The sequence below is a fragment of the Bombina bombina genome, chromosome 11 (assembly GCF_027579735.1).
Source record: "Bombina bombina isolate aBomBom1 chromosome 11, aBomBom1.pri, whole genome shotgun sequence".
Classification (NCBI taxonomy): Eukaryota; Metazoa; Chordata; class Amphibia; order Anura; family Bombinatoridae; genus Bombina; species Bombina bombina.
Window position 1 is genome coordinate 37,323,704 of NC_069509.1, and position 72,089 is coordinate 37,395,792.

At 39.7% G+C, this 72,089-nt stretch overlaps 1 protein-coding gene across 1 annotated transcript; it reads left to right on the forward strand.

The window, feature by feature from the left end:
- The first annotated feature begins 11,096 nt into the window (after positions 1–11,096).
- GDPD3 (glycerophosphodiester phosphodiesterase domain containing 3) lies at positions 11,097–50,996 on the forward strand. Its single transcript, XM_053694625.1, has 10 exons — positions 11,097–11,380; positions 19,106–19,148; positions 19,856–19,991; positions 22,436–22,481; positions 22,995–23,113; positions 45,808–45,897; positions 46,905–47,038; positions 47,422–47,481; positions 48,526–48,577; positions 48,811–50,996. Exons 1-10 carry the CDS (start codon positions 11,242–11,244, stop codon positions 48,994–48,996), a joined length of 1,005 nt encoding a protein of 334 aa, XP_053550600.1. The 5' UTR covers positions 11,097–11,241; the 3' UTR covers positions 48,997–50,996.
- The last annotated feature ends 21,093 nt before the right edge of the window (positions 50,997–72,089 follow it).

Below are 72,089 nucleotides of genomic sequence, written 5' to 3' on the forward strand. Positions count from 1 at the left end.
ATTTTGTTCATTAAGTCCAAATGGACTGTATTCAATAAAAATATCCATCTGCTTTCTGCACGTAACAGTGCTCTCTATGTCACTACCTCTTATTCCTAGATTGATTTTCTGTAACCCAAAACACTTAAGATCCGATTATTTTGAGTGATGTGACAAGAGGAAGTGTCTTGCAACCGAGGTCATTGTTTTTCATGCCTAGGAATTTTTGGGGGCATTTTTTTTTTTTTTAAACAATATTTTTATTAGATTTTACAATATTGCGCATAACAAAGAAGGTACAGTGTAACATACAAAAGCGAAATTGTGATTGTACTTATATCAATGCATTCAATTAGTCCACGTGTTTCACTGCCGAAAACAAATGACCTACTCATCACTTCAAGCATTTGTTATTAACATTGTACTGATACCATATGTATAGTTTACAATCACCATACACTTATAGCTTATTAAAACATATTAAATTGTTTACATGTCCTTCCATTAACAAAAAATGAATAATATAAAAAAAAAAAAAAAAGGAAGAAAGAAAAATTCAAAAAATTAGGACATTTACATAAACTTATACATAAATTTAAGGAAAAATTTGAAACTCAGATATGTGATCTGTAGCAGGACCCTACAGTTAGAAAGAGAAGGGGAAAACAAAGTGGGGCAGGATAGAAAGAAAAGGAAGAAGAAGGAAAGCAGAGACAAGAGGGGTTAAATAGGGTTTTAATAAGCAAGGGTGGGTCTCTCTGGACAAGAGAGAAAGCTGTATTTCGAGTTTAGGAGTCCGGTTGTGTACCCAGGTAGGTTTCCCAGTAAAACTTAATATCATAATATCTAGTAAGCAGTTTCTTTCGAAAGTACACATACTCCTCCTGTGATAAGAGCATGGTAGTGTTCTGGATCCATTCTGTTCTAGAGGGAGGTGTAGTGGATTTCCACCTCTTAGCTATCAAATTCCTTGCACTATTTAGTCCTATTTGCAAGAGTTTCCATCTAACTTTGCACATTCCCTCTGGTCTATGGTTCAGCAATGCCGTTGCAGGGGTCAACACAAAAGATATGTCAATGATAGACTGAAATACCGTCTCAATGATTAACCAGAAAGGTTGTATTTTCTTACATTGCCACCAAATATGCGACATAGTGCCTCTCCCCCCGCACCCCCTCCAGCATTTGTCATCTACGGTAGGATAAATATGTCTTAAGCGTTCAGGGGTTAAGTACCAGCGAGTCAGGATCTTGTGATTAAGTTCGAGAATTTTGGGCGCTGCAGAAGATTTGCGAGTGTTAAAAAATATGTTCTCCCAGTCCTGAGTTGTTAGGGGTGTCCCCAATTCTACCTGCCAACGTGTGGTGTATGAAGGGAGAGAGTTAATCAGTGTGTCTTCCAATAATCCTCTCGCTATTGTTAGGGTTCCTCTAGGTATTATCTCTAATAAGCACAATTTCTCAAATCTTGTGGTGGGTCTTAGTAGGTCCGTTTTATATTTAGAGTTGTGAATCAAATGTTTCAGTTGTGCATACTTTAGCCAGGAGGAGAAACTGCCCCCCTCTACTACCTCCAAATCTTGTCTTTGTTTTAATGTGCCATTAGTGGTCAATTTTATAAAAGGTATTGTGTATCCCAGTTCGCCTCTAGTGTGTCTGTGAAACTCAAGGCCTCCCAAAAATTCTGCGTTGTATGAGATAGGGGCTAATGGGGAGACCCTGGAGGATATACCTAACTTGGAATCCCTTAACGAGTCCCATTTATCAAAGATATGTGTGTACAGCCCTGAGGCTTCAACTAAGGGTGGTCTAGCTCCTGGGGATATCCAGCACAGTGCCCCTGGGGTCGGGGCTCTCAAGAGATGAGAATCTATAGTCGTCCATGCCTTTTGTTCTATTTTACCGTGCCAATCCAATACTCGTTGGATTATTATCGCGTTATAGTACCTCTCTATGTTAGGGACCCCAATACCCCCACTACCCAAAGGTCTATACATAGTCGTCTTATTTATTCTGGGCCTGATCTTCCCCCATACGAATAAGTTAATGTCTTTTTGGATGTTAAACAGGAAAGCCTTAGGAAGGGACACCGGAACTGTCTGAAAGATGTATAAGATTTGTGGCAGTATGGTCATTTTGATAGCCTGTATCCTACCCCACCAGGATAATGGTTTATCTCGCCAAGTTTGTAATTCCAATCTTAATCTATGTAACAGGGGTACGTAATTTTGCTGGTAGAGTTGGGATGTTAAGGGTGTTAGTGCAATACCTAAGTACTTAATTTGGAGAGTTTGTAATTTATATGGGCAAATGTGTTTTAAGAGTAAGAATTTTTCAATGTTCATATTTATGTTAAGGATTTCCGATTTTTGCGGATTTATTAAAAAATTTGAGATCTCTCCATACTTTTTAAATTCAGATAGTAAGTGTGGGAGTGATGTGTTCGGTGATGTCATAGATATAAGTACGTCGTCCGCGTATAATGTAAGTTTATATTCATTCGGGCCTATTTTAATCCCGTGGATCTTATCATTGTCCCGAATATGTGCCGCTAACCCTTCCATGGACAAAGCGAACAGGAGCGGGGACAGTGGACACCCTTGTCTCGTTCCATTATATATCTGAAAACTATCTGAAAGAGTATCATTGGCTTTCACCCTAGCAGAGGGTTTGTTATAGACACTAAAAATTCTGGCTATCATTTTGGTTCCAAAGCCAAACCTAATCAAACATGCCTCAAGAAATCCCCAATCCAGGCGATCAAACGCCTTTTCGGCATCTGTGGAAATGAAAATTGTTGGTTCTTTAGTTCTATTTACATGTTCTATGAGGTGTACTGTACGTATAGTGTTGTCCCTGGCTTCCCTGCCGGGAACAAAACCCGATTGATCTACATGTATAAGTTGGGGTAAGATTTTGTTTAATCTTCTGGCCAGGATTTTTGTATAAATCTTTATGTCTGAATTTAATAAAGATATGGGCCTATAATTCTCTACTTTAGTGTTATCTTTCCCTGGTTTGGGTATAATCGCTATGTGTGCTTCTAATATCTGTTTAGACCATGTTGTGTCTTCATCTATTGCGGTGAATAGGCTAGTTAAGTGTGGGGCTAGTATGTCCTTAAATTGCTTATAGTAAGCATTAGAAAAACCATCCGGGCCAGGACTTTTATGTCCTGGTAGACTATTGATTGCCATCACTACTTCTTGTTGTGTGATGGGGTTTTCCAGTTCCTCCCTAATTTCGGGCGGCAATGTTGGGAGGTCTATCTCATTCAGGTATGTAATTTGGTCTTTCCTCCTGTTTAAAGAGGTCGGTGTTCGTAGATTATACAGGTCTCTATAGTATGTTTTGAAACCTTCAACTATCCCCCTAGAATCTTGTATGTGTTCACCCCCCGGCGCTCTTATCTTGTGTATGTATGAGTTATTTCTCTTTGTGCGCAGCAGCCTAGCCAGGAGAGTTCCTGCCTTATTTGATTCCGCATAATATACTTTTTTGATGTAAAAAGCCTTATCCTGAGCCTCCCTGTATAGTATGTGATTAAGATTTCTTCTAGCTAACCGAAGCTGCTGACTTAGGGAAGGGTCCATGGGGTTGGTCTTATGTAAGCTTTCAGTCGATTGCAAGGTGGTCACAGCTTCCATATATGCTGTGCGGTATTGTTTAGTGAGTATGGCCCTCTGTTTAATAAACTCTCCCCTCATTACCGCTTTGTGGGCTTCCCATGTTGTTAGGCAAGAAGTGTGTTGATGTGGGTTGAAGCTAAAGAATTCTTTCATAGAGGTTGTGATTTTGTCCACTATTATGGGCTTATGTAAGAGTGTTTCGTCTAACCTCCAGATATAAGGTGTAAGAGGCTTCTCCGACCATCTAAGGTCAATGCTAACCGCCGCATGATCAGACCAACTGATAGTCTCTATATTGGAGTCTGAAACTAAGCTGTATGTTGTTTGGTCTGTAAACACGTAGTCAATACGGGAGTAACTCTTATGAGGGTGGGAATAAAAGGTAAAGTTTCTTTGTCCTGGGTGACTTGTTCGCCAGGAGTCTAACAGAGTCAGCCTCCTAAGATTCGTGCAGATTTTGCGGATTGACGCTGGGGCAACCGGGCTGCGACCAGTTGAGCAGTCTATGTCAGGTTCAATAGCTACATTGAGATCTCCTGCGAGAATCAATGCCCCTTTATATTCTGCCAATATTACATTAGTCAATTTTTGAAAAAACTTTCCCTGCTTATGATTTGGGGCGTATACGTTAACTAGAGTAATAGTCTTATGGTATAATTTGCCTACTAGAATGATCCATCTACCTTCTACGTCCTCCGCTTTATGTAGTAATTGGAAGGGTATTTTTTTTTTAAATAATATGCCCACTCCATTTTTTTTCTGTATGTTAGATGCAAAATAGCCTACGGGAAATTCTTTGTTGTGAAAGTGGGGTATTTTATCTCTAGCAAAGTGCGTCTCTTGGACGAATATTATTCCCCCTGCCATCTTTTTAAAACTCGATAAAGCTACCGATCTTTTAGTGGGCGAGTTTAACCCCTTAACATTCTGGGAAATTAGTTTAATTTTGTTATCTACCATTTGTGCTGTGGAAAGTGTAGCTAAATGTCAACAGTGTATCCATACAGTGAAGCTGAACAAAGTCATACTCACAGGTTATCATCCGGACAGACGGTCTGTGTACCCCAGTCTTTAGCATGTGTAACAACCTAGAGGGGGAGAGAGAAGCAGGATAGAATAGAAGAGAGAAGGGAAGGGAAAGAGCAAAGCATCTGAAGGTCCTGTAGGGTCTGTGTTGAAACAACAAAAAAATTGCAATCAAAAAAATACTCTGATACATTAAACAATAAAAAACAATAAGAGATCTCTTCCAACTAAAGGTCTCAAACTGAATGTTAACACGGGGGGGGTTCAAGTCACTTTGTGACGTGAAATAACAACCTGCATATTTAAAATCGCATTGTTTAAACAGTTTTGCAACTAACAAACTTTAAACTGGCCTATATTGCAGCAGTGTCTAGCTGAAAAAAAAAAAAAAAAAAAAAAAAGAACTACTATGGGCAATTCATAGGATAAACCTAAACATGTCCAGAATATACCTTTACAGTGATCTTACCAACTAGGGTTACTTCCCTTAAATATAATGTAACACCCAATAAACATTATATTGTCAAGTGGGATCTGCATGTGTTGGAGAAAGGGAGTATCCTCTCTCCTGGTTTTTACTCCTTGTCTTCTTGACCACTTTATTCCATCCGGTGAGTGGGGACTTCGGTAATGCCTCATTAGTGTTCATTTTGTTATCAGTCCCAGTCCTCAGACTTGGCAAAGTGGGTTTTGGTATGCTCAGCTGCGAGCAGAAGTGATCAATGTCCTCCTGTGTTCTATATATTGCTGTAGTGTTTCCTTTGACTACTTTCAAGCAAAAGGGGAAGCCCCACCTGTATGGTATCCCTAGATCTCTTAGATGCAGCGTAAGGTATCTTGTTTCTCTTCGTCTAGAGAGTGTCATGGGGCTGAGATCTGCAAAGAAAAGGATGGTGTGGCCCTCAAATGAGATAGGGTGTCTTTGTCTGGCGGCAGAAAGGATGTTTTCTTTATCCCTAAAGCTAGTAAACTTAATAATAACATCCCTAGGCGGTGCGTTTTCCTTGGGGACCGGTCTCAGTGCCCTATGGTATCTATCCAGGGGGTAGTCAACTTCTTCCTTATTGTTGGTGATAGAGTTAAACAGTCTCTGCAAGTAGGGGAGAAGTGCTTCTGATTTGACCATTTCTGGTATACCCCTTAACCTAACATTCTGGCGGCGCCCTCTATTATCCAGGTCCTCTACCTGGTCTTGAAGCTGTGCTATTAGAGTCTGTTGGTGAGAGGACTGCCTAGCATGCAGGTCAAGGAGTGAGTTAGTCTGCTCAGCATCTTCTTCTAATACCATTATGCGGTTCCCAATCTCATTGACTTCTTTTTTGACCTCTGCTATACTTGACTTCATAATCTGGGTGACGTGGGAAATCAGAGCTGTAAAGTCATCTTTAGTCGGCAAAGATTGCAGGTCCGCTCTTGTTAGCGGAGCCTGTGTCTCCATGTCCACCTCAGATTCTGTGGTATCAGTGGTATTCTCCTCCCCTTCTTTAAGCTCTATGGAAGCCGTGTCATTTGGCTTGAAAAAGTTATGTAATCTAGGGTTAGGAGTACTCCCACCTTTAGAAGATTTGTCTGTTCTTGGAAGGCGTTTTGATGACATGTTTATCATATAAGTAAAATGTCTTTTGTTGCTGAGTGTAAACACCGGACTTTGCTGCTAAAAGGCGTGATTTCTCTGAGTTATAATGGCAGTTCCCTGAAGGAAATATGTGAAAGCTTAAGCTCTTTGAACTCAATGCGGAATATAGAGTCCCAGTGTTGTAACCCACAGTGTGTTTAAAAACATGTTATAAGATATTCGCATACTGTAAGCACCTTGCGCGTTCACTCATGCAGGCATCCTGTGTAATATGCTCTGATTGTCGGTCACGGCTGTGTCAGCAAACAAGGCAATATGGCGTCTTTCGCGCCCTTTGTTTTGATGTCAAAGTCCCATATTGTAAATGTGTACCTGCTTCTGCGGCTAGTCTTTTGATCTTCACTGGGTCCGACCGCAAACTTCCAGCTTTCTGATTGTAGTAGTAAGGCCACCGATCGTATCAGTGCCCGTTCGTGAAGGTTGCGGGAGTTTAGTGGCGTAGCGGAGGTGGGGAGGGCAGGCCGCATGTGTCGCTCTGTTATATTGCCCAAAATAGTGACGGCACCTTCCTCCTTTGAACCTCCGGTCTCCTTTCCAAACTCTGCCGTGTGCAGCTTACCGGTATGGGGTAGTTTCAGTGGGTTATAGGCATCGATATCGCTAACTGTAGATGTAATAGTTGTTATCTACACGGAGCTCCTCACTCACACGACCATCTTTGGCGCTGGTCGGCTCCGCCCCCCTTTTGGGGGCATTTTTAATATTTCTCAAGTGTTCTTGTAATCTGGTTCTGATTTTCCTAGTTGTCATCCCAACATAGATTTTGTCACATTCGCATTTAAGACCATAGATGACCCCCTCTGTTTGACAGTTGATGTGTTGATTAATCTGATGTAATTTACCAAATCGATCAGTAATGGAATTCATTTTGGACATAAAACTACAGGTACTGCATGTACCGCATTTGAAAGACCCTTGAGTCAATTTGGTTTTAGTTTTAGATCCAGCAAAGTGGCTTTGGCTTACCAAATCTTTTAGATTGTTAGCTCTTTTATAGCCCACCTACACCCTTTCCCCAATTAAAGATGATAATATGAAGTCTGCTTTGAGGATATGCCAGTTGTCTTGTAGGATCTTCACAACATCTTTTGTCTGATGTCGTGATGAATCTGACTTGGTCTGTCGATTGTTTAACTTTTTTTTATTGTTAAGTAGTTCTTGTCTGGGGGTTGATTTGGCTCTGAATTCTGCCTTTTTAATAGACCTTTTACTGTAACCTCTTAGGAGAAGTCTATATTTGAGTTCTTTTGCCCTGCATTTATAATTTTCCTCCGTTGAGCAGTTATTTCTCATTCGTAGAAATTCTCCCATAGGTAATGCCTTCACGGTATTAGGAGCATGTGCAATCATGTCCAATTCATGGTATTAGGAGCATGTCCAATCAGCAAGCGCTACCCAGGCGCTGAACCAAAAATGGTCCGGCTCCTAAGCATTTATTCCTGCTTTTCAAATAAAGATACCAAGAGAACGAAGCAATATTGATAATAGGAGTAAATTAGAAAGTTGCTTAAAATTGCACGCTCTATCCGAATCATGAAGTATAAAATGTAGGCTTAGGGGCCTATTTATGAAAGGCCTGTCGGACATGATCCGACATTAAGGATGATGTCCTGACAGACCTCGCTGAATACAGAGAGCAATACGCTCTCCGCATTCAACATTGCACCAGCAGCTCTTGCGAACTGCTGGTGCAACGCTGCCCCCTGCAGATTTTAGCAGGGGGGTGTCAATCAACCCGATCGTATTCAGTCGGGTTGAATTGCGGTGAGCTCTGTCCGACTCCTCAGAGCAGGTGGACAGGTTATGGAGCAGCGGTCTGGTGTTTCTGGCGAGCCTTCAGGGCTTCAAGCTCCATACGGAGCTTGATAGATATGCCCCTTAGTATCCCTTTAACCCCTTCCTGCAGTTAGGATGTTCCATACCATCCTAAATGCGCTGGGCTTTAGCGCCGTTAGGATGGCATGGAACGTACTAGCCGTTTGGCTGTAGTGAAGCCATAAGCACTTTCTGAATGGGATTGCGACCTGGAGGGGGTACCTAGCATCATAGGAACTCCCCCTTGACACGATCCCATCATTGAAATCACGCAATCGCACGAACGATCACGTGTTTTCAATTCTTACTTATTTGTTTACATCAGAACTTTTTTCCGGATGAAGTAGACAAATTAGACCTGGCATTAAGGGGTTAAACGAGTGCACAAAAAGTATTGTGGTTCTAAATATTGTTTTCCCGTGTTGCTAGCGGTTGGTGTTTGATGTACGAGATATAGCGTATTAGGCACCTCACGCAACTATAGATGTTAAGGGCAAGGACGGCAAGTAAAGAAACATTACAGATGAGCGCTGCTCAATAGATTTCGAACCTGATTTCGCTTTCACGCGAGCGTCTATGAATCTAGGCCTGTGATGCTTTTGCATGGTTCAATTTATCTTTTTATTCCAGAAATAACAGAAGAGAAAAGTGATTACAGATTTACATTCAGATCAGATTTTTATGCTATTTTAGGCAAAATAAAATTTGATTTTAATCTTTAAATCACTTTGCATATTTGTGCTATTCCAGTACACAGGGTATTTCTCCTTCCTTCTAATCTTTCAGTGTTCTATTCCAGACCCCCAGGTCTCTCTCTTTTTGTTCCACCACTGATCTAGGATCCCCTTCCCATTTTACATTGCTTGGGGCAAGTGATGGTCACTTATTATTTTCTGCCCCAGCAGGTTCTGACTTGTGTATGTGAGTATAAGGGGTGCGGGTACGTGCCTGCCTGGAATGCATGTGGGTGTGTCTCAGGTGATATCAGTTTAACTACTCTGTTGCCAAATATTGCTTATGCTCACCTGTGTAACCTGTTAATGTTTAGCCACAATCATTATTTATTTGTAAAGTGTCGTCATTCTACATAACACAAGGTGGGCAATAATGATGTGACCTGCAGAGGTGAGGGGTTGTGATGTCAGAGTGAGGATACATTTATTGTTACTGAAAAGTAATGCTGCATTAACTGTTTTCTGACTGATATGCAATGCAACATTAACCCTTTGTCCTGCAGAATACTGTTCTAATGATTCCCAAACTGCTGATTGTCACTTAGTGAGACATCCTGCTGAGCAGCAGCATTCCAACACACAATACAGAACAAACAGAGAGCGGCAGAAGCTGGGCAGTGAAGCTGTGCCAAGGCTAAAGGCGGGCACAGAGATTGCCAGGTCTAGAGATTAGACAGAAGACTTTGCCAGGTCTAAAGAAAAAAAAGAGACGCATAGGGTGTTCTGATGCCATGAATGTGACGGAGAGTTTATTTTTTGTACAGTGAGTGTGACCATAAGAACAGAGCTGTGTTTAGTGCAGTGAGTGTGACAGAGCTGTGTTTAGTGCAGTGAGTGTGACAGAGTTGTGTTTGTGCAGTGGGTGTGACAGAGCTGTGTTTAATGCATTGAGTGTGACAGAGCTGTGTTTAATGCAGTGAGTGTGACAGAGCTGTGTTTAGTGCAGTGGGTGTGACAGAGCTGTGTTTAGTGCAGTGAGTGTGACAGAGTTGTGTTTGTGCAGTGGGTGTGACAGAGCTGTGTTTAATGCAGTGAGTGTGACAGAGCTGTGTTTGGTGTTGTGAGTGTGACAGAGCTGTGTTTAGTGCAGTGGGTGTGACAGAGCTGTGTTTAGTGCAGTGGGTGTGACAGAGCTGTGTTTAGTGCAGTGGGTGTGACAGAGCTGTGTTTAGTGCAGTGGGTGTGACAGAGCTGTGTTTAGTGCAGTGGGTGTGACAGAGCTTTGTTTAGTGCAGTGAGTGTGACAGAGCTGTGTTTAGTGCATTGAGTGTGACAGAGCTGTGTTTAATGCAATGAGTGTGACAGAGCTGTGTTTACTACAGTTGGTGTGACAGAGCTGTGTTTACTACAGTTGGTGTGACAGAGCTGTGTTTAGTGCAGTGAGTGTGACAGAGCTGTGTTTGGTGCAGGGAGTGTGACAGAGCTGTGTTTGGTGCAGTGAGTGTGACAGGGCTGTGTATTGTGCAGTGAGTGTGACAGAGCTGTGTTTAGTTCAGTGAGTGTGACAGAGCTGTGTTTGGTGCAGTGAGTGTGACAGAGCTGTGTTTGGTGCAGTGAGTGTGACAGAGTTGTGTTTGGTGCAGTGAGTGTGACAGAGCTGTGTTTGGTGCAGTGAGTGTGACAGAGTTGTGTTTTTGCAGTGAGTGTGACAGAGCTGTGTTTGGTGCAGTGAGTGTGACAGAGCTGTGTTTAGTGCAGTGAGTGTGACAGAGTTGTGTTTTTGCAGTGAGTGTGACAGAGTTGTGTTTTTGCAGTGAGTGTGACAGAGCTGTGTTTGGTGCAGTGAGTGTGACAGAGCTGTGTTTGGTGCAGTGAGCGTGACAGAGCTGTGTTTGGCGCAGTGAGTGTGACAGAGTTGTGTTTGGTGCAGTGAGTGTGACAGAGCTGTGTTTAGTGCAGTGAGCGTGACAGAGCTGTGTTTGGTGCAGTGAGTGTGACAGAGCTGTGTTTGGTGCAGTGAGTGTGACAGAGCTGTGTTTGGTGCAGTGAGTGTGACAGAGCTGTGTTTAATGCAGTGAGTGTGACAGAGCTGTGTTTAATGCAGTGAGTGTGACAGAGCTGTGTTTGGTGCAGTGAGTGTGACAGAGCTGTGTTTGGTGCAGTGAGTGTGACAGAGCTGTGTTTGGTGCAGTGAGTGTGACAGAGCTGTGTTTAGTGCAGTGAGTGTGACAGTCAGATTGTTGTGGTAGTAAGTGTTGTGCTGGGTATCTCCAAAGCAGGGTGTGACCTTATCAGACACATCTAACCTGCTCTCCCTGCCTTTCTCAGCCTCCTTCTCTTAACCCAACCCCGTCCAGTCTAGTCCAGCACTTTTTTTTCTTGTTTCCATTCACATCCTAAGTGTATTCCTTCTCCCTCTGCATCACCCTCCCGTCTGCATTCCCTCCTATCACTCCCGTCTGCATTCGCTGTCCTCCTTGCTATGCTGCGGTCGCTGTATTACCTGGCCCCAGTTTTGGGGGGCTATACTGTCACCTCCTATTACTTGCTGAAGAATCCTCATATCTTGCACAAGAAGAAACGGTTGTCTTTTCACTGCAGGCACATAGCCCACAGAGGTGGTATGTACAGCTACTCTCCTTAACCTATATACTAATATGTACAGCTACACTCCCTAACCTATATACTAATATGTACAGCTACACTCCCTAACCTATATACTAATATGTACAGCTACACGCCTTAACCTATATACTAATATGTACAGCTGCACACCTTAACCTGCGTATATGTACAGCTGCACACCTATATCTATATGTCTATATGTACAGCTACACACCTATACATATATATATAAAGCTACATACCTATATGTACAGCTGTACACCTATACCTATATGCATATATTTACAAATACACACCTATATCTATATGCCTATATGTACAGCTGCACACATATATCTATATGCCTATATGTACAAATACACACCTATATGCCTATATGTACAACTGCACACCTATATCTATATATACAGCTGCACACCTATACCTATATGCCTATATGTACAAATACACACTTATATCTTTATACCTGTTCGTACAGTTACTCACCTGTATCCATATAACTACCTGTATGTAGACCTGTATCTTTATAACTGTCTTATATTATCCTCTTTGTCCTGTTAGTTGTGTTTTCACAGAGGTAACCTTTACCCAGGTAAACACTGACGGGCCTATTTATCAAAGCGTCAACTGTGCACTAACACGCTCACCTAACATCGCTGAATATGCTCTCCATAGTTACCAAAAAAACTGTCAAAAAGCCGCGCACCAAGTACGGGGCGATGAGCAGCGGACTGTTGTTAACTAACAGTCATCGATCTCGCTGCTCTTCGGCTTGTTGACAGCTTTATTTGTATACTGTCACTAAACACCCACACTATACTAAACTGTTTAACCCCTATACCACCGCTCCCGGACCCTGCCGCAACTAAATAAAGTTATTAACCCCAAAACCGCCACTCCCGGAGCCCACCGCCACTATAATAAAGTTATTAACCTCTAAAACACCAGCCCTCCACATCGCCATAAACTAAATTAAACTATTAACCCCTAAACCTAACAACCCACTAACTTTATATTAAATATTAACTCATCCCTATCTTATAATAAATTTAAACTTACCTTTAGAATTAAATTAAACTATATTAAACTAATAATTAACCTACCCTAACTATTATAATACAATTACATTAAACTATATTAAATTAATAATTAATCTAACCTAACTTTTATAATAAAATTACATTAAACTACAAATTAAAATAACTATATTATATATTTAAACACCTAACCCTACTCAAATAATTTAAATCTACACTAAAAAATTACTAAATTACCAAAAACTAACAACTAAGTTACAAAAAATAACAAACACTAAGTTACACAAAAAATAAACACTAAGTTACAAAAAAATAAAAAAGAAATTATCAAAGCTTTAAACTAATTACATCTAATCTAAGAGCCCTATGAAAATAAAAAAGCCCCCCCAAAATAAAAAAAAAACCCTAACCTACAATAAACTACAAATAGCCCTTAAAAGGGCCTTTTGCGGGGCATTGCCCCAAAGAAATCAGCTCTTTTACCTGTAAAACAAAAATACAAACAACCCCCCAACAGTAAAACCCACCACCCACGCAACCAACCCCCCAAATAAAAAGCTAACTAAAAAAGCTTAAGCTCCCCATTGCCCTGAAAAGGGCATTTGGATGGGCATTGCCCTTAAAAAGGGCATTTAGCTCTATTGCAGCCCAAGTCCTAATCTAAAACTAAAACCCACCAAATAAACCCTTAAAAAATATTAACACTAACCCCAGAAGATTTACTTACAGTTTTGAAGATCCGACATCCATCCTCCAAGAAGCCGGGAGAAGTCCTCAATGAAGCGGCTGAAGTCTTCATCCAAACCCGCAGAAGTCTTCATCCAGATGGCATCTTCTATCTTCATCCATCCGGCACGGAGCGGCTCCATCTTCAAAACATCCGATGCGGAGCATCCTCTTCTTTCCGACGACTACTGACAAATGAAGGTTCCTTTAAATGACGTCATCCAAGATGCCGTCCCTTAGATTCCGATTGGCTGATAGAATTCTATCAGCCAATCGGAATTAAGGTTGAAAAAATCCTATTGGCTGTTGCAATCAGCCAATAGGATTGAGCTTTCATCCTATTGGCTGATCCAATCAGCCAATAGGATTGAACTCGCATTCTATTGGCTATTTCAATCAACCAATAGAATGCAAGCTCAATCCTATTGGCTGATTGCAACAGCCAAAAGGGTTTTTCCAATCTTAATTCCGATTGGCTGATAGAATTCTATCAGCCAATCAGAATCTAAGGGACGCCATCTTGGATTACGTCATTTAAAGGAACCTTCATTCGTCGGTATTAGTCGGAAAGAAGAGGGTGCTCTGCGTTGGATGTCTTGAAGATGGATTCGCTCCGTGCCGGATGGATGAAGATAGAAGATGCCGTCTGGATTAAGACTTCTGCGGGAATGGATGAAGACTTCGGCCGCTTCGTTGAGGAAGTCTCCCGGCTTCTGGGGTTAGTGTTAGGATTTTTAAGGGTTTATTGGGTGGGTTTTAGTTTTAGATTAGGACATGGGCTGCAATAGAGCTAAATGCCCTTTTAAGGGCAATGCCCATCCAAATGCCCTTTTCAGGGCAATGGGGAGCTTAGGCTTTTTTAGTTAGCTTTTTATTTGGGGGGTTGGTTATGTGGGTGGTGGGTTTTACTGTTGGGGGGTTGTTTGTATTTTTGTTTTACAGGTAAAAGAGCTGATTTCTTTGGGGCAATGCCCCGCAAAAGGCCCTTTTAAGAGCTATTTGTAGTTTATTGTAGGTTAGGGGTTTTTTTTTATTGGGGGGGGGGGGCTTTTTTATTTTCATAGGACCCTTAGATTAGGTGTAATTAGTTTAAAGCTTTGATAATTATGTAGGGGCGGCAGATTAGGGGTTAATAAGTATAATGTAGGTGGCGGCGGTGTAGGGGGCGGCAGATTAGGGGTGTTTAGACTCGAGGTACATGTTAGGGTGTTAGGTGTAAACGTAATTTTTATTCTCCCATAGGAATCAATGGGATATTGGGCAGCAGCGAACATGAGCTTTCACTGCTTTCAGACTCCCATTGATTCCTATGGCATTATTTGAAAACCAGGTACGCTGGGCCGGAATAGTGGCAAGCGTACCTGGTAGTTATTTCTTAACTAGCAAAAGTAGTCAAATAGAGCCGAACTTGTATTCAGAACATCTGTAATGACGTAAGCATCGATCTGTGTAGGACTGAGACCGGCGGATTGTATGTTACGTCACAAATTTCTACTTTTGTCGGTCTGTAGCCTTTGATAGGTGAATCAAGCTCTCCACAATTACGCTGCGGAATTCCAGCGTATTTGCGGTTGACGGCTTGATAAATAGGCCCCTTAGAGTGTATAAATCTGCATAACTGTACAAAGGCTGGAGGGACCATTAATGAGACCATTGTATTCATCTTTATAGATTGTCTTTATATCTTCTGTTTCTTACTGAGGGCCTGATATGTTTATGTGTAGTGCTCTTTATGGGAAACACAGACTCCTACTACAATACAAGGTATAAAAAATGCCAAAGATTTTGTTTGATTTCTCTCCATGCTGGTGAGGTTTCCCCCTGTCTCTTACACCTTCCCTCTCTCTCACTCTCTCTTGCTCCCTCTTTCACTCTCTCTTGCTCCCTCTCTCTCTCACTCTCTATTGCTCCCTCTCTCTCTCACTCTCTCTTGCTCCCTCTCTCACTCTCTCTTGCTCCCTCTCTCACTCTCTCTTGCTCCCTCTCTCACTCTCTCTTGCTCCCTCTCTCACTCTTTCATGCTCCCTCTCTCTCTCACTCTCTCTTGCTCCCTCTCTCACTCTCTCTATTGCTCCCTCTCTCTTGCTCCCTCTCTCTTGCTCCCTCTCTCACTCTCTCTTGCTCCCTCTCTCACTCTCTCTTGCTCCCTCTCTCACTCTCTCATGCTCCCTCTCTCATGCTCCCTCTCTCTCTCTCCCTTTCTCTTGCTCCCTACTCTCTCACACTCTCTTGCTCCCTCTCTCTCTCACTCTCTCTTGCTCCCTACTCTCTCTCTCTCTTGCTCCCTCTCACTCTCTCTTGCTCCCTACTCTTTCTCTCTTGCTCCCTCTCTCTCTCTCTCACGCTTTCTTGCGCCCTCTCTCTCTCACTCTCTCTTGCTCCCTACTCTCTCTCTCTTGCTCCCTCTCTCTCTCACTCTCTCTTGCTCCCTCTCTTTCTCATGCTCTCTTGCTCCCTCTCTTTCTCATGCTCTCTTGCTCCCTCTCTCTCTCACACGCTCTCTTGCTCCCTCTCTCTCTCTCACTCTCTCTTGATCCCTCTCTCTCTCACGCTCTCTTGCTCCCTTTCTCTCTCACGCTATCTTGCTCCCTCTTTCTCTCATGCTCTCTTGCTCCCTACTCTCTCACTCTCTCTTGCTCCCTCTCTCTCTCACGCTCTCTTGCTCCCTCTCTCTCACACTCTCTCTTCCTCCCTCTCTCTCTCACGCTCTCTTGCTCCCTCTCTCTCATGCTCTCTTGCTCTCTCTCACGCTCTCTTGCTCCCTTTCTCTCACTCTCTCTTTGACCCTCTCTCTTTTTCCCACTATCTCAATTTCTCTCTCTCCCTCTCTCTTACACATTCTCCATCTCTTCTCCTCTCTCTATTTCCTTCTATCTTGTCCCTTTCTCTAACCCCCATTCTCTCTCCTTATCTCTCTCTCTTTCTCTTTCATTCTCTTTCTCTCTCTCTCTATCTCTCTTGCTTGCTCTTTCTCTGTCTCTCGCTCTTTCTCTCTCTCTCTTTCTCTCTCTCTCTTTTTCTCTCTTTCTCTATCCCTCTCTCTGTATTTCTCTATCCCTCTCCCTCTCTCTCTCTCTCTCTCTCCCTCGCTCTCTCCCCCCTCTCTCTCTTTCTTTCTCTATCATTCTCTCTATCTCTCTTTCTTTCTCCCTCTCTCTCTCCCTCTCTCTCTCTTTCTCTATCATTCTCTCTATCTCTCTTTCTTTCTCCCTCTCTCTCTATCTATCTATCTATCTCTCTTTCTTTCTCCCTCTCTCCCTCCCTCTCTCTCTCCCTCCCTCCCTCTATCTCTCTCTCTCTCTCTCTCTCTCTTTCTCTATCATTCTCTCTATCTCTCTTTCTTCCCCCCCTCTCTCTCTCTCTCTCTCTCTCTCTCCCTCCCTCTCTCCCTCTCTCTCCCCCTCTCTCTCCCTCTCTCTCTCCCTCTCTCTCTCCCTCTCTCTCTCTCTCTCTCTCTCTCTCCCTCTCTCTTTCTTTCTCCCTCTCTCTCTTTCTATCCCTCTCTCTTTCTCTCTTTCTTTCTCCCTCTCTCCCTCTCTCTCTCCCCCTCTCTCTCTCTCCCTCCCTCCCTCTCTCTCTCCCTCTCTCTCTCTCTCCCCCTCGCTCTCTCTCCCTCTCTCTCTCTCCCTCCCTCCCTCCCTCTCTCATCACACTATTTTCTGCCTGTTGGCAGTTTTTGGTCTATTCTTTTCCCTGCAGTGCTACCACATAGGAGGCTACACCTAGTGTATGTATATCTAGCACATAGGAGGCTACACTTAGTGTATGTATATCTAGCACATAGGAGGCTACACCTGGTGTATGTATATCTAGCACATAGGAGGCTACACCTGGTGTATGTATATCTAGCACATAGGAGGCTACACCTGGTGTATGTATATCTAGCACATAGGAGGCTACACATAGTGTATGTATATCTAGCACATAGGAGGCTACACATAGTGTATGTATATCTAGCACATAGGAGGCTACACCTAGTGTATGTATATCTAGCACATAGGAGGCTACACCTAGTGTATTTATATCTAGCACATAGGAGGCTACACCTGGTGTATGTATATCTAGCACATAGGAGGCTACACCTAGTGTATGTATATCTAGCACATAGGAGGCTACACATAGTGTATGTATATCTAGCACATAGGAGGCTACACCTAGTGTATGTATATCTAGCACATAGGAGGCTACACCTGGTGTATGTATATCTAGCACATAGGAGGCTACACCTGGTGTATGTATATCTAGCACATAGGAGGCTGCACCTAGTGTATGTATATCTAGCACATAGGAGGCTACACCTGGTGTATGTATATCTAGCACATAGGAGGCTGCACCTAGTGTATGTATATCTAGCACATAGGAGGCTACACCTGGTGTATGTATATCTAGCACATAGGAGGCTACACTTAGTGTATGTATATCTAGCACATAGGAGGCTACACCTGGTGTATGTATATCTAGCACATAGGAGGCTACACCTAGTGTATGTATATCTAGCACATAGGAGGCTGCACCTAGTGTATGTATATCTAGCACATAGGAGGCTACTCCTAGTGTATGTATATCTAGCACATAGGAGGCTACACCTGGTGTATGTATATCTAGCACATAGGAGGCTACACTTAGTGTATGTATATCTAGCACATAGGAGGCTACACCTAGTGTATGTATATCTAGCACATAGGAGGCTGCACCTAGTGTATGTATATCTAGCACATAGGAGGCTGCACCTAGTGTATGTATATCTAGCACATAGGAGGCTACTCCTAGTGTATGTATATCTAGCACATAGGAGGCTACACCTGGTGTATGTATATCTAGCACATAGGAGGCTACACCTGGTGTATGTATATCTAGCACATAGGAGGCTACACCTGGTGTATGTATATCTAGCACATAGGAGGCTACACCTAGTGTATGTATATCTAGCACATAGGAGGCTACACCTAGTGTATGTATATCTAGCACATAGGAGGCTACACCTTGTGTATGTATATCTAGCACATAGGAGGCTACACCTAGTGTATGTATATCTAGCACATAGGAGGCTACACCTAGTGTATGTATATCTAGCACATAGGAGGCTACACCTAGTGTATGTATATCTAGCACATAGGAGGCTACACCTAGTGTATGTATATCTAGCACATAGGAGGCTACACCTGGTGTATGTATATCTAGCACATAGGAGGCTGCACCTAGTGTATGTATATCTAGCACATAGGAGGCTACACCTGGTGTATGTATATCTAGCACATAGGAGGCTGCACCTAGTGTATGTATATCTAGCACATAGGAGGCTACACCTGGTGTATGTATATCTAGCACATAGGAGGCTACACCTAGTGTATGTATATCTAGCACATAGGAGGCTACACCTGGTGTATGTATATCTAGCACATAGGAGGCTGCACCTAGTGTATGTATATCTAGCACATAGGAGGCTACACCTGGTGTATGTATATCTAGCACATAGGAGGCTACACCTAGTGTATGTATATCTAGCACATAGGAGGCTACACCTAGTGTATGTATATCTAGCACATAGGAGGCTGCACCTAGTGTATGTATATCTAGCACATAGGAGGCTACACCTGGTGTATGTATATCTAGCACATAGGAGGCTACACCTAGTGTATGTATATCTAGCACATAGGAGGCTGCACCTAGTGTATGTATATCTAGCACATAGGAGGCTACACCTGGTGTATGTATATCTAGCACATAGGAGGCTACACCTAGTGTATGTATATCTAGCACATAGGAGGCTACACCTAGTGTATGTATATCTAGCACATAGGAGGCTACACCTAGTGTATGTATATCTAGCACATAGATCTACTTGATGTCTGTAAGTGCTGTGTTTATAAGCACATTTCTGAATTAAACAGTGGCTTCTGGGTGTGACAGTGTACGTAACTGACAGTTTATTGCTCTCACTGACTATATTTTCTTCAGGCGCTGGGGAGAGGCTGGAGAATACGCTGGAAGCTTTTGACAAGTGAGTCCAAGAAATGTTTTATTGGTGACTGGAAATGGATTGAGACTTAAAGGGACATTAAAATAATTGTGCAATAATTCCATAGTATAGATCAGCAATCTAATGTTGCTTTGCAAATTATTTGTATTGAAAATAAATGTTTCAAAAGCATTTAAATGTACAGAGTTTTTCAGTGCAGGGGCATACTCCTTGAAAAGCTTTGAATCTTTGGTGGGGCCAGTTAGGGTCAGTTTAAAAAGTTTAAAGTGTATGGGCAATTGTTCTTTTAGCTATATTTGTTATATGCAATAGCTGTCTCTGCTACCTGAAACTGCAGTCCAATCAAATGGGCTGATCTTACATGAAAAGCAGACCTGTCCATGTATCTGTCTATATTTACTAAAAATCTTTCTTATCATATATTTATCTCTCACTGTATAAACAGCGAAAACAATACTTATAGTGAACAATGAGAAATGGACATTGTATTATCTCTCTGTCCAACAAAGGATATCAAGAGAATGAAGCAAATTATGTAATATAAGCAAATTGGAAAGTTGTTTATTATTGTCCTGTCTTAATCACAAAAGAAAAATTTTAGGTTTCATGTGCCCTTAACATTCTTTAGAGATATATATTCTGCATGCTACTAGACAACTGATGGATGATGGGAGGGGGTGTGGTGTGAATGCAGATCATTGATTGGTTGGATTTTTGTTTCTGCACAGTGCTATGGCCAATCACACTGACCTCCTGGAGCTGGACTGTCACCTGACTAAGGACGGACAAATTGTAGTGTCACATGACCTGAATTTGCTACGGCAGACGGGACATGATGTTGAGATCAGTGACCTCAATTATGAGGTGAATGAAAAATATAAATTCTGTCTCTGTTATCTCCTAGGCTGATTGTAAGGCACAACCCCTCACTTAGATTGCCAGGTGTCCATTATTCAACCGGACGGTCCAGTATTTTAGCAAACTGCCCTGTATAATCTTCATAAAAATACTAGACAATTAAATGTCCTGTTTTTTTTTAAAGTCACACATAAAAGGCCTTCTAAGCCTCAACACGTTAGAAATAAGTCAAGGGAGTGAAATCACTTCTGTTTAAGTCAAGGGAGTGAAATCACTTCTGTTTAAGTCAAGGGAGTGAAATCACTTCTGTTTATGTGTTCCTGGCAGCCAAAGAGGTAAAATTGTTGATTTGCATGACTGGTAGCCAAGGGGCAAAATGACTGCTCAGTTGGGAAAATTATACATGGGGGGTTCAAGATTGGCGGCTCAGGTAGAGCTTTTGGGGGAGGCGTTGTGTGATCCCACCTACCATCATGACCAGTCACAAACAGATTGTCCAGTATTTTTGTGGAGGATATCTGGCACCCCTACCCCTCACTGTGATGTTATATTGTGGCTACAATGGAAGCCACACAGAAGACACTAAATTCTGCATTACTGCACAGTGCTAATATGTGAACATTATGGTTGCAGAATGAACACAATAATACTTTGTATACTAGGATGGTGCCATAGCTGTCACTTTGTAGCAGAGCAAACGGTTATGGGAGAATTAGCCACACCCACTGTTAATTACCCTAGCTCCGCCCATTCTGTGCCTCCAAAAAATACGCACAATATGTATAAAATATTTAATATTGTATTATTTTATAATTCTAATCTGTAAAGATTCACAGATTCCAATTCACCAAACTACGTATATTATTTTATCATTGTGCTCTTCTAAAATAAAGTTAGATGAATTAGATGCCACAATATGCAAGCAAACATATACATAAGACCAACACAGATCTCATGCCACATTCCCACAGTCAGACATCCGTGCTAAGACCACACCTTAGGGCAGGTTTCTTACAAAGACAGAATCCTGGGACATTTATACTGCTGGACAGGAGGCAAAAACCCAGGACTGTCCCGGGAGAATCGTGATAGTTGGCAATTATATAAAGCTCATTTACATGTCTGGAAAGTTAGAAGCAAGAATAAGCTGCTCTTGGCCTGTGGTATCGACAAACAATGGCCTTGCTATACAAATCCATTGGAATTCCTGTGGGAAGTGCCTTGATTGGCTTTTCCCAGAGCTTTCAAATGTTAAACCAACACAATTCATTAGCAAAACTTCTAATAACCCACTTAGCACATTTCAGGCTATTTAGCGCTTCCGCTCGAGTGTAAACTTCGCTAGAGAGAGGCTGTTTTCGCACGATGGGTTGAGTGCGTATTACAATTTGAAAGTAAAAAGTTTGCACGCAAGCGAAACCCGATGCACGCTAACCAAATATTGTGACATGTTAATGTATTCTCCCCATTGAAGTCAATAGAGAGCGCCGAATAAAAACACAACAGGAGTTATGAATATTTTACATTCCAATGTTCTTCACATAAAGAATAATGTAATTTTTATTATAAATACATATTTCTATATATATCTTTATATGCGGTACCTAAACCTTTATATCTATTCCTATAGATATAAAGGTATAAATATCTATTTTACATAAACAGTATCATATATATATATACTGTGTATATATTTAATAATAAAAATTAAATATTTTTCTACGTGAAAAACATAGGAATGTAAAATATGCTTAACGCACCTCAGGGTTCGATATTTAGGTCTAACGCTGTGTCAGTTTAGCACACATTAAGAATTATTTTTACATGAAAAAAATGAAAAGCCGTCAAAATGTAATATTAAACTAAATGAATGATTGTATACAACAGACTCATTGGAATTTACTGCTTATTGGCTAATATGGGAAACTCCCTTAGAAACAGTTGGTTTTAATAAACACATTTGGAATCATTATAATACTAAATCTTTGTAAAACATGATGTGGTATATATTGGATATTTAAAGGGAAAAAAAACATTCAGATAGATAATACAATTGTAATTTACTTCCATTATGAAATTTGCTTCATTTTCATGGTATTCTTACCTTACCTATGTAGTTAGCATACCTAGATAGGTAGCGTGCACGTGCCCGGAGCACTACAATGCAGCAAACACTGCTGCCATCTAGTGCTCTTGCAGATGTATAACATTGTTAAAAGTAGTGTTGCAAAACTGCTGCCATATAGTGCAACAAACATGTGCACATTCCTGAGCCTACCTACTTGCTTTTCATCAAAGGCTATCAAGAGAGCAAAGTCAATTTTATAATAGAAGTAAATTGAAAAAAAAGCCTTTTTAATTGTGTTCTCTATCTGAATCATGATAAAAATACTGGGTTTTATGTCCCTTTAATATATATTCACAGTGTTTACTGATTTCCCCCCTCCCAGGAGCTGCCTCCATACAAGGCGTCCCTAGAAGTCACCTTTTTCCCAGGTATGTAGCAGTTCCCTGTGTTGTTGAGTCTTACCTGTTGGTGCAGATACAAGTTGGGCCCAGGAGCTTACAATCAAAAGAGAAGACACGAGAAAGTCTGCTTATGAACTCAAAGGGATATGAAAGCCAAAATGAATCGATTAAGGCAGGACTTACAATTTAATAAAAAGTCCAATTCACTTTCTTAAAACTATTATCAAATGTTCCTTTTTCTCTTGGTCTCCTTTGTTGAAACTTAGCTACTTTCCATGAGAGCATACCTGAGTCGGATCATGAGCGTTCATGAGTCTTGAGCACTATATCTTTAACATTGTTACAAACATTGTCACAAACATTACTCCAGACACATGCACGCTCCTGAGCTACCCCTGTAGATTTCACAACAAGACCAATAGGAAAAGGTGAATGTAACAGAAGAAAATTGGAAATTTCTTTGTAAGCTCCGTCTGAATCATGAAAGTTTAATTCTGATCTAGTTCACTTAGATTCTCACATGAGGTATTCCCACTATAGGTCACTTCTCATCAGGCAGCGATCGCCGGATCTCCTTATTGGAGGAAGTGTTTAAGCGGTACCCAGAGACGCCCATTAATGTGGAGATCAAAGAGGAAAATACAGAATTAATTAAAAAGGTAAATGGTGTGAGTTCAGGGGCGAAACTACAGGGGGTGCAGAGGTCGCAAATTTAAAAATAATAATTTTTTACAATAAAAAACGTTGACCTGCCACTGCCTGCACTGATATCATGAGAGTGTAACGTGATGCTTCACTAGTGTCTGACTACAGGGGTTAGTGTTTCTGTTTTACCCATTGGTGTTTATGTGTGTATGTATGTATGTGACTGTGTGTGTATTTATGCATGTATGTATGTATATGTGTGTGTGTATGTATATGTGTGTGTGTATGTATGTATGTATGTATGTATATGTGTGTGTGTATGTGTATGTATGTATATGACTGTGTGTGTATTTATGCATGTATGTGTGTGTGTATGTATGTATGTGTATGTATGTATATGACTGTGTGTGTATTTATGCATGTATGTGTATGTGTATGTATGTATATGACTGTGTGTGTATTTATGCATGCATGTATGTATATGTGTGTGTATGTATGTATGTATATGACTGTGTGTGTATTTATGCATGTATGTGTGTGTGTGTATGTATGTATGTGACTGTGTGTGTATTTATGCATGCATGTATGTATATGTGTGTGTATGTATGTATGTATATGACTGTGTGTGTATTTATGCATGTATGTGTGTGTGTATGTATGTATGTGACTGTGTGTGTATTTATGCATGTGTGTGTGTATGTATGTATGTGACTGTGTGTGTATTTATACATGTATGTGTGTGTGTGTGTGTGTATGTATATGTGTATGTGTGTGTGTATGTATATGTGTATGTATGTATGTATATGTGTGTATGTATGTATATGTGTGTGTATGTATGTATGTGTGTATATGACTGTGTGTGTACCTATGTATGTGTGTGTGTATGTATGTATATGTGTGTGTGTGTATGTATGTATGTATATGACTGTGTGTGTATGTATATGTGTATGTGTGTGTGTGTGTGTGTGTGTATGTATATGTGTATGTGTGTGTGTATGTATATGTGTATGTATGTATATGTGTGTATGTATGTATATGTGTGTGTATGTATGTATGTATGTATGTATATGACTGTGTGTGTACCTATGTATGTGTGTGTGTATGTATGTATGTATATGTGTGTGTGTGTATGTATGTATGTATATGACTGTGTGTGTATGTATGTATGTGACTGTGTGTGTATTTATACATGTATGCGTGTGTGTGTGTGTGTATGTATATGTGTATGTGTGTGTGTATGTATATGTGTATGTATGTATGTATATGTGTGTATGTATGTATATGTGTGTGTATGTATGTATGTATGTATATGACTGTGTGTGTACCTATGTATGTGTGTGTGTGTGTGTATGTATGTATGTATATGTGTGTGTGTGTATGTATGTATGTATATGACTGTGTGTGTATTTATGTGTGTGTGTGTGTATGTATATGTGTGTGTGTATGTATGTATGTATATGACTGTGTGTGTATTTATGTGTGTGTGTGTATGTATGTATGTGACTGTGTCTGTATTTATACATGTATGTGTGTGTGTGTATGTATGTATATCTGTGTGTATGTATGTATGTATATGACTGTGTGTGTACCTATGTATGTGTGTATGTATGTATGTATATGTGTGTGTGTGTATGTATGTATGTATATGACTGTGTGTGTATGTATGTATGTGACTGTGTGTGTATTTATACATGTATGTGTGTGTGTGTGTATGTATATGTGTATGTGTGTGTGTATGTATATGTGTATGTATGTATGTATATGTGTGTATGTATGTATATGTGTGTGTATGTATGTATGTATGTATATGACTGTGTGTGTACCTATGTATGTGTGTGTGTATGTATGTATGTATATGTGTGTGTGTGTATGTATGTATGTATATGACTGTGTGTGTATTTATGTGTGTGTGTGTGTATGTATATGTGTGTGTGTATGTATGTATGTATATGACTGTGTGTGTATTTATGTGTGTGTGTGTATGTATGTATGTGACTGTGTCTGTATTTATACATGTATGTGTGTGTGTGTATGTATATGTGTGTATGTATGCATGTATGTATATATGTGTGTGTGTATGTATGTATGTATATGTGTGTGTGTGTGTATGTATGTATATGTGTGTGTGTGTGTATGTATGTATATGTGTGTGTGTATGTATGTATGTATGTATATAACTGTGTGTGTATTTATGCATGTGTGTGTGTGTGTGTGTAAGTTTGTAGAACCAGCAAATTACAGACCTTGTTACTACAGCATGGGGGGGGGGGGCGGGCGGTAAACCGTGTCACTATAAAGTACCACTATATACAATACGGGGGGCTGGACCATGTCACAGACTACTGTGGTCACTTTATAAAGTACTGGGTAGGGTCAGGCCAGCCATCTCACCGGCAGATTACAGACTGTGTAACTGACTCACTATATACAGTAATAGGGGGGTCAGACCATCTCACAAACTGTGGGCACCTCCTTTTGCAGACATTTAATCTGATTCACATTTTTTTTCTGGGTGGGTGCTTCTTAGATTCGTGCACCTGGGCCCTGTGGTTTCTAGTTACGCCTCTGTGTGAGTTGTTATAAAGAAAGAAGATATCAGGGGAACAGGATGAGAGAATGCAAGGCTCAGAAACATCTCAGTACAGTAAGGCGGATATATCAGAAAGAAAGAGAAAACAGCGAGTAAGGGAACATAGTCCCCCATGGTAACTGATGTGTTGTATAGTCTTATAGCAGAAGCAGGGGCAGGGCCAGGCATGTGATATTAGGCACGGTGGGAGAGACATCAGGGCAGGTGGGAGAGACATCAGGGGAGGTGGGAGAGACATCAGGGCAGGTGGGAGAGACATCAGGACAGGTGGGTGAGACATCAGGACAGGTGGGAGAGACATCAGGGCAGGTGGGAGAGACATCAGGGCAGGTGGGTGAGACATCAGGGCAGGTGGGAGAGACATCAGGGCAGCTGGGAGAGACATCAGGACAGGTGGGAGAGACATCAGGACAGGTGGGAGAGACATCAGGACAGGTGGGTGAGACATCAGGACAGGTGGGAGAGACATCAGGGCAGGTGGGAGAGACATCAGGGCAGGTGGGTGAGACATCAGGGCAGGTGGGAGAGACATCAGGGCAGCTGGGAGAGACATCAGGACAGGTGGGAGAGACATCAGGACAGGTGGGAGAGACATCAGGACAGGTGGGAGAGACATCAGGACAGGTGGGTGAGACATCAGGGCAGGTGGGAGAGACATCAGGGGAGGTGGGAGAGACATCAGGGAGGTGGGAGAGACATCAGGGCAGGTGGGAGAGACATCAGGGCAGGTGGGAGAGACATCAGGGCAGGTGGGAGAGACATCAGGGCAGGTGGGAGAGACATCAGGACAGGTGGGTGAGACATCAGGGCAGGTGGGAGAGACATCAGGGCAGGTGGGTGAGACATCAGAGCAGGTGGGAGAGACATCAGAGCAGGTGGGAGAGACATCAGGACAGGTGGGTGAGACATCAGGGCAGGTGGGAGAGACATCAGGGCAGGTGGGAGAGACATCAGGGCAGGTGGGTGAGACATCAGGGCAGGTGGGAGAGACATCAGGGCAGGTGGGAGAGACATCAGGGCAGGTGGGAGAGACATCAGGACAGGTGGGTGAGACATCAGGGCAGGTGGGAGAGACATCAGGGCAGGTGGGAGAGACATCAGGGCAGGTGGGAGAGACATCAGGGCAGGTGGGAGAGACATCAGAGCAGGTGGGAGAGACATCAGGACAGCTGGGAGTGACATCAGGGTAGGTGGGAGAGACATCAGGGCAGATGGGAGAGACATCAGCGCAGCTGGGAGTGACATCAGGGTAGGTGGGAGAGACATCAGGGCAGGTGGGAGAGACATCAGAGCAGGTGGGAGAGACATCAGGGCAGGTGGGAGAGACATCAGAGCAGGTGGGAGAGACATCAGGGCAGGTGGGAGAGACATCAGAGCAGGTGGGAGAGACATCATGGCAGGTGGGAGAGACATCAGGGCAGGTGGGTGAGACATCAGGGCAGGTGGGAGAGACATCAGGGCAGATGGGACATCAGGGGAGTGAGAAGAGACATCAGGGGAGAGAGAAGAGACATCAGGGGAGAGAGAAGAGACATCAGGGGAGTGAGAAGAGACATCAGGGGAGAGAGAAGAGACAGGGGAATGAGAAGAAACATCAGGGGAGTGAGAAGAGACATCAGGGGAGTGAGAAGAGACATCAGGGGAGTGAGAAGAGACATCAGGGGAGAGAAAAGAGACATCAGGGGAGAGAGAAGAGACATCAGGGGAGTGAGAAGAGACATCAGGGAAGTGAGAAGAGACATCAGGGGAGAGAGAAGAGACATCAGGGGAGTGAGAAGAGACATCAGGGGAGTGAGAAGAGACATCAGGGGAGAGAGAAGAGACATCAGGGGAGAGAGAAGAGACATCAGGGGAGAGAGAAGAGACATCAGGGGAGAGAGAAGAGACAGGGGAATGAGAAGAAACATCAGGGGAGTGAGAAGAGACATCAGGGGAGAGAGAAGAGACAGGGGAATGAGAAGAAACATCAGGGGAGTGAGAAGAGACATCAGGGGAGAGAGAAGAGACAGGGGAATGAGAAGAAACATCAGGGGAGTGAGAAGAGACATCAGGGGAGTGAGAAGAGACATCAGGGGAGTGAGAAGAGACATCAGGGGAGAGAGAAGAGACATCAGGGGAGTGAGAAGAGACATCAGGGGAGTGAGAAGAGACATCAGGGGAGAGAGAAGAGACATCAGGGGAGAAAGAAGAGACATCAGGGGAGTGAGAAGAGACATCAGAACAGAAGGGATAAAGAATTAGTCCGTCTACCGCACTACTTTTTGGTTTTATGAGATAAGTTGCTTGTTAGCCGATCTTCATGCTGACACCATAATCATTATAGCAGCCAATGTCCCCTCTAAACGCACCTGTTAGCCATGTGCCCTGATCATTGTGTGTAACAGACCAATAAAGAACATATAGACTCTAGTACAATTGTTATATTCAGGTGCTGCTGCTCCCCTAGGCTTGTACCCCATGCAGGCAGTCACACACCTGCCAGAGGGAGATAGTGCACCCTGCAACATTGTGTGTCTGTGTGTGTGATACTCTGTACAGCTCACTGTCCCACGCCCAGGTGTGATGTTCTATCCTTCCTGTTCCACAGATATTGCTTTGTGCCAGCACAGTGAGTTTGAGGACAGTATACCTTGCTCAGCTCACTAGCATTGTGTATGTTGCATGTATGTGCAGCACAGTGAGTTTGAGGACAGTATACCTTGCTCAGCTCACTAGCATTGTGTATGTTGCATGTATGTGCAGCACAGTGAGTTTGAGGACAGTATACCTTGTTCAGCTCACTAGCATTGTGTATGTTGCATGTATGTACAGCACAGTGAGTTTGAGGACAGTATACCTTGCTCAGCTCGCTAGCATTGGGTATGTTGCATATATGTGCAGCACAGTGAGTTTGAGGACAGTATACCTTGCTCAGCTCGCTAGCATTGGGTATGTTGCATGTATGTGCAGCACAGTGAGTTTGAGGACAGTATACCTTGTTCAGCTCACTAGCATTGTGTATGTTGCATGTATGTGCAGCACAGTGAGTGTGAGGACAGTATACCTTGTTCAGCTCACTAGCATTGTGTATGTTGCATGTATGAGCCAGCACAGTGAGTTTGAGGACAGTATACCTTGCTCAGCTCGCTAGCATTGGGTATGTTGCATGTATGAGCCAGCACAGTGAGTTTGAGGACAGTATACCTTGCTCAGCTCGCTAGCATTGTGTATGTTGCATGTATGTGGCAGCACAGTGAGTTTGAGGACAGTATACCTTGCTTAGCTCGCTAGCATTGTGTATGTTGCATGTATGTGGCAGCACAGTGAGTTTGAGGACAGTATACCTTGCTCAGCTCGCTAGCATTGTGTATGTTGCATGTATGTGCAGCACAGTGAGTTTGAGGACAGTATACCTTGCTCAGCTCGCTAGCATTGTGTATGTTGCATGTATGTGCAGCACAGTGAGTGTGAGGACAGTATACCTTGCTCAGCTCGCTAGCATTGTGTATGTTGCATGTATGTGCAGCACAGTGAGTTTGAGGACAGTATACCTTGCTCAGCTCGCTAGCATTGTGTATGTTGCATGTATGTGCAGCACAGTGAGTGTGAGGACAGTATACCTTGTTCAGCTCACTAGCATTGTGTATGTTGCATGTATGAGCCAGCACAGTGAGTTTGAGGACAGTATACCTTGCTCAGCTCGCTAGCATTGGGTATGTTGCATGTATGTGCCCGCACAGTGAGTTTGAGGACAGTATACCTTGCTCAGCTCGCTAGCATTGGGTATGTTGCATGTATGTGCCAGCACAGTGAGTGTGAGGACAGTATACCTTGCTCAGCTCGCTAGCATTGTGTATGTTGCATGTATGTGCAGCACAGTGAGTTTGAGGACAGTATACCTTGCTCAGCTCGCTAGCATTGTGTATGTTGCATGTATGAGCCAGCACAGTGAGTTTGAGGACAGTATACCTTGCTCAGCACGCTAGCATTGTGTATGTTGCATGTATGAGCCAGCACAGTGAGTTTGAGGACAGTATACCTTGCTCAGCTCGCTAGCATTGTGTATGTTGCATGTATGTGGCAGCACAGTGAGTTTGAGGACAGTATACCTTGTTCAGCTCGCTAGCATTGTGTATGTTGCATGTATGTGGCAGCACAGTGAGTTTGAGGACAGTATACCTTGCTCAGCTCGCTAGCATTGTGTATGTTGCATGTATGTGCAGCACAGTGAGTTTGAGGACAGTATACCTTGCTCAGCTAGCTAGCATTGTGTATGTTGCATGTATGTGCAGCACAGTGAGTTTGAGGACAGTATACCTTGCTCAGCTCGCTAGCATTGGGTATGTTGCATGTATGTGCAGCACAGTGAGTTTGAGGACAGTATACCTTGCTCAGCTCGCTAGCATTGTGTATGTTGCATGTATGTGCCCGCACAGTGAGTGTGAGGACAGTATACCTTGCTCAGCTCGCTAGCATTGTGTATGTTGCATGTATGTGCAGCACAGTGAGTTTGAGGACAGTATACCTTGCTCAGCTCGCTAGCATTGTGTATGTTGCATGTATGTGCAGCACAGTGAGTTTGAGGACAGTATACCTTGCTCAGCTCGCTAGCATTGTGTATGTTGCATGTATGTGCAGCACAGTGAGTTTGAGGACAGTATACCTTGCTCAGCTCGCTAGCATTGGGTATGTTGCATGTATGTGCAGCACAGTGAGTTTGAGGACAGTATACCTTGCTCAGCTCGCTAGCATTGTGTATGTTGCATGTATGTGGCAGCACAGTGAGTTTGAGGACAGTATACCTTGCTCAGCTCGCTAGCATTGTGTATGTTGCATGTATGTGCCAGCACAGTGAGTGTGAGGACAGTATACCTTGCTCAGCTCGCTAGCATTGTGTATGTTGCATGTATGTGCCCGCACAGTGAGTTTGAGGACAGTATACCTTGCTCAGCTCGTTAGCATTGTGTATGTTGCATGTATGTGCCAGCACAGTGAGTTTGAGGACAGTATACCTTGCTCAGCTCGTTAGCATTGTGTATGTTGCATGTATGTGCCAGCACAGTGAGTTTGAGGACAGTATACCTTGCTCAGCTCGCTAGCATTGTGTATGTTGCATGTATGTGCCCGCACAGTGAGTTTGAGGACAGTATACCTTGCTCAGCTCGTTAGCATTGTGTATGTTGCATGTATGTGCAGCACAGTGAGTTTAAGGACAGTATACCTTGCTCAGCTCGCTAGCATTGTGTATGTTGCATGTATGTGCAGCACAGTGAGTGTGAGGACAGTATACCTTGCTCAGCTCACTAGCATTGTGTATGTTGCATGTATGTGCAGCACAGTGAGTTTGAGGACAGTATACCTTGCTCAGCTCGCTAGCATTGTGTATGTTGCATGTATGTGCCCGCACAGTGAGTTTGAGGACAGTATACCTTGCTCAGCTCGCTAGCATTGGGTATGTTGCATGTATGTGCCAGCACAGTGAGTGTGAGGACAGTATACCTTGCTCAGCTCGCTAGAATTGTGTATGTTGCATGTATGTGCAGCACAGTGAGTTTGAGGACAGTATACCTTGCTCAGCTCTCTAGCATTGGGTATGTTGCATGTATGTGCAGCACAGTGAGTGTGAGGACAGTATACCTTGCTCAGCTCGCTAGCATTGTGTATGTTGCATGTATGTGCCAGCACAGTGAGTTTGAGGACAGTATACCTTGCTCAGCTCACTAGCATTGTGTATGTTGCATGTATGTGCCAGCACAGTGAGTTTGAGGACAGTATACCTTGCTCAGCTCACTAGCATTGTGTATGTTGCATGTATGTGCCAGCACAGTGAGTTTGAGGACAGTATACCTTGCTCAGCTCGCTAGCATTGTGTATGTTGCATGTATGTGCCAGCACAGTGAGTTTGAGGACAGTATACCTTGCTCAGCTCACTAGCATTGTGTATGTTGCATGTATGTGCCAGCACAGTGAGTTTGAGGACAGTATACCTTGCTCAGCTCGCTAGAATTGTGTATGTTTCATGTATGTGCAGCACAGTGAGTTTGAGGACAGTATACCTTGCTCAGCTCGCTAGCATTGTGTATGTTGCATGTATGTGCCAGCACAGTGAGTTTGAGGACAGTATACCTTGCTCAGCTCGCTAGCATTGTGTATGTTGCATGTATGTGCAGCACAGTGAGTTTGAGGACAGTATACCTTGCTCAGCTCGCTAGCATTGTGTATGTTGCATGTATGTGCAGCACAGTGAGTGTGAGGACAGTATACCTTGCTCAGCTCGCTAGCATTGTGTATGTTGCATGTATGTGGCAGCACAGTGAGTTTGAGGACAGTATACCTTGCTCAGCTCGCTAGCATTGTGTATGTTGCATGTATGTGCAGCACAGTGAGTTTGAGGACAGTATACCTTGCTCAGCTCGCTAGCATTGTGTATGTTGCATGTATGTGGCAGCACAGTGAGTTTGAGGACAGTATACCTTGCTCAGCTCGCTAGCAATGTGTATGTTGCATGTATGTGGCAGCACAGTGAGTTTGAGGACAGTATACCTTGCTCAGCTCGCTTGCATTGTGTATGTTGCATGTATGTGGCAGCACAGTGAGTTTGAGGACAGTATACCTTGCTCAGCTCGCTAGCATTGTGTATGTTGCATGTATGTGGCAGCACAGTGAGTTTGAGGACAGTATACCTTGCTCAGCTCGCTAGCATTGGGTATGTTGCATGTATGTGCCAGCACAGTGAGTATGAGGACAGTATACCTTGCTCAGCTCGTTAGCATTGTGTATGTAGCATGTATGTGCAGCACAGTGAGTTTGAGGACAGTATACCTTGCTCAGCTCGCTAGCATTGGGTATGTTGCATGTATGTGGCAGCACAGTGAGTTTGAGGACAGTATACCTTGCTCAGCTCGCTAGCATTGGGTATGTTGCATGTATGTGGCAGCTGCCCAATCTGTTCTTGTGGTCACTTGTCTTGTGGCAAGGTCACTGGGTTTGTAATTATTCTCCCTCTAGGGGCCGGATTAATGTCACTCTCAGCCTTGGTGCAAAGTCATCATATACTGCTTGTGCACTGAAACCCAAAACCCTAACAAATGTACCAATAAAAGAACCAATATTTAGTTCACAGGGGTCGCACTGTCTACAGAAATCTCCATAGACTTAATAGTAATTTTCTGTACAAGTTTTTCTAGAGGATGGTTTGAGAGCAGCCCCAAAAGTCTGTAATAGGCCTGTGGTATTATCTTTTATCTTGATAGTAATTCACTATACGCAGCATTTAGGCAAACAAGTCAAACAGCAAACTGTAATGTGCAGCACGTGCAGAATGTGTTCCATAGCGCATGTAAATCCCAGAAACATATGCAGAGAGAAACACCTCACAAGCACAATGTAGCGCAATAACTAGTCTGTGTGCTCAGCGGACTCAATAACTAATGATACAGAGGCTGCCTAAAATCCTGGGGTTCCACAAACACACCTAAGAACATTAAACCAATTTTATAGACAGACAGACAGATAGATAGATAGATAGATAGATAGATAGATAGATAGTGAGATATATAATGTATATATAGATAGATAGTGAGATATATAATGTATATATAGATAGATAGTGAGATATATAATGTATATATAGATAGATAGTGAGATATATAATGTATATATAGATAGTGAGATATATAATGTATATATAGATAGTGAGATATATAATGTATATATAGATAGTGACATATATAATGTATATATAGATAGATAGTGAGATATATAATGCATATATAGATAGATAGTGAGATATATAATGTATATATAGATAGATAGTGAGATATATAATGTATATATAGATAGATAGTGAGATATATAATGCATATATAGATAGATAGTGAGATATATAATGTATATATAGATAGTGAGATATATAATGTATATATAGATAGATAGTGAGATATATAATGTATATATAGATAGTGAGATATATAATGCATATATAGATAGATAGTGAGATATATAATGTATATATAGATAGATAGTAAGATATATAATGCATATATAGATAGATAGTGAGATATATAATGTATATATAGATAGATAGTGAGATATATAATGTATATATAGATAGATAGTGAGATATATAATGTATATATAGATAGATAGTGAGATATATAATGTATATATAGATAGTGAGATATATAATGTATATATAGATAGTGAGATATATAATGTATATATAGATAGATAGTGACATATATAATGTATATATAGATAGATAGTGAGATATATAATGCATATATAGATAGATAGTGAGATATATAATGTATATATAGATAGATAGTGACATATATAATGTATATATAGATAGATAGTGAGATATATAATGTATATATAGATAGATAGTGACATATATAATGCATATATAGATAGATAGTGAGATATATAATGTATATATAGATAGTGAGATATATAATGTATATATAGATAGTGAGATATATAATGTATATATAGATAGTGACATATATAATGTATATATAGATAGTAAGATATATAATGTATATATAGATAGATAGTGAGATATATAATGTATATATAGATAGATAGTGAGATATATAATGCATATATAGATAGATAGTGAGATATATAATGTATATATAGATAGTGAGATATATAATGTATATATAGATAGATAGTGAGATATATAATGTATATATAGATAGTGAGATATATAATGCATATATAGATAGATAGTGAGATATATAATGTATATATAGATAGATAGTAAGATATATAATGCATATATAGATAGATAGTGAGATATATAATGTATATATAGATAGATAGTGAGATATATAATGTATATATAGATAGATAGTGAGATATATAATGTATATATAGATAGATAGTGAGATATATAATGTATATATAGATAGTGAGATATATAATGTATATATAGATAGTGAGATATATAATGTATATATAGATAGATAGTGACATATATAATGTATATATAGATAGATAGTGAGATATATAATGCATATATAGATAGATAGTGAGATATATAATGTATATATAGATAGATAGTGACATATATAATGTATATATAGATAGATAGTGAGATATATAATGTATATATAGATAGATAGTGACATATATAATGCATATATAGATAGATAGTGAGATATATAATGTATATATAGATAGTGAGATATATAATGTATATATAGATAGTGAGATATATAATGTATATATAGATAGTGACATATATAATGTATATATAGATAGTAAGATATATAATGTATATATAGATAGATAGTGAGATATATAATGTATATATAGATAGATAGTGAGATATATAATGTATATATAGATAGATAGTGAGATATATAATGTATATATAGATAGATAGTGAGATATATAATGTATATATAGATAGTGAGATATATAATGTATATATAGATAGATAGTGAGATATATAATGTATATATAGATAGTGAGATATATAATGTATAGATAGATAGATAGTGAGATATATAATGTATATATAGATAGATAGTGAGATATATAATGTATATATAGATAGTGAGATATATAATGTATATATAGATAGATAGTGAGATATATAATGCATATATAGATAGATAGTGAGATATATAATGTATATATAGATAGATAGATAGTGAGATATATAATGCATATATAGATAGATAGTAAGATATATAATGTATATATAGATAGATAGTGAGATATATAATGCATATATAGATAGTGAGATATATAATGTATATATAGATAGTGAGATATATAATGTATATATAGATAGTGAGATATATAATGTATATATAGATAGTGAGATATATAATGCATATATAGATAGTGAGATATATAATGTATAGATAGATAGTGAGATATATAATGCATATATAGATAGTGAGATATATAATGTATATATAGATAGATAGTGAGATATATAATGTATATATAGATAGATAGTGAGATATATAATGCATATATAGATAGATAGTGAGATATATAATGCATATATAGATAGATAGTAAGATATATAATGCATATATAGATAGATAGTGAGATATATAATGCATATATAGATAGATAGTGAGATATATAATGTATATATAGATAGTGAGATATATAATGTATATATAGATAGATAGTGAGATATATAATGTATATATAGATAGATAGTGAGATATATAATGTATATATAGATAGATAGTGAGATATATAATGTATATATAGATAGTTAGTGAGATATATAATGTATATATAGATAGTGAGATATATAATGTATAGATAGATAGTGACATATATAATGTATATATAGATAGATAGTGAGATATATAATGTATATATAGATAGATAGTAACATATATAATGTATATATAGATAGATAGTAACATATATAATGTATATATAGATAGATAGTAACATATATAATGTATATATAGATAGATAGTAACATATATAATGTATATATAGATAGATAGTAACATATATAATGTATATATAGATAGATAGTGACATATATAATGTATATATAGATAGATAGTGAGATATATAATGTATATATAGATAGATAGTGACATATATAATGTATATATAGATAGATAGTGAGATATATAATGTATATATAGATAGATAGTGAGATATATAATGCATATATAGATAGATAGTGAGATATATAATGTATAGATAGATAGTGAGATATATAATGTATAGATAGATAGTGAGATATATAATGTATATATAGATAGTAAGATATATAATGCATATATAGATAGATAGTGAGATATATAATGTATATATAGATAGATAGTGAGATATATAATGCATATATAGATAGATAGTGAGATATATAATGTATATATAGATAGATAGTGAGATATATAATGTATATATAGATAGTTAGTGAGATATATAATGCATATATAGATAGATAGTGAGATATATAATGCATATATAGATAGATAGTAAGATATATAATGCATATATAGATAGATAGTAAGATATATAATGCATATATAGATAGATAGTGAGATATATAATGTATATATAGATAGATAGTGAGATATATAATGCATATATAGATAGATAGTGAGATATATAATGTATAGATAGATAGTGAGATATATAATGTATATATAGATAGATAGTGAGATATATAATGTATATATAGATAGATAGTGACATATATAATGTATATATAGATAGATAGTGAGATATATAATGTATATATAGATAGATAGTGAGATATATAATGTATATATAGATAGTGAGATATATAATGTATATATAGATAGTGACATATATAATGCATATATAGATAGATAGTGAGATATATAATGTATAGATAGATAGTGAGATATATAATGTATATATAGATAGATAGTGAGATATATAATGTATATATAGATAGTGAGATATATAATGTATATATAGATAGTGAGATATATAATGTATATAGATAGATAGTGAGATATATAATGTATATATAGATAGTGAGATATATAATGTATATATAGATAGATAGTGAGATATATAATGTATATATAGATAGTGAGATATATAATGTATATATAGATAGTGAGATATATAATGTATATATAGATAGATAGTGAGATATATAATGTATATATAGATAGTGAGATATATAATGTATAGATAGATAGTGAGATATATAATGTATAGATAGATAGTGAGATATATAATGTATATATAGATAGATAGTGAGATATATAATGTATATATAGATAGTGAGATATATAATGTATATATAGATAGATAGTGAGATATATAATGCATATATAGATAGATAGTGAGATATATAATGCATATATAGATAGATAGTGAGATATATAATGTATATATAGATAGATAGTGAGATATATAATGCATATATAGATAGATAGTGAGATATATAATGTATATATAGATAGATAGTGAGATATATAATGTATATAGATAGATAGTGAGATATATAATGTATATATAGATAGATAGTGAGATATATAATGTATATATAGATAGATAGTGAGATATATAATGTATATATAGATAGATAGTGAGATATATAATGTATATATAGATAGTGAGATATATAATGTATATATAGATAGATAGTGAGATATATAATGTATATATAGATAGATAGTGAGATATATAATGTATATATAGATAGATAGTGAGATATATAATGTATATATAGATAGTGAGATATATAATGTATATATAGATAGATAGTGAGATATATAATGTATATATAGATAGTGAGATATATAATGTATATATAGATAGATAGTGAGATATATAATGTATATATAGATAGATAGTGAGATATATAATGTATATATAGATAGATAGTGAGATATATAATGTATATATAGATAGATAGTGAGATATATAATGTATATATAGATAGATAGTGACATATATAATGTATATATAGATAGATAGTGAGATATATAATGTATATATAGATAGATAGTGAGATATATAATGTATATATAGATAGATAGTGAGATATATAATGTATATATAGATAGATAGTGAGATATATAATGCATATATAGATAGATAGTGAGATATATAATGTATATATAGATAGTGAGATATATAATGTATATATAGATAGTGACATATATAATGCATATATAGATAGATAGTGAGATATATAATGTATATATAGATAGATAGTGAGATATATAATGCATATATAGATAGATAGTGAGATATATAATGTATATATAGATAGATAGTGAGATATATAATGCATATATAGATAGATAGTGAGATATATAATGTATATATAGATAGATAGTGAGATATATAATGCATATATAGATAGATAGTGAGATATATAATGTATATATAGATAGATAGTGAGATATATAATGTATAGATAGATAGATAGTGAGATATATAATGCATATATAGATAGATAGTGAGATATATAATGTATATATAGATAGATAGTGAGATATATAATGCATATATAGATAGATAGTGAGATATATAATGTATATATAGATAGATAGTGAGATATATAATGCATATATAGATAGATAGTGAGATATATAATGCATATATAGATAGATAGTGAGATATATAATGCATATATAGATAGATAGTGAGATATATAATGTATAGATAGATAGATAGTGAGATATATAATGTATATATAGATAGATAGTGAGATATATAATGTATATATAGATAGTGAGATATATAATGTATAGATAGATAGATAGTGAGATATATAATGTATATATAGATAGATAGTGAGATATATAATGCATATATAGATAGATAGTGAGATATATAATGCATATATAGATAGATAGTGAGATATATAATGTATATATAGATAGATAGTGAGATATATAATGTATATATAGATAGTGAGATATATAATGTATATATAGATAGTGAGATATATAATGTATATATAGATAGATAGTGAGATATATAATGTATATATAGATAGTGAGATATATAATGCATATATAGATAGATAGTGAGATATATAATGTATATATAGATAGTGAGATATATAATGTATATATAGATAGATAGTGAGATATATAATGTATATATAGATAGATAGTGAGATATATAATGTATATATAGATAGTGAGATATATAATGTATATATAGATAGTGAGATATATAATGTATATATAGATAGTGACATATATAATGTATATATAGATAGATAGTGAGATATATAATGTATATATAGATAGTGACATATATAATGTATATATAGATAGTAAGATATATAATGTATATATAGATAGATAGTGAGATATATAATGTATATATAGATAGATAGTGAGATATATAATGTATATATAGATAGATAGTGAGATATATAATGCATATATAGATAGATAGTGAGATATATAATGCATATATAGATAGATAGTGAGATATATAATGTATATATAGATAGATAGATAGTGAGATATATAATGTATATATAGATAGATAGTAAGATATATAATGTATATATAGATAGATAGTGAGATATATAATGTATATATAGATAGATAGTGAGATATATAATGCATATATAGATAGATAGTGAGATATATAATGCATATATAGATAGATAGTGAGATATATAATGCATATATAGATAGATAGTGAGATATATAATGTATATATAGATAGATAGTGAGATATATAATGCATATATAGATAGATAGTGAGATATATAATGTATATATAGATAGATAGTGAGATATATAATGTATAGATAGATAGATAGTGAGATATATAATGTATATATAGATAGATAGTGAGATATATAATGTATATATAGATAGATAGTGAGATATATAATGTATAGATAGATAGATAGTGAGATATATAATGTATATATAGATAGATAGTGAGATATATAATGTATAGATAGATAGATAGTGAGATATATAATGCATATATAGATAGATAGTGAGATATATAATGTATATATAGATAGATAGTGAGATATATAATGCATATATAGATAGATAGTGAGATATATAATGTATATATAGATAGATAGTGAGATATATAATGCATATATAGATAGATAGTGACATATATAATGTATATATAGATAGTGACATATATAATGTATAGATAGATAGTGAGATATATAATGTATATATAGATAGATAGTGAGATATATAATGTATATATAGATAGATAGTGAGATATATAATGCATATATAGATAGATAGTGAGATATATAATGCATATATAGATAGATAGTGAGATATATAATGTATATATAGATAGTGAGATATATAATGTATATATAGATAGTGAGATATATAATGTATATATAGATAGATAGTGAGATATATAATGTATATATAGATAGTGAGATATATAATGTATATATAGATAGTGAGATATATAATGTATATATAGATAGTGAGATATATAATGTATATATAGATAGTGAGATATATAATGCATATATAGATAGATAGTGAGATATATAATGTATATATAGATAGTGAGATATATAATGTATATATAGATAGTGAGATATATAATGTATATATAGATAGTTAGTGAGATATATAATGCATATATAGATAGATAGTGAGATATATAATGTATATATAGATAGATAGTGAGATATATAATGCATATATAGATAGATAGTGAGATATATAATGTATAGATAGATAGTGAGATATATAATGTATATATAGATAGATAGTGAGATATATAATGTATATATAGATAGATAGTGAGATATATAATGCATATATAGATAGATAGTGAGATATATAATGCATATATAGATAGATAGTGAGATATATAATGTATATATAGATAGTGAGATATATAATGTATATATAGATAGATAGTGAGATATATAATGTATATATAGATAGATAGTGAGATATATAATGTATATATAGATAGATAGTGAGATATATAATGCATATATAGATAGATAGTGAGATATATAATGTATAGATAGTGACATATATAATGCATATATAGATAGATAGTGAGATATATAATGCATATATAGATAGATAGTGACATATATAATGCATATATAGATAGATAGTGAGATATATAATGTATATATAGATAGTGAGATATATAATGCATATATAGATAGATAGTGACATATATAATGCATATATAGATAGATAGTGACATATATAATGCATATATAGATAGATAGTGAGATATATAATGTATATATAGATAGTGAGATATATAATGTATATATAGATAGTGAGATATATAATGTATATATAGATAGTGAGATATATAATGTATATATAGATAGTGAGATATATAATGTATATATAGATAGATAGTGAGATATATAATGCATATATAGATAGATAGTGAGATATATAATGCATATATAGATAGTGAGATATATAATGTATATATAGATAGTGAGATATATAATGTATATATAGATAGATAGTGAGATATATAATGTATATATAGATAGTGAGATATATAATGTATATATAGATAGTGAGATATATAATGTATATATAGATAGTGAGATATATAATGTATATATAGATAGTGAGATATATAATGTATATATAGATAGTGAGATATATAATGTATATATAGATAGTGAGATATATAATGTATATATAGATAGTGAGATATATAATGTATATATAGATAGTGAGATATATAATGTATATATAGATAGTGAGATATATAATGTATATATAGATAGTGAGATATATAATGCATATATAGATAGATAGTGAGATATATAATGTATATATAGATAGATAGTGAGATATATAATGTATATATAGATAGTGAGATATATAATGTATATATAGATAGATAGTGACATATATAATGTATATATAGATAGATAGTGAGATATATAATGTATATATAGATAGATAGTGACATATATAATGTATATATAGATAGATAGTGAGATATATAATGTATATATAGATAGATAGTGAGATATATAATGTATATATAGATAGATAGTGAGATATATAATGCATATATAGATAGTGAGATATATAATGTATATATAGATAGATAGTGACATATATAATGTATATATAGATAGATAGTGACATATATAATGTATATATAGATAGTGAGATATATAATGTATATATAGATAGATAGTGACATATATAATGTATATATAGATAGTGAGATATATAATGTATATATAGATAGATAGTGACATATATAATGTATATATAGATAGATACAATAGATAGATACAATAGATAGACTAGATAGAATAGACAGTGAGATGTAGAATAGATAGATAGATACAATAGATAGATAGATAGATAGATAGATGATAGATAAATAGATAGTAAGATAGATAGTGAGATATATAATGTATATATAGATAGATACAATAGATAGATACAATAGATAGATAGATAGATAGATAATGTATATATAGATAGATACAATAGATAGATTAGATAGATTAGATAGATAGATAGATAGATAGATAGTGAGATATATAATGTATAGATAGATAGATAGATAGATAGATACAATAGATAGATAGATAGATAGATAGATACGATAGATAGATACAATAGATAGATAGATAGATAATGTATATATAGATAGATAGATACAATAGATAGATAGTGAGATATATAATGTATATATATATAGATAGATACAATAGATAGATAGATAGATAGATAGATAGTGAGATATATAATGTATATATATTTATATATATATATATATATATATATATATATAGATAGATAGATAGATAGATAGATAGATAGATAGATAGATACAATAGATAAATAGATAGATAGATGATAAACATTAGAACCACAGCCAATGTATTTTGTAGGTTTTTAACAAAATAGCTTGACCCTCATAAGCCATCTCTGCTCATCCTCTACTAAACAATGCCCATTCATTTTGTTACTATAACAGAAGTAATGAAGATGGCATAGCTGTCCACAATCAGAAATGAACAAAATCATTTAATATAGATCTATAGAATATAATGTGGCTATGGAAGAGAGAGGTTGTCTGTCTTTTCTCTCTAAGGGCTATGTTTACTTTTACAGTAGATATCATTTCCACAAATCTTTATTTTGGTAGTAGCCTTTAGTGAACCATTTTGGGAGAAGTTTCTACTTTACATATAAATCTCCTACACAGCCTGTCTACTCTCTGCTCTGCTTTACCATCATTCAAAACAACTCATCTCGGTCTAATCTCTTTTTTCTTGCCTCTAAGTACGTTAATCTATGCTATGTGCTGGTCTACACATTCCTCTCTTTTGGCATGGCTTCCTCTGACCTAGCTTGGTCTATATTTTGTTCCCAGTGGACATAGCTTGTTTTTTTGCTTCCCTCTTTACATGTGTCGGTCTATGCTTTGTTACCTTTCAGTATAACTTACTGTGTTGGACTTCTGTACATGGGTTGGTCTACTATGTTTTTTTTTTACTGAGGCCCAATGAGCCAAAATGATCTCACTCAGGTGAGATGGCCAAAAGGTCTCATCAGTACTGTGAGGACTCTCAAATAATCCCAAAAATTCTGCATGATTTCTTTCTGCCAGCGTTTTTTTTGATTATCAGTCCCTGAGCATGGTTTGGTTTCCTATTCCTTCCCACTGATTTTTTCCCACTTTTATCAGGGGTCAGTCTACACATTCTTCTCTCAAAGCATTGCTTGGACTATAGTTTTTTTCTTTCTTCCCATTGCTTGGTCTACAATTTCTTCCACCTGACCACAGATTGGTGTATGTTTTCTTTTCTTGAGCATAGCTTGGTCTACACTTTATCCTTTCAGCATGGGTTAGTCTACAATGTCTTCACTCTGAACATAGGTTGGTGTACAATATCTAACAACTGAGTATTTGTTGGTCCACACTTTCTTCCCTCTGAGCATAGCTTTGTCTACAATATATTCCCTCTAAGCTTGGGTTGATCTAAATTGTTTCCCATTGAGCAAGAGTTAGTGTGTGAGTTTTCCTCTGAACATGTGTTTTTATGTTTTCAGCCTTTCAGTAAGGGTTATTCTACAATTTCTTCACTCTAAACATTGGTTGGTCTATGCTTTCTTTCCTTTGTGTATGGATTGGCCTACAATATCTTCTGAACATTAGTTGGTCCACATTTTCTCCCCTTTGAGTTTGGCTTGATCTATGTTTTTTTTCCATTTGTGCAAAGGTTAGTTCACAGATTCATCCAGCTAAACATAGGTTTATCTACAATATCTTCCCTCTGTGGGTTGGTCTTTCTTCTTTCTGAGCAAGAGTTGGCCTTTTGCTACCTTCCCTGTTAACATGACTAATTTAATGCTTAGTTTTGTCTGAGCCAGAGCATGGCTTGGTTTATGCATTTGTCTCTATGAACATGATTTGGCCCTTGCTTTTCTCCATCTGTGAGTGAGTTTATCTGTGATTTCTTCCCTTTGGCTTGGTCTATGTTTTCTTCCTCTTGAACATGGTTTTCTCTACATATTATTTCCCCTTAACATGGTTTGGTTTATATTTTATCCTCTCTGATCATGGACCAGTCTTCTTTTTATTCTCTTTCAGAGTAAGGATAGCCTCTCATTATTCTTTACAATTGGCTATAATTCTTATGAGCTATAAAGAGCTATTAGAGCTATAAAGATTTCTTCTATCAAACCAATCCTGGCCAGTAGTCTTCTTATCCCAGCGTTGGGTGGAATTATATTAGAAAAACCTATATGTAGAATAGCACTAGGAACCATTGGCAGGCAAACAGGGACAGAGAGATTCAGTCTCAAAACAGAAGAAATGTCAGGAAGTGACCCAAATGGTCAAAGCAAAGTCAACAAGCTAAGTTCAGACCAGACGGACAGCTGAGGTACAAATTCAGTATCCAAACACAAAGTCAGACAGGGAAGCAGAGGTCTAAAGCCAGCCAGGTAAGGTGAAGCCAAATCGAGTAACAGGAGAGTAGTCAAAAACAGGATACAGGTAAAAAATCAAAGGCACACAAATTACTAGCACACCCATGAGGCAACTATGAGAAAACCCCAGAAGTATTTAAAGGAAAAAGGCGGCAAAAGGTAACGAGTGTCTGACGCAAAAAAGACGCCCGGAAATGACGCAACTCGTCAAAAATATGCTGTCAGCTAGTAACCGCCTCCTAGGAACCGAAATAGAACATGAAAAAATTATGCGGCGCATTAAAAATATGACATAACATAGCAACCGCGTCTAGCAACAGATCCGGATCCTAACAGTTACCTTTTACCTTTACCGTGTCTAATCAGTTAGATAACACTGTAGTTTGTTGTGTCCATACAGCTTCCCTTAAATTAATGTTCACCTCTTACTAAATAAAGGGTTGGGATATCTGAAAGTTGAGGAAAGGGAGAAATAAAGAGATTAGACAAGGCAACAGGATTTATGGAAACCACAGCCATTAGTGTTTTAAAGGGACAGGTAAATTAGGACATAGCAGGGGCTATAAGAGAGGGATTGAGGCATAGTGAAGAAAGATGGACCTGAGAACAGAGGAGAACAGGTTAGTGTTAGGGAGTTGGGTGACGCACATTATATTATTCCTTTTGTGCCCTGTTTTCCCTGCACTGTGCCTTGTACAAGCTGATAAGTTTGCTTTGTTTTGTATCTTCTAAGGTATCAGACTTGGTTAAACGCTACCAGAGAACGAACAGGACCATCTGGGCTAGTATGAGTGACTCAATCATGAGAAAGTGTCGGGCAGAGGTGAGAAGCACATGGCTCAGCCTGTTCCTAGTATCTATATATATATATATATATATATATATATATATAATGTAATTCCTTCTCCCTTGTTCTCCTCTTATTTGCTCCCTCTCATCTTCCTGTAAAGGAACCCTCTCTCTTTGTTCCTCTCTTTCTCTGTTCCTCTCACTCTCTCCTTGTTCCTTTTTCTCTGTGTTCATCTTTCTTTGGTCCTCCCTCTTTCTCTGTTCTTCTCTCTCTTTGGTCCTCCCTCTTTCTCTGTTCTTCTCTCTCTTTGGTCCTCCCTCTCTCTCTGTTCCTCTCTCTTTGGTCCTCCCTCTCTCTCTGTTCCTCTCTCTTTGGTCCTCCCTCTCTCTCTGTTCCTCTCTCTTTGGTCCTCCCTCTCTCTCTGTTCCTCTCTCTTTGGTCCTCCCTCTCTCTCTGTTCCTCTCTCTTTGGTCCTCCCTCTCTCTCTGTTCCTCTCTCTTTGATCCTCCCTCTCTCTCTGTTCCTCTCTCTTTGGTCCTCCCTCTCTCTCTGTTCCTCTCTCTTTGGTCCTCCCTCTCTCTCTGTTCCTCTCTCTTTGGTCCTCCCTCTCTCTGTTCCTCTCTCTTTGGTCCTCCCTCTCTCTGTTCCTCTATCTTTGATCCTCCCTCTCTCTCTGTTCCTCTCTCTTTGGTCCTCCCTCTCTCTCTGTTCCTCTCTCTTTGGTCCTCCCTCTCTCTCTGTTCCTCTCTCTTTGGTCCTCCCTCTCTCTCTGTTCCTCTCTCTTTGGTCCTCCCTCTCTCTGTTCCTCTCTCTTTGGTCCTCCCTCTATCTCTGTTCCTCTCTCTTTATTCCTCCATCTCTTGCTGTTCCTCTCTTTTTTTGCCCCCCCCTTCTCTCTCTCTGTTCTTCTCCCTTTGCCCGCCCCCCCCCCCCCTCTGTCCCTCTATTTTTTTTCTCTCTGTTCCTCTGTCTTTCGTTTCTCTATATCTTTCATGTGGTCTTTAAACCCCTCTCACTTTTCTTGGTTATTTTCTCTCTAGAATGCAGATATGCCATCAATTTTCACCCCACGCCGGGGATTTACTGTACTTCTCCTCTATTACACTGGGCTTCTTCCCTTTGTCTCCCTGCCGGAGTCTGTTGTAGAAACTTACATGCCATCTATAATAAACAGGTCAGTTTTTGTGTTGTCCTTTATAGACAATTCACTCTCTGCTACACCAATCTCTTGCACACTAACCAGTCAATCTGTAATCTCATTACCCTGGGAGCGGTCTCTTATATACATCACTCTCTTTTATTCTTGCTCATTGACAGGGGACAAAGCCAACTGTAATTGTGCCTAGGGCAGCAGGACTTACAGAGGGGAAAATGTTAAGGGATAGTGATATAACATGATACATTCCCACTCCTGTGCTCTCTTCTCCATGTGTCCCTGGCCTCTGGATATTGTTGGCGTTTGATTGGGGGGGGGGGCTGATTTCCCAGTGCCTAGGGCAGCATAACAACTTAATACACCATCATTGTGCACATGATGTTTTTCCTCTCTTATCACAGGACATATTTTCCTAACAACAGACTCATGAGGAATCGGTTCCTGGTTTATCTACAAGAAAAGTGAGTTGCACATGCATATATTTCTTATATATTTATATATATATCATATACTGTGTATCTGTATTATACAAAGTATTTGTTTTTATGATCTAGAACAGTGATGCCCAATGTCCTAACACATGAGGGTGGCACATCAATATTTTAGATACTTTAAGAGCCATTCATAATTTTGGCTATTAAACACACAATAATAACATTTTCTCCAGTATCACAGGACCAGATTTAGGTAAGGTTGCAGGGAATCATCTGTCAATTGTTCTCCCCCTCAGAGGGCTCTTTTGAGTTGTGGCAACATTGTTTGCCCACCCACCAAAAGTGCCTAAAGCGCACGTTTTTCTTCATTTTTTTTCCTAGTGTCACTAATAGTATGGCACACATTTTAGTTCTGTTTCTTGGAGGGCCACAAAAACTAGTGCATAGGGCCAAATGTGTCCCTTATTCAAAAGTTGTCAAGCAATGCAACTAAACAGCGGGGAAATCCAACAGAATGGTGGGCATCTGCATAAACAGAGAATCATAAATTTTAAGATTATACAGACTAGTCTAACTACATCAACAGTTGTGTGGTTGGGTGTTAAAACTGTATCTCAAAAAGAACTTGTATAAATTAGCAGCTGATCCCAAGACAGGAGGACACAAAACTGATGACGACGTCATGACTTAGATGTTTTTAGCTTGATGGTGAGAAGAGAGTGTAATGGCACAAAGGTATGACACTATAATTTTTAGTTGCCAAGCAATACCAGACAAGTAGGTCATGATTTGAAGTTTGACGGCAGAAAAATGCGTAGTAACTTAACCAACTGTTAATAATAGATCTAGTTGATACATAAAATGGTCTTCCAGTAGATACGTGGGGACCAGTACAGTAAGAGAAAGGAAGGATCCCAGAGATTAGCTTTTCAGTTTATCAGAATAAAGAGCAGACTGGAGGAGTCTGTTCTGATTGGTTCTGCTGATGTTTATATTTATGTTATTGTGTTTGCAAAGTGCAATGTGTTCTGTCCAATCACCTTGATCCTAAGACCTGTTCTTGCTTTTCAGGCTCATGATGAACAAGGGACTGTTCCAGCATTTGCAGGATCGAGGAATACAGGTTTGTCATGCAGTGCAGATCTGAGTGCATCATGCAGTGTATGTCTGTGCCTGTGTTCATCATACCCTGTAGATATGTGCCAGTTGTGTGCTCTTCTGCTCACATTTGTCGGACTTTGTTAGTAGTGTGTAGTGCACATCTGCCATACTATGGTCTGCACAGTACAAGCTGTGTATGCATTTCTCTGCACTATGCGTTTTTGCCTTGACCCAAGTCTGCTTCCTCTTCTCTAGGTTTACCTTTGGGTTCTGAACCAGGACAGTGACTACCAACGAGCCATAGAATATGGAGCTACTGGGATCATAACTGATTATCCTTCAAAATTACGACGTTTCCTGCAGCGCTATGATGGTGAGCAGCAAGTGAGAGGGGGTGTGCAGGACATAGAAAGGAATAGGCAACAGAGTGAGAGATACTGATTTGCAAAGGATTGTGGGACTTCTGAACGATCATTATCACTTTGAACTGACAAAGAGACTTTTAAATCCCAGCAAATGTGAAAATCTTAATTCATTTATAGTACAACATAAATCTGGCACCCTCTGAGCCTGTTTGTATAATCTGAAACTAGGCTACCCTTCATTTGATTGGAAAGAAACACAGCACAGTATGTCCAATGATAATACCACAGTCAGGTGGTCACCTTATTTTAAACTCAGGGTGTTTCACCTATCCTGCTAATTCTCATTAAAAGGACATAAACCAACTTGTAAGTGCAAAACCATACTTCTCAGCATATCCAGAAGCCTATGTATGACAGGGAGGATGGAGGCTTAGTCAGGGTAATCCAGGGGAGGATTCACAGCAAATTGGGGCAGTCACATCTTGTTAGTAAACAGACAGGAAATGGTATAAGAGACGGGAAGGGTAGTAGAGAATGGACAGGAAGGGCAGAAGCGGAGAGATGGGAAGGGCAGGGGAGAATAGACAGGAAGGGAAAATGAGAATAAATTATAAGGGGAGAGGAGAAGATGTGGGAAGGGGAAAGGAGAAGGGAAGGAGACAGGTGAAGAGACAGAAAGTGGAAAAGGAATGAGGAAGAAAGAGAAGAAGAGATGGTAGGGGAGAAGAAACGAGACGGTGAGAGGAGAAAACAAGGGGAGAACAAAAAGGAAGAGGTGAAGAGACAGAAAGTAACAAAAGAGATGATACTGGAAGGGAAGAATAGACAGTAGGAGAAGAGAAACTGGAAGGGGAGAGGAGAAGAGATGGGAAGGGAGAGGACGAGGGCAAGAGATGGAAAGGGGAGACGTAGAAGAGACAGGAAGGGAAGAGGAGAGAGAGAGAGGCAAGAATGTAGAGTAGAGGAGAAGAGATGGGAATGGAAAGGACGAGGGCAAGAGATGGAAAGGGGAGACGTAGAAGAGACAGGAAGGGAAGAGGAGAGAGAGAGAGGCAAGAATGTAGAGTAGAGGAGAAGAGATGGGAAGGGGAGAAGTGAAGGGATAATAAGGGGGAAAGAAACAGAAAGGATAGAGGAGAATATATGGTAAAGGAAAGGAAATGGGACAAGAAGAGGAGAAGAGATAGGATGAAGAGAAATGAAGGTTTGGGGAGAAGAAGAGACAGGAAGGGGAGAGGAGAATATATGGGACGGGGGAAGAGATGGGATGGGGAGATGTGAAAGGATGGGAAGAGTAGAAGAAATTGGAAGTAGAGAGTAAAATAGACTGGAAAGGGAGAGGAGAAGAGATGGGAATGGGACAGGAGATTAGAAGAGATCGGAAGAGAAGAGTGAGAAGGAAAAGGAATATGAGTGAAATTGGAAAAGGGGAATGGAAACCTGAGTAAATATAGATGGGGTTAGGAAGAGGGAGAGGAGAGAAAAGGAGGGGAGAGCTGGGAGATGTAGAGAGGGACATGGAGAGGAGAGCGATTAGAAGAGAGGCTGGCATGAGAATGTGAAATGAGGTGCGAATGTGAAAAAGAAACAGATGATGAATTTGGGGCAGTGGGTACAACGGCCCATTACTGCAGAATGTACAATGTTACGAAATCTGGGGAAATGATTTACTAATTATTGCTGTGCTGAGGTTATTTATTTGATCTGTAAGCATTTGTTAATGATTACAGAAACTAATTACAGTTGTGTTCACAGAAACAATGTAACCTGGTAGTAGAAATACCAGATTTGCTCAGTTGCCAACGACGTGTTTTTTTTGCTTAAGGCGAAATTCATACAGCGATACAAGATTTAGGGATGAGAGCAATAACCACAGACAAAAGCCACAATCTGATCAGGGTGGGAGTCTTGTGTTAAGGAGACACAGTAACATAACAATATTAACTAATTATATGAATGATCTACAAAGGCATTTTTATGAAGCCATTTCCATCACTGTATGACTTGTTTGATGCAGTGAGTTGTGAACAGCTACAAGATAGATAGATACATAAAGATTTGGACTTTCTAACTAAATCCAGGTGTCACTGTCTATTTGATGTTCAAGATAGAACCCGTTCTATTTATTTCAAAGGAGCTGACCAACTTGCAACAGTAACAAGGGGCGCTTACATATATTTAACAATTGTACAATTTTTGAGTTGAGATGTTTCCCGGGAGGTTTTTCCCAGGACATAATAGTTTTTATTGAATCTAGGTCAATGCAATTAACCCCACAAAAGTGTTAAACACAGATTAAAAAAATAAAAACTGTACTGTGGCTCTCGAGTAAGATTTTAGCAATGTGTTTAACTAAACTAGGTAGGCTATGGACATTAGCAGGGGTCAAGTCCAACAAAAAAAAGTGTGGGAACTCACCAAGACTTCCACCCCCCTTACAATTAATATTGTTTTATATTTACACACTGTATTTATTTGTATATAATCTACACACTTTGGTTAATGAAAGCATTAATCTTCCTCTGTCACAGAGTCTCACCCAGGTAAGGTGCAATTGTCTTATTCCTGCTGAGGGGAGCTAAATAACCCCAGAGCAAGTCACACAGAAATGTTAACACCATGGGGCCTAATTATCAAGCTCTGAATGGAGCTTGATGCCCCTGTTTCTGTGAGCCTTCGGGCTAGCCGGAAACAGCAGTTATGAAGCAGTGGTCTTAAGACCGCAGCTCCATAACTGGTCCGCTGCCTCTGAGGCTGCGGTCTGCAATCTGCTTGATCCTATACGATTGGGCTGATTGACACCCCCTGCTAGCAGCCGATTGGCCGTGAATCTGCAGGGGGCGGCATTGTGCAGGAACTCATTCCCATGCGTTCCCCTAGTGAATTACAACATTTTACTTTTGCATTACCCTACCATTTTATGTTTAGTGCCTCACTTCAACTCCATTCTGCAAAAGAAATCTGCATAGTTTTGTCATTTTAATGATTTAGAGTTCCTCTTTATTAAACAGCCCAGCTCATACCAGGGTTAAGTAAATAGGCAGAAAAATACAGTCAGAGGCTGTGTTGCTCAGGTCATTAGCCGTCAGTGGAGTACTCTACTTCTTGGGGTAAAAATACCAGGGCTTGAATAACTACTGAATTACTGTGTGCTCTCTTAGTGTGTGTCAATATGTATATATGTATAATATATCTGTTATGGGTAAAGTCAGATATTGGTAATCCTAGGATTACCCGGGTAAAACGAACATTACCCAAGCGGCTGTGGGTAAAGTCTGATGTATGATCAGCTACTTGACTGCAAAGGGCTCAAATGCACTTATATATCTATATATGTATACACATGTATTTATGTGTTTATATGTGTCTGTAAATACATATACATATAAATATTTAAATACATATGAACAAACATACTGTATATATATATAGACATGTATATTTATGTATCTCTATGTTAAAGCCCTGTGCGCTCCTTTTTATTTTCTAATACCTGAGACCTCATATCTTTGAGCCCTTATAACTTTTTTATTCAAGTTTTTAAAATATTTTTTTATCAGACAGTGTTTTATTTGAGCGTAACAGTTAACCTGAGCTCTGAAGTTGCGGTAACTTGATGAGCGTGAAATTCCCACATACACAAACACCCGCAATAAACCCCTTAACGCTTGCGTGCAACAATTGGCGCGCCACTTGTAATCTAGCCCTCTGTTGTCAATTCCAACAGGAGCTTCATAGTACTGGCAAACGTTTTCTAGAGAATCTCACACACCCAGAGCCTTTAGGTAATAAGGCTCTTAGTTACCAGTTCAACTGCAAACACAAATTTCACAGTGTATGCGTTATAACATTTAATTATTGCAGAACATCCCTTTAATAAAAAAAAATGTAAAATTTGATTATTTTTTTTAAAGGGACACTCAAGTAAAAATGAAACTTGCATCATTCAGATAGAGCATGCCGTTTTAAGCCCTTAACGACCGCAGCTTACCATGTACGTCGCCGGTCATTAAGGATTTTCTTTTTTATGATAGCGCAAACAGGGGACCTTGCTATTATAGCCTCCCTCCCCTTCTTGTCACTGGAAATAATAGTAAGACCTCGCTATTAATTTCACAATTCCCATAGAAAGACCAGTGACGTACAGGGTACGTTGCTGGTCTTTAAGGGGTTAAACAACTTTACTAAGTATTTCTATGATCTACTTTGCTTTGTTCTCTTGATATCCTTTGTTGAAAATGACTGCTCTACGAATTACTTCAGTCAAGGAGCATAACAAATCACTACCTTGTGTGTTACTCTCAACCAATGAGGGTCGAATCACAGATCTGTCTGAATACCGGCAGCCAAGGGTGTAAAAATGCTGCAAATTACACAAACCAGCTATTTCAAGCTGGTTACAAGATTTCCTTTTTGGCTTCTCTAGGGAGCGTGGGACACAGCACAATTATACACAAAAGCAACAGGTGTTTAATGTGCTTTTAAGATTTATATGACCGTAAGAGTCTTTATAAGTAACAGCCCGAGTACTACACATGGGGGTCAATTTATTATATGTCTCGCTGTATCGAATCATGTCCGCCCGACAGCGTATGCTGTCGGCATTTAACATTGCACAAGCATTTCTTGTGAAATGCTTGTGCAATGCTGCCCCCTGCACATTCACGGCCAATTGGCCGCTAGCAGGGGATGTCAATCATCCTGATAGGTGGGGGACAAGTTAAGGAGAAGCGGTCTTAGGACCCTGCTTCTTAACCTATGTTTCCGGCGAGCCGGAAACTACGGCGTAGAAAGCAACATCCACTGCTTATTAAGTCTACCCCATAAACTTTATTTATGCCACGTAAATCCTGCAAGCTCTTAATAATAAAATGAACCTTATTTCCTTTTTCACATAAATGCTTTTAATAGTACAGACACGGCAGCTGGGAGCGTGACTTCCCATGCACAAAGGCAAACCATCAGATAACATAAATCATTGCATACAGTAAGGGTTACACCTTATGTTGTTAATGCAACCATTTTGTTTCACTCCATCACTTGGTGAGATTTGTATTTACATAGAGTAAAGTGAATTGGATTCTGTAGACAATTCCACAAGAGTTTAAAGCATTTAGTTCCTGTTATTTCTGCCACAGGACACTTGAGTTTTTTATTGCCTATAATGTCACTTGTACAGCAAAGCATACGGACAAATTTACAGAAATGTAAACATTGACAGATTCACTGGCAAAATATTGCACAAAAATATTCCAAATCATTCTGGTGTATATTGTCCTGCATTGCAATGCATCATGGTCCAGTGACTAGCTGCAATGCATTCTGGTGAATATTGTCCTGCATTGCAATGCATCATGGTCCAGTGACTAGCTGCAATGCATTCTGGTGTATATTGTCCTGCATTGCAATGCATCATGGTCCAGTGACTAGCTGCAATGCATTCTGGTGTATATTGTCCTGCATTGCAATGCATCATGGTCCAGTGACTAGCTGCAATGCATTCTGGTGTATATTGTCCTGCATTGCAATGCATCATGGTCCAGTGACTAGCTGCAATGCATTCTGGTGAATATTGTCCTGCATTGCAATGCATCATGGTCCAGTGACTAGCTGCAATGCATTCTGGTGTATATTGTCCTGCATTGCAATGCATCATGGTCTAGTGACTGGCTGCAATGCATTCTGGTGAATATTGTCCTGCATTGCAATGCATCATGGTCCAGTGACTGGCTGCAATGCATTCTGGTGTATATTGTCCTGCATTGCAATGCATCATGGTCCAGTGACTGGCTGCAATGCATTCTGGTGTATATTGTCCTGCATTGCAATGCATCATGGTCCAGTGACTGGCTGCAATGCATTCTGGTGTATATTGTCCTGCATTGCAATGCATCATGGTCCAGTGACTGGCTGCAATGCATTCTGGTGTATATTGTCCTGCATTGCAATGCATCATGGTCCAGTGACTAGCTGCAATGCATTCTGGTGAATATTGTCCTGCATTGCAATGCATCATGGTCCAGTGACTGGCTGCAATGCATTCTGGTGTATATTGTCCTGCATTGCAATGCATCATGGTCCAGTGACTGGCTGCAATGCATTCTGGTGACACATTTTCTGGTCACATGCATTGTTTTGCTGCAATGTATTCTGGTCCATAGTGCAATTGGGTTCATAGTGCATTTGGGTCGCATGATCATCGCTGCAAAGCAATCTGATCCCTGTAGGTGGGTGGTGTTGGCAGATAGAAATTTGGGGGGTACATCTGTTGGAACAGGTGATGGTGCAGTCCAGAAAATGGTGGGCTTAGCTTGGACCAAGGTGCCATGTTAAAAACGTTACTATAGGAGTCAGTGGGCATCTGAGAGACTGAAGAAGGAAAAGGCAGAACGTTGTAGTGCGCTGGATGGGAAACTCTGTGAAAGAGAGGAGCAGAGGGTCAACGGACAGCAATAGATGGGAGTCGTACATACAACATGGATACAGGGGTTTACATGTAGTGCAGGGAGTACAGGGGTTCACATGTAGTGCAGGGAGTACAGGGGTTCACATGTAGTGCAGGGAGTACAGGGGTCACACACAGTGTAGGGAGTACAGAGGTTCACATGTAGTGCAGGGAGTACAGGGGTCACACGCAGTGCAGGGAGTACAGGGGTTCACATGTAGTGCAGGGAGTACAGGGATTCACATGTAGTGCAGGGAGTACAGGGGTCACACGCAGTGCAGGGAGTACAGGGGTCACACGCAGTGCAGGGATTACAGGGGTTCACATGTAGTGTAGGGAGTACAGGGGTCACACGCAGTGCAGGGAGTACATGGGTCCCACACAGTGCATGGAGTACAGGGGTCACACACAGTGTAGGGTGTACAGGGGCCACACACAGTGTGGGGAGTACAGGGGTCACATGCAGTGCTGGTAATAGAGGGGTCACACGCAGTGCAGGGAGTATAGGGATCACACACAGTGTTAGGGAGTACAGGGGTCACGCGCAGTGCAGAGAGTACAGGGGACACGCGCAGTGCAGGGATCACACAAATTGTTAGGGAGTACAGGATCACACAAAGTGTTAGTGAGTACAGGGTTACACGCAGTGCAGTGAATACAGGGGTCACACACAGTGTTAGGGAGTACAGGGTCACACGCAGTGCAGTGAAAACATGGGTCACACACAGTGTTAGGGAGTACAAGGGTCGCACACAATGCAGGGTGTACAGGGGCCGTACATACAACATGGGTACAGGGGTTTACATGTAGTGCAGGGAGTACAGGGGTTCACATGTAGTGCAGGGAGTACAGGGGTTCACATGTAGTGCAGGGAGTACAGGGGTTCACATGCAGTGCAGGGAGTACAGGGGTCACACACAGTGCAGAGAGTGCAGGGGTCACGCAGTGCAGGGAGTACAGGGGTTCAGATGCAGTGCAGGGAGTACAGGGGTTCACATGCAGTGCAGGGAGTACAGGGGTCACACGCAGTGCAGGGAGTACAGGGGTCACACACAGTGCAGGGAGTACAGGGGCCACATGCAGTGCTGGTAATAGAGGGGTCACACGCAGTGCAGTGAGTACAGGGGTCACGCACAGTGCAGAGAGTTCAGGGGTCACCCGCAGTGCAGAGAGTTCAGGGGTCACACGCAGTGCAGAGAGTTCAGGGGTCACGCGCAGTGCAGAGAGTTCAGGGGTCACGTGCAGTGCAGGGAGTACAGGGGTCACAAGCAGTGCAGGGAGTACAGGGGTCACACACAGTGTTAGGGAGTACAGGGTCACACAAAGTGTTAGGGAGTACAGGGTTACACGCAGTGCAGTGAATACAGGGGTCACACACAGTGTTAGGGAGTACAGGGTCACACGGAGTGCAGTGAATACATGGGTCACACACAGTGTTAGGGAGTACAGGGGTCACACACAGTGTTAGGGAGTACAGGGTCACACGCAGTGCAGTGAATACAGGGGTCACACACAGTGTTAGGGAGTACAAGGGTCACACAGTGCAGTGAATACATGGGTCACACACAGTGTTAGGGAGTACAGGGGTCACACGCAGTGCAGGGAGTACAGGGGTCACATGCAGTTCAGGGTGTATAGGGGTCACACGCAGTGCAGGGAATACAGGGGTCACACATAGTGTTAGGAAGTACAGGGGTCACACTCAGTGCAGGGAATACAGGGGTCACACACAGTGTTAGGGAATACTGGGGTCACATGCAGTGCAGGGTGCACAGGGGTCACACACAGTGCAGGGAGTACAGGGTCACACACAGTGCAGGGAGTAAAGGTTCACATGCAGTGCAGGGTGTACAGGGGTCACACACAGTGCAGGGAGTACAGGGTCACACACAGTGCAGGGTGTACAGGGCTCACACACAGTGTTAGGGAGTATAGGGGTCACACACAGTGTTAGGGTGTACAGGGGTCACACACAGTGTTAGGGTGTACAGGGGTCACACACAGTGTTAGGGAGTACAGGGGTCACACACAGTGTTACGGAGTACAGGGGTCACATGCAGTGCAAGGAGTACAGGGGTCACACGCAGTTTAGGGTGTATAAGGGTCACACACAGTGCAGGGAATACAGGGGTCACACATAGTGTTAGGAAGTACAGGGGTCACACTCAGTGCAGGGAATACAGGGGTCACACATAGTGTTAGGGAATACTGGGGTCACATACAGTGCAGGGTGCACAGGGGTCACACACAGTGCAGGAAGTACAGGGTCACACACAGTGCAGGGAGTAAAGGGTCACATGCAGTGCAGGGTGTACAGGGGTCACACACAGTGTTACGGAGTACAGGGGTCACACACACTGTTACGGAGTACAGGGGTCACATGCAGTGCAAGGAGTACAGGGGTCACACGCAGTGTTAGGGAGTACAGGGGTCACACACACACAGTGTTAGGAAGTATAGGGGGTCACATGCAGTGCAGGGAGTACAGGGGTCACACGCAGTGCAGGGATTCTAGGGATCACACGCAGTGCAGGGAGTACAGGGGTCACACACAGTGTTAGGGTGTACAGGGGTCACATGCAGTGCAGGAAGTACAGGGTAACACGCAGTGCAGGGAGTCTAGGGGTCACACGCAGAGCAGGGAGTATAGGGGTCACACACAGTGTAAGGGAGTACAGGGGTCACACACACAGTGTTAGGGAGTACAGGGGTCACACATAGTGTTAGGGAGTACAGGGGTCACACGCAGTGCAGAATGTACAGGGGTCACACACAGTGTTAGGGAGTACAGGGGTCACATGCAGTGCAGGGAGTACAGGGGTCACACAGTGTTAGGGAGTACAGGGGTCAGACGCAGTGCAGGATGTACAGGGGTCAGACGCAGTGCAGGATGTACAGGGGTCACACGCAGTGCAGGGTGTGTAGGGGTCACACACAATGCAGGGAGTACAGGGGTCACACACAGTGCAGGGAGTACAGGGGTCACATGCAGTGCAGAGAGTACAGGGGTCACGCACAGTGCAGGAAGTACAGGGGTCACATGCAGTGCAGGGTGTACAGGGGCCACACACAGTGTTAGGGAGTACAGGGGTCATATGCAGTGCAGGGAGTACAGGGGTCACACACAGTGTTAGGGAGTAGAGGGGTCAGACGCAGTGCAGGATGTACAGGGATCACACGCAGTGCAGGATGTACAGGGGTCACGCAGTGCAGGGTGTGCAGGGGTGACACACAATGCAGGGAGTACAGGGGTCACACACAGTTCAGGGAGTACAGGGGTCACATGCAGTGCAGAGAGTACAGGGGTCATGCACAGTGCAGGAAGTACAGGGGTCACATGCAGTGCAGGGAGTACAGGGCTCACATGCAGTGCAGGGAGTATAGGGGTCACACATAGTGTTAGGAATTACAGGGGTCACACACAGTGCAGGGCGTAAGGGGTCACACACAGTGCTAGGGAGTACAGGGGTCACACACAGTGCAGGGAGTATAGGGGTCACACACAATGCAGGGATCACAGGCAGTGCATGATGTACAGGGGGCACACACAGTGCAGGGTGTACAGGGGTCACACAGAGTGTTAGGGAGTACAGGGTCACACACAGTGTTAGGGAGTACAGGGGTCACACACAGTGCAGGGAGTATAGGGGTCACACACAGTGTTAGGGAGTACAGGTGTCACACACAGTGCAGGGAGTATAAGGGTCACACACAGTGTTAGGGAGTACAGGGGGTCACACACAGTGCAGGGTGTACAGGGGTCACACACAGTGTTAGGGAGTACAGGGGTCACACATGGTGCAGGGAGTACAGGGGTCACACACAGTGCAGGGAGTACAGGGGTCACACACAGTGTTAGGGAGTACAGGGGTCACACACAGTGTTAGGGAGTACAGGGGTCACACACAGTGCAGGGAGTATAGGGGTCACACACAGTGTTAGGGAGTACAGGTGTCACACACAGTGCAGGGAGTATAGGGGTCACACACAGTGTTAGGGAGTACAGGGGGTCACACACAGTGCAGGGTGTACAGGAGTCACACACAGTGTTAGGGAGTACAGGGGTCACACACAGTGCAGGGAGTACAGGGGTCACATACAGTGCAGGGAGTACAGGGGTCACATGCAGTGCAGGGACTATAGGGGTCACACACAGTGCAGGGAGTACAGGGGTCACACACAGTGCAGGGAGTATAGGAGTCACATGCAGTGCAGGGAGTATAGGGGTCACATGCAGGGCAGGGAGTGCAGGGGTCACACACAGTGCAGGGGTCACAGGCAGTGCATGGTGTACAGGGGTCACACACAGTGTTAGGGGGTACAGGGGTCACACACAGTGTTAGGGAGTATAGGGGGTCACACACAGTGTTAGGGGGTACAGGGGTCACACACAGTGCAGGGTGTACAGGGGTCACACACAGTGTTAGGGGGTACAGGGGTCACACACAGTGTTAGGGAGTATATGGGGTGACACACATAGTGTTAGGGTGTACAGGGGTCACACACAGTGCAGGGTGTACAGGGGTCACAAACAGTGTTAGGGGGTACAGGGGTCATACACAGTGTTAGGGAGTACAGGGGTCACACACAGTGTTAGGGAGTACAGGGGTCACACAGTGCAGGGTGTACAGGGGTCACACACAGTGTTAGGGAGTACAGGGGTCACACACAGTGCAGGGTGTACAGGGGTCACACACACAGTGTTAGGGAGTACAGGGGTCACACACAGTGTTAGGGAGTACAGGAGTCACACACAGTGTTAGGGAGTACAGGGGTCACACACAGTGTTAGGGAGTACAGGGGTCACACACAGTGTTAGGGAGTACAGGGGTCACACACAGTGCAGGGTGTACAGGGGTCACACACACAGTGTTAGGGAGTACAGGGGTCACACACAGTGTTAGGGAGTACAGGAGTCACACACAGTGTTAGGGAGTACAGGGGTCACACACAGTGCAGGGTGTACCGGGGTCACACACAGTGTTAGGGAGTACAGGGGTCACACATAGTGTTAGGGAGTACAGGGGTCACACACAGTGCATGGTGTACAGGGGTCACACACACAGTGTTAGGGAGTACAGGGGTCACACACAGTGTTAAGGAGTACAGGGGTCACACACAGTGTTAGGGAGTACAGGGGTCACACACAGTGCAGAGTGTACAGGGGTCACACACAGTTTACATAGCTGGGAGGGTGACAGAGACCTGAAGTACAAGTATCAGACAGTACTAACCTCTGTGCCATCAGACATGATGCTGTAGAATAGGGGGCAACTTTCAGTGGGGAGAGGGTTGCGGATGAAAACCAGGGATGTTTTGGTGCCACTATACCCCATGGTACAGAAGACAATGACCCCATAACATCTAAATTCAGAGGTCTCCTGTGTGTTCTCTCAGCCATCTCATCCAATCTGTAATGTTTTGTGTCACCCATTATGGTGACGCATCCCTCCTGGCTGGCTTGTCTCCTTTCTATTGCATTTGTCCTTTCATCTGTCATCGGGAGACTCTGTTGTTCCCATCCTGAGCTCTCTGAGACCTGCTGCGGTTCCTCTAATTTTTCTTCTGAAAGCTGCTGTTTCTCCATTAAAGTCTTTGGTTTGTCTCTTGAGATGTCATTGCCGTCCTTTGAGTTATTTTCTGTGTCGCTGTCTTTCTCATCTGTGCTCTCTTTAAATTTCTTGAACTCTACAAACAGAAATGTAATGAATTTCCAATAACATCATAAGGCATCTGAATATGAAACTGACATCACTGTTAAATATATGACATCATAACCTCTCTACCCAATGGGGTGGTAGCCAGAATTAAACATCACACCCACACCTTTGCCACTATCGCACAGATTATTGTGGATCAAAAACAAAACATACATTGTGGGTATATAAAATATTGTGCTACTTGTTAGACACTAGCAACACCCCATGTTTTTAACCCTGCAAAGGGGTTAAAGGGACATTCTAGCCAAAACATGAGTGCACACAGGTGTATTTCAGCTTTGAATTAAAGTATTTTAGTAGTATACTTGTATTACCAAAAATGCTTCTAATAAAAGTTATAGCTGTTTCAAGAGTGCTCTGTGCACCAGCATTTTAAACATAGCACTTGCTCAGAGAGACTTAGGTGCTTGCACCATCTAGTAATGACTCAGTTTACATCATTGCTGACACAATACAAACCCCACTTGCTCTCTGAGCAGCTGCAGTATTTAAATTGTGTCCAGAGAACAATTTTAACACTAAAACAGTGATAACGTTTACTAAAAGGATTTTTGCCAATACCTGTATTGCAAGTATGTTTCTATTCAAATGTAAATGGTATTCATCTATGTGCATTTAAATTTTGACTGGAATATCCCTTTAAAGTATTGCTAGGCAGCCACAGATCCTGGTGGAAACTGGCGCTGACCCAATTAACAGCACTAGTCATGTGACCCTGCTGCGCCACTGTCACTGCAGATTGGGTGAATGGTAGCTTCAGCTCAGGACCAGTGCTCTCTGCCGTTACTAAGCAGTAACTTTAACCCCTTTGCAGAGGTTAAACACATAGAGCTGGGGCGTTGCCAGAGTTAAAATTGGCAAATTGCGTTATAACAAATTAGAACATGTCACTTTTCATTATAATGACCATAAAGACTGAGACTTTTATATCAAATTATTGGCAATAAAAAAAACTTTGCAATATACTTTTATTGTTTATTTTTTCCCATTTTCCCTGTAATTTCACTTTGAAAATTGTTGGTTTTCTATGTGTTCCACACAGCCTTGTTTGCACATTCTCTTTAATTACCTGTGTAATATTTGTCTCTAATTGTCCTCATCAGAAAAGATAGATAAGGGAAAGCCTAGGTCCCAACATGGCGGCTGCCATTTACGTTAGATAAATTAAAGTACTTTTTAGAAACTAAACATTTACAGTTAAATCTTCAATATAACCCCTAATATAATTTAAAAAAAATACATATACATAATATTTTCAGGTTAATCTTTGTATTGAACACATCATTATATTTGGCACTTATTTACTGTTTAATATCCCTTTAAGGCATCAAATACTTCTTTATGTGTAGTATAATATACTTTCATTGTTTGTTCTGCCCCTTTTTTTTGCAAAATTGGGGTTCTTCCACTACCCCTAGGGATGATGGAGCACATCTTATATGGACTAGGAAAAAAGGGGGTGAAATCTCAACACTAGTCATGATTTATGTGGTAGTAAACCCAATATAGGGTTCAGAATATTAACACTGCAACATGCTACACAGTGATTAATTAATTAATGCAGCAGCTCATTTATATCTGCCTCTAATTGGTCACAAATAATCAAATTTAAGAAGTATTTTACATGGTGTGTTCCTTGACTGCAAAACAATGCAAATGTTGCTAACAGAATGACAGTTTCAGCTGCTTTTAAATTATGCACTTTGTTTGCAGACTTTTTGCACTGAACCTGTAGCAGATATAAACTATACATGTAAAAACATGACTTTAATGCCGCTATAATGTGTGCTTGTTATGTATTCAGAGACTCAATCAGCCCCTCTGTACTGTGTATGTGACAGATGGGTGTGAGGACAACATACACAAAACCTACCTGGGCTAGTCTCCCCAATATGTGAAGTGCCGCAGGGCCTCTTCCCTGTCCCATGGCTGAAACAAGGGAAAAACAAAATTTATAGCAAGAAGAGAAGGGGGCAGTACTAGATCATATCATATGGGATGCAAAGAGTTAAATTCATCTTCTGTCCTTTTATTTTTACCCTCCCTCCTTTCCCTTCTGAGTGCTTTGCATAGATCACAGGGCAAGTGAGGTTTGGGGGTGCAACAGTGAGGACTAATGATACATATTGTATAGCACCCCTCAAAGCTGCCATTAGAGATAATCTCCTCCCCAATGTAACATCAGGAAATAAATAGAAATGTGCAATAGTTATATGGAGATTTATATGGAAGCCAAAGGGAAAGAAACCGCTGATGAATTTATCGCTGAGCAATCTAACGACAGAAGGTCTCAGTGACCAGAACAATATAACCTGCTCCTTGTTATACATGATGTATCTGTTGTGCTTATTCATTTACGGTGTTACAGGTTGTAATATATCCAACGCTGTGCTTATATTTGTCACACAAGGAGTCACTGCTGGTTTTGTTGGCTCTAGCGCCATCTAATGGTAAAGAGCAAGCTTTACACAAACATGTATATATACTTTTACATACATATGCTCACATGTACTGTATATATACAGTATATATATATATATATATATATAAAGATAGATTAGATTAGATAGATAGATAGATAGATAGATAGATATAGATAAATAGGATAGATAAATTAGATACATAAATAGATTAGATAGATAAATAGATTAGATAGATAAAATAGATAGAAAGATAGATGATAGATAGAGATATAGATAGATAGGTGATAGATAGATAGATGATAGATAGATATATAGATAAGATAGATAAAATAGATAGATAAAATAGATTAGATAGATAAAATAGATAGATAATAGATAGATAGATGATAGATAGATAGATAGATAGATAGATAGATGGATATATAGATAGATAGATAAGATAGATAAAACAGATGATAGATAGATAGATAGATAGATGATAGATAGATGATAGATAGATATAATAGATAGATTAGATAGATAAAATAGATAGATTAGATAGATAAAATAGATAGACACCAAAATAACAAGAATATTGCATTGAGCAATGATACTTTTTTATTGGACTAACTATACATTTAGAAGTAGACAAGCTTTTGGAAGAATTCCTTCTTTTCTCAAATCTGAAGCAATACTCTTATTATTTTGGTATTTAAATAATTGTACTAACATGGCTCCTCCAATCAACATGTATATATATATATATACTTTTACATACACATCCTCACATGTATATATTATAATATATATATATATATATATATATATATATATATATATATATATATATATATATATATATTTACATACACACACATATAACTACACATATGTACATATACATATAAATACATAACACACAAGTATATATACATATAAATACATGACACACACACATATGTACATATACATATAAATACATAACACACAAGTATATATACATATAAATACATAACACACACATATATGTACATATACATATAAATACATAACACACACACACATATGTACATGTACATATAAATACATAACACACAAGTATATATACATATAAATACATGACACACACACATATGTACATATACATATAAATACATAACACACACACATATGTACATATACATATAAATACATAACACAGAAGTATATATACATATAAATACATAACACACACATATGTACATATACATATAAATACATAACACACAAGTATATATACATATAAATACATAACACACACACATATTTACATGTACATATAAATACATAACACACACACACATATGTACATATACATATAAATACATAACACACAAGTATATATACATATAAATACATAACACACACACACACATATGTACATATACATATAAATACATAACACACAAGTATATATACATATAAATACATAACACACACACACATATGTACATATACATATAAATACATAACACACAAGTATATATACATATAAATACATAACACACACACACACACACACACACATATTTACATGTACATATAAATACATAACACACAAGTATATATACATATAAATACATGACACACACACACATATGTACATATACATATAAATACATAACACACAAGTATATATACATATAAATACATGACACACACACACATATGTACATATACATATAAATACATAACACACAAGTATATATACATATAAATACATGACACACACACACACATATGTACATATACATATAAATACATAACACACAAGTATATATACATATAAATAGACACTTTTCAATATTAACCAAAAGATCTATTAGTCATATCTCAATGCTTTATTTAGCTATCTGCCAGTGACACCAGAAGGATATACTTTTTGTAAAATAACCGTTTTGGTGACAGAGGGTTATTGTGCCTACTTCACCTTTTATAATAAAAATATTTTCCTATAGAACTATATTCAGTCTTTTACTATATTTAAAGGTTTCTGAAAGTCACTGTATTTGCTTTGTGCCATCTGGTCAGTTCACCAACAGATGACAATGCAACATCTATAAAGTAAATGACACAATCTGATTTTTTCCCTTTAAATTACCTCTGTAATAATGTGTTTTATTCACTATAATGTCTGTGAGGGGCACCTACTACAGAAGAACTGATTCTACAATACAGGTAAGTCAAATTCTAAAGCAGCTACAAATCGTACAATACAGAAACCTACAATTCCTTGTAAACTTACAATTCCTGTTGGTTTTTAAAGAATTTGATTCCTTTTGCAAAAGGGTTTTCTTCAATTTTCAGCAAGGAAAGCTGTGAACAAAGGAGATGAGTGACATCAGACAGGGAGCAAAGAGTTAAAATGGGAGTGGCTATAGGTAGACAAGGAGGAGTCTAAAGGAAGGTTGTGCATGGGGAGCAGGTGTCAATCATAACACAAAAAATGTTAGCAGAGTTGGATGGGTGTGGTCATATGAGTGGGAGGGGTTACAAAAATACCCAATAAGGATACTGGTGAGCAGCCACTTACCTTGGGATTTTGGTAGCTGGTGACTGCTATGAAGGATGTCTCTGGAAATGAAAAGGAAGATACCATTTCTAAATGAGACCCCCGGTTTGAAGTGGGGATGATGTAGACCCGTAGGTAGTATCTGTGCATAGACTGAAGGATAATCTGAGAGGGAGACAGATGTTGTTAGAGACAATCACAGAGAAGTAAATAACAAATAGACATTATCGGAAAGGATAGATGAGCAATGAGAAGTTACAGAGAGCTCCTTGGGGGTGTGGCATTCTAGAGGGTGCTATACGCTCCCCATTGGTTACTGTAGCTCTCCCAACCACAGAGGTGCCAACTGCCCTGACTAGTGCCTGTTTATATGCCCAGAGATATAGCAGAACAAGGAGATATCACTTGACCTCTCTAGGATTAGAGTGCAATTCCACGGTAAAGGAGAATTAATGGAGAATGTTTATTGCGGCCGACATCACTTTCAATGGATATTGCAACCTCGCTAAACATCGCTCATATTAAGTTGAAATGTCGCGCTCGTAAGCAAAATAAAACAGTGCTAAAAAAAATAGTGCGACTGGAGACCTGAAGTAAAGTTTTAGGCCTAGAATAAAATTTTATCACAACACATGTAAACCATATTAAAGTATTACACCCATATAGAAACTTATTCAATATAAAATATGTTTATCATTGAAAAACAAAATGTTTGAAAATAGTTGAAAAGGGATATATATATATATATATATATATATATACTGTGTGTATGTATATGTCTAAGTATATATGATTATGCATGTGTATTAATGTATGTGCATACACAAATCTGAAGTCCTGAAGTTAGGGCACATCGGGTTTCTCTTGCGCCGCAAACATTTTACTTTAAACATGTAATACGTGCGCTAGCCTGCCTGTGTTAATAGTTTACTTAAAGCAAAGTTTGTGCATGAGCGGGTGAAAAAATAGCGCACCACTTGTAATCTAGTCCATTGCATGTACAGGGCTTTTCTGTTGCCTTGCAATAAATTAACATATCAACAGTATGGAAAAGATTTCATTACAGGTTACGACCTTGTTTGCTGCAATTGTTTTTTACTGGCTATACTACCCCCCTTCTTGTTTTAATTAGATGAGCCAATCCCTAAACACAAACACAGCCAGCCACTGTCATTTTGTAAGCACAACTTACATTGTTTTGCAGTTCCTTATCTTATAACCTCTGCTAAGGCAAATTAGGGACAGATATGTAGCAGGACATAATTGTGAAGTGTGCAGTATGCACTTGCAATTCTCAGAATCATAAAGCTCACTATTTTCAGAGTTAAATTACAGGAAAAGAGGACAAAATAAATAACATTTTATTGCAATTTGTTTGATTTACTACACGTAGAATGCAGGTTTCACTTTCTGCTACTTTTTATTACAAAATCAAGGTGTTCCTTTAAATCAAGAGGTTACAGGACCCCTGTAGTGCCCTTGCTGATCTCACCTGCCCATTTTGGCTCAGAGTGTTATTGGTGAGCCGGATCTTGCTGAAACTGACAGGTCTGTCCATCCATCGTTGCCCTGGAGCAGGGGATTCTGGGTGCACATAAAGATGTGTGGGGGGCGCAGGCTCAGCTCTGCCACTCTTGCTCCATACCCCATCGCGCCACTTGTAGCGAGTGTCACCTTCGGGCACAGCCTGGGCACACAGAGTGTACAGCGTACTAGGGTCAAGGCCAGACAGTGAGATGGAGATTTCAGGGAACATCCGCCTGCGAGAGAAGGAAATCAGTGAGATAAAGAAACTCTACATTAACAATACATCTTCAGGGGCAACAAGGGACAAGCTATTGGCAAATATCTCACTGTCCCCCACCCTGTGCCCCAGTGTTACCTCAGGTCACATGACTGCCTGTGCCCCAGTGTTACCTCAGGTCTGACAGTCACATGACTCCCTGTACCCCAGTGTTACCTCAGGTCTGACAGTCACATGACTCTCTGTGCCCCAGTGTTACCTCAGGTCTGACAGTCACATGACTCTCTGTGCCCCAGTGTTACCTCAGGTCTGACAGTCACATGACTCTCTGTGCCCCAGTGTTACCTCAGGTCTGACAGTCACATGACTCTGTGCCCCAGTGTTACCTCAGGTCTGACAGTCACATGACTCTCTGTGCCCCAGTGTTACCTCAGGTCTGACAGTCACATGACTCTCTGTGCCCCAGTGTTACCTCAGGTCTGACAGTCACATGACTCCCTGTACCCCAGTGTTACCTCAGGTCTGACAGTCACATGACTCCCTGTACCCCAGTGTTACCTCAGGTCTGACAGTCACATGACTCTCTGTGCCACAGTGTTACCTCAGGTCTGACAGTCACATGACTCCCTGTGCCCCAGTGTTACCTCAGGTCTGACAGTCACATGACTCACTGTACCCCAGTGTTACCTCAGGTCTGACAGTCACATGACTCTCTGTGCCCCAGTGTTACCCCAGGTCTGACAGTCACATGACTCTCTGTGCCCCAGTGTTACCTCAGGTCTGACAGTCACATGACTCTGTGCCCCAGTGTTACCTCAGGTCTGACAGTCACATGACTCCCTGTGCCCCAGTGTTACCTCAGGTCTGACAGTCACATGACTCCCTGTACCCCAGTGTTACCTCAGGTCTGACAGTCACATGACTCTCTGTGCCCCAGTGTTACCTCAGGTCTGACAGTCACATGACTCTCTGTGCCCCAGTGTTACCCCAGGTCTGACAGTCACATGACTCTCTGTGCCCCAGTGTTACCTCAGGTCTGACAGTCACATGAATCCTTGTTCCCCAGTGTTACCTCAGGCCTGAAAGACACATGACTCTCTGTGCCCCAGTGTTACCTCAGGTCTGACAGTCACATGACTCCCTGTGCCCCAGTGTTACCTCAGGTCTGACAGTCACATGACTCTCTGTGCCCCAGTGTTACCTCAGGTCTGACAGTCACATGACTCTCTGTGCCCCAGTGTTACCTCAGGTCTGACAGTCACATGACTCTCTGTGCCCCAGTGTTACCTCAGGTCTGACAGTCACATGACTGCCTGTGCCCCAGTGTTACCTCAGGTCTGACAGTCACATGACTCCCTGTGCCCCAGTGTTACCTCAGGTCTGACAGTCACATGACTCCCTGTGCCCCAGTGTTACCTCAGGTCTGACAGTCACATGACTCTTTGTGCCCCAGTGTTACCTCAGGTCTGAGTCACATGACTCTGTGCCCCAGTGTTACCTCAGGTCTGACAGTCACATGACTGCCTGTGCCCCAGTGTTACCTCAGGTCTGACAGTCACATGACTCCCTGTGCCCCAGTGTTACCCCAGTTCTGGCAGTCACATTACTCTCTGTTCCTCAGTATTACCTAGGTCTGACAGTAACATTACTCTATGTGCCCCAGTACTACCCAGGTTTACTCTCTGTGCAGTAGTGTTACCCAGGTGTGACAGTAACATTACTCTCTGTGCCTCTGTATTACCCAGGGCTGACAGTAACATTACTCTGTGCTGTAGTATTACCCAGGTCTGACAGTAACATTACTCTCTGTGCTGTAGTGTTACCCAGGTCTGACAGTAACATTACTCTCTGTGCCTCAGTATTACCCAGGGCTGACCGTAACATTACTCTATGTGCTGTAGTATTACCCAGGTCTGACAGTAACATTACTCTCTGTGCCTCAATATTACCCAGGTCTGACAGTACCATTACTCTCTGTGCTGTAGTATTACCCAGGTCTGACAGTACCATTGCTCTATGTGCCTCAGTATTACCCAGGTCTGACAGTAACATTACTCTCTGTGCTGTAGTATTACCCAGGTCTGACAGTACCATTGCTCTATGTGCCTCAGTATTACCCAGGTCTGACAGTAACATTACTCTATGTGCCTCAGTGTTACCCAGTCTGACAGTTACATTACTCTCTGTGCTGTAGTATTACTCAGGTCTGACAGTAACATTACTCTCTGTGCTGTAGTATTACCCAGGTCTAACAGTAACATTACTCTCTGTGCTGTAGTATTACCCAGGTCTGACAGTACCATTACTCTATGTGCCTCAGTATTACCCAGGTCTGACAGTAACATTACTCTCTGTGCTGTAGTATTACCCAGGTCTAACAGTAACATTACACTATGTGCCTCAGTATTACCCAGGTCTAACAGTAACATTACTCTATGTGCCTCAGTATTACCCAGGTCTGACAGTAACATTACTCTCTGTGCTGTAGTATTACCCAGGTCTAACAGTAACATTACACTATGTGCCTCAGTATTACCCAGGTCTAACAGTAACATTACTCTATGTGCCTCAGTATTACCCAGGTCTGACAGTAACATTACTCTCTGTGCTGTAGTATTACCCAGGTCTGACAGTAACATTACTCTCTGTGCTGTAGTATTACCCAGGTCTAACAGTAACATTACTCTCTGTGCTGTAGTATTACCCAGATCTAACAGTAACATTACTCTATGTGCCTCAGTATTACCCAGGTCTGACAGTAACATTACTCTCTGTGCTGTAGTATTACCCAGATCTAACAGTAACATTACACTATGGGCCTCTTACCTTCCACTTTTAGTGAGTATCATTTCAGTTCCCACTGAGTTAAATTTCTCCCACAATTCCTTGTTCTCCAGTTTTACCATGACCTGGGAAGGTGGAGGGGATCTACCTGAAGTGGGGCAGCACTGAGGAGGCAAATAGTACCCCACAGGTGGGTGAATGGGAAGACCTAGAGTTACAAAAGCAATAAATATATTACGTTTTGTTAGTTTTGAGCAAATGCTATTATATTATTTATAAGAAATTCATGTTAGAAGTAATGTATTGTGTATTAAAGACATTGAAAACAAAAGTATAACAACTTGATCTAATGGTTATGATGTTTGCTAGTATGCTGCAGTTATTGAGTATAAAGGTAAGTAGTCAGATTATTAAAATATAAAGTTGTCATTCACAAAACAAATGTTGCTAAGGAAAATGTTAAAGTTACAACATTAACAGTATATTACTATATATATATATTGGACACATTTAAAAAAAAACACAAAACTCTAGTACCCCCCCATGTTAAGGCAACCAATCCCAGACTGCACCAGATGAGTTACTGTGATTCAGGAATAACTGGCTCCCCCTAGAGGAAGAGCTGAAGTAATCAACTGTATAACATGATAGGTTGATTTGCAGCATGTGATTGCTTAAAGGGACAGTAAAGTCAAAATTAAACTTTATGATTCAGATAGAACATGCAATTTTAAACAACTTTCCAATTTACTTCTGTTCTCAAATTTACTTTTTTTCTCTTGGTATCATTTATTGAAGAGTAAAACTAGGTAGGCTCACGAGCTCAGGAGTGTGCATGAGTCTTTAGTACTCTATGGCAGAGGTGTTTTGCAACAATGTATAACAAAACTACAAGTAATGTTGTAAAACACCTCTGCCATAGAGTATTAAAGGGACAGTCAAGTCCAAAAAAAACTTTCATGTTTTAAATAGGGCATGCAATTTTAAACAACTTCCCAATTTACTTTTATCACCAATTTTGCTTTGTTCTCTTGGTATTCTTAGTTGAAAGCTAAAACTAGGAGGTTCATATGCTAATTTCTTAGACCTTGAAGACTGCCTCTAATCTGAATACATTTTGACCACTAGAGGGCATTAGTTCACATGTTTCATATAGATAACATTGAGCTCATGCATGTAAAGTGACCTAGGAGTGAGCACTGATTGGCTAAACTGCATGTCTGTCAAAAGAACTGAAATAAGGGGGCAGTCAGCAGAAGCTTAGATACAAGATAATTACAGAGGTAAAACGTGTATTATTATAACTGTGTTGGTTATGCAAAACTGGGGAATGGGTAATAAAGGGATTATCTTTCTTTTTAAACAACAAAAATTCTGGTGTTGACTGTCCCTTTAAAGACTCATGCACACTCCTGAGCTCGTGAGCCTACCTAGTTTTACTCTTCAATAAAAGATACCAAGAGAAAAAAAGTACATTTGAGAACAGAAGTAAATTGGAAAGTTGTTTAAAAATGCATGTTCTA

What these genes read in the sequence shown, in the direction of transcription:
- GDPD3 (XM_053694625.1), top strand. Translation starts at nt 11,242, where the DNA reads ATGCTGCGGTCGCTGTATTACCTGGCCCCAGTTTTGGGGGGCTATACT. An exon ending in TGAGAAAGTGTCGGGCAGAG is followed by an intron (nt 45,898 to 46,904) that starts GTGAGAAGCACA and finishes TTTTCTCTCTAG; the next exon opens with AATGCAGATATGCCATCAAT. An exon ending in CTGGTTTATCTACAAGAAAA is followed by an intron (nt 47,482 to 48,525) that starts GTGAGTTGCACA and finishes CTTGCTTTTCAG; the next exon opens with GCTCATGATGAACAAGGGAC.